Raw genomic sequence first — 61,941 nt, 5'->3', positions numbered from 1 at the left:
AGACATTTAAAACATAATTATTTTTATTTTTGGATTTTAATGTTTGGATTTGACCTCAGTATTCTATATCTGAAGTTTAGAATGAAAATGTGTGTGTGTTTTGGTAACTGAATTAAATAAATCATATAATGCCCTGACCTGGATAGCCCAGGCTAGCCTGTTCTTGTCAGAAACTAAGCAGGGTCAACCCTGGCAAGTATCTGGATGGGAGACCTCCAAGGAATATCAGGGTCGTGACATGGAGGCAGGCAATTGCAAACCACCTCTGAATGTCTCTTGCCTTGAAAACCCTACCAGGGGTCGCCATAAGTCAGCTGTGACTTAATGACAAAAAATACAGTAATGCTCAAATGTTTTGCAGTGGGACCCACATCTAAACTGAACCCTCACCTTTTTGAGACCCACGGCTGCAGTACTGCAGACTGCTAGCGATGGGAGCCTGAGTGGCAACAGGCATAGGTTAAACCCATGGGCTTCTTGCATGGGTGGCTAGGAATGAGCCATGAATGGGATTAGAGGCCAAAGAAGAGCTAGAGAAAAGGCGGCAACATCTCTGTCCTCATTTTCTCCACCCTGGGACAATGGGGTCCCAGAGCCTCTGCTTCCAGCTCAGGGGTTTGAACCTCACAGTTCACCTGCAAGAGAGCTGGGGGACTCACTTTTGGGTCATGATCTACAGTTTGTGAACAACTAATATAACAGTTTATACGCTGCCACCAGTTTCTGACAACAGATATGCCTTTCCATGGGCGGAAGAGGGAGGCAGTGATTTTTGCCAACTTCCCCCTGCTGACTCCTTTACTTCCTGTGTTGTTTCTGTGGGTCCTAAGACACTCAGGATCAGAAACTCAAATGGGGGGGGGGCTTTTGAGTGCCAGAGTAGAGGATCCATGCTCTTCATAAGGCTGTCAGCCAACATTTGGAGAGGACACTGATGCTTTGACTGATACAATCAAAACTTTACAGATAGATTGCAAGGTTTAACTTGCTTTCTACCCATTAAACAATAAGATTAATGCAAGCAAAACCTCTGGGACACAGAGCACAAACTCCATTCTCCATGTGATGGTGGGGGGAACACGTAAAGATTGTGTTTTCCCAACACTAACAAAAAGTAGCAGCGGAGCCCCTAACTTGGCCGCTAGAGGTGTTAAATTGCTCAATATAAACTAGATAGTGTGTGCTCTCACTAGTTACAGCTGTTGTGAATTATCACTATGCTTATCTTGTATGCTTGTGTGAGTTGGCATTTAAAATGGTTAAAAAAAAACACTTGCCTTTCATTAACCCATTCTTATTTCTTTTGTGCACGTACACACATAAATATGTATGTTGACTGAGAATCTACTTCATGATGGTAGTCTAGCCCATGAAAGCTTAAGCATCAATAAATGTGGTAGCCTTTAATGTGCCGCAAGACTTTTGCTTTTTGTGTTTGCTGCAACTGAATGCATATCCCCCCCAGGAATCTATAACCTTGAAAAGCATCTCTGACCTGTCTTCAAACAATAAGCAGGAACAAATGGGAAAATGGAGCCATGTTTCTACCGATATTTCACCTTAGGGTTGCCAACCTCCAGGTGGGGTCTGGAGATCTCCTGGAATTACAGCTGATCTCCAGACTACAGAGATCAGACCCCCTTGAGAAAATGGCTGCTTTGGAGGGCGAATTCTATGGTATTATACCCCGCTGAGGTCCCCCCCTCCCCAGCCCCAAATCTTCAAGCATTTCTCAAGATGAAGTTTTCAATCCTACCTCAGGTGGATAGTGGTAGGTCTTCTGTAATATTGATTGGCTTTGAACTTGTTTCTTTTGAAGCCGTTCTGGCACTGTGCATTTTCTAACAGTATTCGGAAGTATGAGTTAGAGAAGAGGTGGAATTACCTATAGATCCTTTTTCCCTCTGTGCAACTACTGGATTATTGCCTGGTACACAATGCAGCCATCTTAACAAAAGCAGAGAACTGTGTACAGAAAAGAGTTAGATATTTACAAACAGATCAGAATAGGAAGCAGTGACCCACCATGATAGAACTGAGCTACACACATCCCTTTCCCTAGCTCCTAGTCAAATACAGAAATCTCCCAAGGGCGTTAGGAATGCCACTGTAAAAAAAATGAATTTCAAGAGCTGTTGTATTCCTAGACCTCAGAGTCTAAGGCAGGTAAGCGGGAATAACACTATATAAATGCTAAGTATCGATTACTATGTGCTCTACAGCATCCAAAGGGTTTTCACATATATCATCATTGTACACCTTCCAACATGACTGTAATTAATCCAGTATTACTATTCCCACATTGTAAACGGGACCTAAAGTTTCACTTGATTTAATGGGTTCCCCCAGGCATCCTTGCACACAGACAACTAGCCTTCCCCCTGACATGCTAGCTTTCAATGTGTAGATGTAGCAGAAGCAGGAACACTGTATCCTATGAGCCCCCACCTGCAAGCGGTACAGTCCAGACTACTTCATTTGTTGTCTGCCGGAACTAGGCCTGAGAAGGAATGCCTTGTCTAAGGCCTCCTAGTGAATTAGTGGCACAGATTGAACCAGGGACATTATGTTCACATCTCAGCCTCTTCATTACTGTGTTATACTAGTATGGAAAGAAACAAACGAGAAAGCAAAGTTCAAGGGTATACCACTCAGCAAACCACCTCATCCACTCGATTAGTCTTTCTAGCTGCCTGAACCCTAATAAAGAAGGGCTGTTGTATGATATAATATACCAGGCAACTAAGAACACAGTGCCAAATATAGTTGGCATGTTCTCATTACAGCATTCATGTCAACAATTTGCACATTATGTTAACAGGCAGAGCCCTCTGCTGGCAAATTGATACCCTACACAGAGACCAGCTGCTCATATCCTCTGAGGAAACTTTTCAGAAGGAAATTGCTCTCCTCATATGAAAAAATTCTTTAATGTCAACGCTCGATGAAATACTGATTTATCGAGTGTTGTAAGCACTACCGCAAAACTGTGGAAACTGAAGAATGCTTGTGAAACTGCAAACTCCTGGAGAATGGGTAATTTTATAAAATTTGATATGGCAAGATTATGCATGTTAAGACTAGCAATTAACTGCTGCTTCAACAGCCATGTGTATGCTGACAAGGCAAAGGCCTTTTACATTTCTCTACCAATATGTGCTAGAATTGCATTTTTCAATAGCTTGTCAGTGCAGGGAGCTTGAACAGCAGTCACAGCAGTCGTAAAATCTCACCCCGAAGAGAATAGTTTTTTCCATGTGAAAGGCTACACAGACTACTATCTCTTTTCTTCCTTCCCTGGCCTTTTATGCATGGCTGTTTCCCTAGGAGTCACCCCTCTTGACAACTTTGGGTCTTTTAAAAATTATTATGCATGTCATTCACCGTCAGAGGTTGCCTCCCTCACCCCCTTAAATTTCCTTGTGTTTTCAAATTAGAGATAAAACAGGTCTCTGAAAATGCGGGCAAAACGCGGGCAAAAGCAGGAGGAGCGAGGCGACCTCTGACGGTTGGAGGGGTGTCAGCGAGGGAAACAGCCATGCATAAAAGGTCCCACTTTATCTGTCTGCATTAAGGCTGAGTTTGATATTCCACGCAATTGACCAGAGCTACAATTAGCTTATGCAGTTCATTCTGCACCATGTATCCTGCTCTTCTAGGTTCTGTTTCATAAGCTCCAAGACCAAGTGCAAAGGGTTATGTCATGTAAAATTGCCATTTATGTGCCCTGCTACGGTATCAGTTGCAGGGCCTTTGAGTAGTCTAAGAAGAGAATTCTCTTCTCCCACAGCTCTTCCCCCCACCCTCGCAACATACTTCTTTGTCCCACCCCCATTTTCCCCACACAGGTCAAAAAACAGATCACCTTGGTGCAGTGACTGAACACTGACTTCAGGGGAGGGGGAAGAATGACCAAGCAGCAAAAACAATAAATGCTGTCTTTTTATGCATATTTAAAAAGAACAGACCATTATCAGATGCAAATGAATCAGGATCTGGATAACTGATTTAAAATTTATTTTAATTACATTTATTTAAATTTTCTGAAACCATTTTTGCCCTATTCTATACAAATATAACCCATCATGTTACCATTGCTTGTCTTTTTTGTTGTGTTCTGATGATAACATGAAATTTTTAAAATGTCAGAAACAGCTTTGCACAAGAACACCAAATCTCCCAGCATTGGTTAATCACAAATTAGATTCAGAGGATGGAATCTACGCTATGGGTACACAACACCATCAGCAGAAGAGCAGAGAAAATGGCGTTATCCCAGCAAAAAAATTTTTATTCTAGAGATAGGGATGAGACAAAAATAGTTCCCACTGCAGACATCGAGGTCTTGGTGAATATATAATCAGACGCTGTCTGCAGGCAGAAAGGCTACAAGGCACCCTTAGAGACTCAGATGGCAGATTCTCATGGGCTCTGCATTTTTACTGCCATCACTGAAGCAAGTGCTGAAAAAAGGGTAGAACTTGCAGGCTGTAGCCTGATGGAAAGTGAAGAGATGGGACATGTCCTCAGCATCGTAGAAGGCCACCTTGTTCTCCTTGCAGTCCAACAGGACACCCACTTTTTTCACCATGCACTGGGGCTCAAGGCGCACCTGGGGAGTAGCTGCAGCCCAGTATTCAGAGTTTCCCCGCAATTTCAGAGCCCAGTAGCCATTCTCGGGGCACAGCCTGACTTTTGCTGTCCGATCTATGGAACCCGCTGCCACTCCTAGGTCCCACTTGGCCTTGCTGCCCACCCAGACCTCCCAGTAATGCCTCCCGCTCTCAAAGGACTGTCTTGCCAGCACGTTCACACACTTGAGGAAACGGCTGGAGCTGCTGGACACACAGTAAGGCTTCTCTCTCTCTGTCACTGAAGTCTGGTCTTTGGAGAGGATCAGGTTAGGATGGGCTGATTCTGGATCGAAGATCAGAGGCGCAGGAGCTTTGGGAAGAGAGTGCAGTGGAGCTGATCAGCATGCTACCAACTGTGTCTAAGTTAATGGGCTTCTGTTATGCCCCCATTCCTACACCTATTGCAAGTGAGGAAATTCACCTGGATTGACTGATTTCAGCATCCTCCTCCAAAATATGTACTGCAAGGGTCCATCATACTTGTCCATGTGCTGCTCGAGGCTAAAGGCAGGCAATGCTTCAACCTGCATGGCTGGCCTAGAGCAGGCATAAGAAAGTCTACTTAGAAGAAGAATCAGAAGAATCAAAAGAAGAATCAGATTAACATTCCCAAGTCCCAAAACAAAGCACAACAAATCATCAAGCTTTTCAACACAAGAAACCAAAAGAACTTGACACCCTTATGCAGTCGAGCTGCTCAGAGCCTGACTTGTCATAAAAATCTAACAGACAAACTGAGGGTTGGATCCAGACTAAATTTTCTGCTAATGGAAGGGGTGCGGTAATTTCTACCAATTCCCTCTTCCTGCTGCAGACACCTCAATTGCTTCTCGTGCTGTTCCTGAGGATCTCCTGTCTCCCAGGAGCAGCATTTTGGGGAGGTCAGTGGGTGGCAGTAGGGAGGGGGGCTGGACAGAAACATTCTGTTTCACCGACAGAAGTACCTCACGTGAATAGAAAATTCAGTCAGGCTCCAATGCTGAAAGAGCCCTGCGGTGCAGACTGGTAAGCTGCAGTACTGCTGACCAAGCTCTGCTCACGACCTGAGTTTGATCCCAACGGAAGTTGGTTTCAGGTAGCCAGCTCCACTGAGCAGAAAATTTCTCCAGCAATCCACATTTTGTCACAAAGCAGTTTGATAGCCCAACAACAGAGAGCAAAGATAGCTTTAAGCCTTGCCTGCAGCACAACTTGTGACCCAGCAGTCCACACGCAGCGGCACACCAGAAGCTCAACAGGCCCCCTGTTTTTCTGACTGCCTGGCTCCTAACCCCCTCCCCAGGAAGTCTATGAATCACCGGGCAGGATATGATATATGGCTGGTAGGCTGCATTTGGCTTAATGGGTCACAAATTGTGCAGGACTGTACCACCATACCGTTTGTTCCACCAGACCCTCTTTCTGGTCTCCTTCTGGAATTTCCTTGACAGGAGAACCCACTCAAGCAGTTAAACCCAGGAACTCTATTTCAGTGCCTTTATTTTACCCGAGCCCGGTTCTGCTTCTAGCATCTGATATTCACAGGTGAACAGATCTACCTATGTTCCCTCTGTCTGCACACCAGCCTCTCTCCGAATTGTTGTTCTCAGTGCTTTAAAAGGTCTAGTGATAACACCCTCCCCCCCCCAAAAAAAAACAGTCCCTTAGCAGAGTAGGTGAGATGAAGCCAGCGAAAAGAGAAGCAGCTCTTTTTCTTTCCAGACACGTACCTGACAGTCACATTTTCCACCTGCAACAAAAAGCAAGAAAATTAACAGTCACCTCACTAAATCCTTACAGCTTCTCAAGGAAATTAAACTGTCCTCTTTCTTTGCATCTGTACTGAAGCACAGACAAAATTCTAACAAACCTATTTCAAGTGGAAGCTAACCCTGAAGGGCCTGGACCAGTACTGTGGTATAATTACAAGTTTCTGCAAGGGGAAGTAGAGAGAAGAGAGGAAGGAACGATCCTGGTTCCTGTGTCTTTCTATCTCTCTTCTGTGCAAAGCAGACACAAAACTCTAGAGTCTGAGGCCTGAACAAATAAGGACTCCTATAAACTATTTAAATTTATACATTTCTATCCCACCTTATCTCCTTAGACACAAAGCAAATAGTTGCCTGGCAAGAGACACTTGTTATCAGAGCACTTCCAGTAATCATTAATGAGGTCTCTTCCCTTCTCCCCCACTTCACTGGGCCCAGCTGCGTTATGGAATCTCTACAAAGGCAAGATGTCTCAGGCAGGAGGAGTGAATTTCACCCTGCCTCAGTTCTAGAACCTGAAGGGGCAGCACTGAGAGCCAAACTAGACGTTGCAGTGACTGTGAGTCCAGCTTGTGGCCGAGGATGCCATTTTAGAGAATTTAGCCATTTAAAAATTGATATTAGGGCTTCCATGCGGTGGTGGCACCATGTGAACTTGTCCCTCCTATGATGCCTTTCCAAGTGCCAAAAACAGTCACGCTGGGTGTCCGGTTAGGCCCTGACCCTTGCTTAGTGCTGGCACAGAGCATGAGTTTGGTGACTGAGCCTGCCACCTTTGGATGAGATGTCAATGGCATGGCTGAAGGAAGGGCAAGCCCAGGCTGTCTGGACACTTGCCTGAGAAAAGCCTCTCTCACAACAGAAAGGCTTTTAAAAGTGCCACTTACTTCACCATACATACCTTTACTGTAGGTTTTAATGTTTTGGAATCATGTATCTATATGATGTATATATTTATCTGGCTCAAAGGCACCCTGAGCCCAGCAATTGCCAGGAAGGGCTGGGTATAAGCTTAATAAATAACAACAACAAAGACATGCCAATTCCACCCTTTCAAATATTGTTTTTTTTTAAAAAAAAACAAGTAATCTATTTAAAATAACAGGATTCCCCCAACAAGACTATTCCCTTGTGACTTACTCAGCTACCCACGTTACTCTTGCTGACTTCTGTCCCTTAAACAGAAGGAGGAAAAAGATTAGACAGAAGAAAGACAGAAGAAACTTTGCTAATGTGGATGGTGTGCTATTGCTAGAACCACCATGAAGTAACAGCACTGACTGACCAATACACAGCATCATATTACATTTCAAAGAGTTCCAGAAAAAGAAGAGCAAATAGCTTGGAATTCCTCCAAAGGAAGCCACTTATTATCTGCAAAGCAGAGCATTTCTTCCACCCTAGAGTCTATGCCAATTCTCTTCTCGCCTCCCCCAACAGTCTAACAATGTCTATGGCGCATGTACTCTAAGCAACTAAGAAGACAGCTTCAAGATGCTCCACCCTTCACCTACAACTCACGCATACAAAAAAAGCATGAGGTGCGACATGGAATAAGAAAGAAGCAGTGTGCCCTGGTAACTCAGGATTACTGTTACAGGTTTTTTTAAAGGCACTGCATTTCTAGTGCCAAATGTTTTCATAAGAACCATTTTGCTTGACTCAGTCCACACGACAAGGCTGCCTCTTTATTTACACCATTCACAGATCAAGAACTCTGAATCCCAGAGCATGATTCCCACAAGAGAGACACGGACATCCAGCAGAGTGTTTCTGCGGACAGAAAGATTTCCGTCTCTGGAGTGTTATTTTCTCACTTCCCCCCTACTGTTGCAGGTGCTCTTTCTCCTAAGGAGCAGCATTCTGGGATGCAGCCACTGGGGGGGGGGGGGGGAGAGAGAGTCGTGTTCCAAGACAGAAATCCTTCCATCCACTGAAATGTTCCATTGGATCCAACCTGGCAAAGGCTCCGACAACTCACTTCACAATAAAGCTACAGTAACCATGACAACTGTACAGAAGTATTACATCACTCAGTCAGTTACATTTCAAATATGAGGATGGAAAAAAAGCTAGTTCCTGTGATTTGGGGGACAGAGGAAATGAGATGGAAATATTCCTTTTTGATAAATAAGGCGTTGCACAGTAGGCAGGAGAGAGAAGGATATTGCTGCCGTGGTGGCATCTCTCTGAAAAGGAGAGGGGATGGGAGGCCAAGCACAGATAAAGCTAGTTTCCACCAGAAAGGAAAGCATATAAAAATGGTACGCAGAGGAAATCGACAAGGACATGTGCAGGTCTAAGCAATATTTAATAGGGTTACAAATACAATAACGTGTATTATAGGCAGAGTTGAGCATTTTCAAAATGGAAAGGGTACATGCATCCACAAAGGCCATAACCCAATTAGTTCCTTCCATGTTTCTCAGAGCACACTTAACCTCCTTACCAGCACCCAGAATATGGCAGTATGTTGTGGCTTTTCTGGCCACCTTTTTTTTTTTTTGAGGGGGTGGGAGAGAAGAATCTCCTTCCTGCATTATCCTGTTAACATCTGGTAAAATATAAATCAATCTGTGACAGGATGTTGTTGAGATTGGAATTCTCACTGTGGGGCTGGCAGTTAGAAGTGTGCAATGAGTTCACATCATGTGCCGTTTTTTAACTAGATGTTGGTGGAAGACCTGGGGAAGAAGAGGCAGGCAGTTTGGCCTTGATTGCAGCTGCACACCTCTCCTTGCAATATGCCATTTGTACTCTCTGAGTGTTTGGATTGTTCATAGCACACTTTGTGGGCCATGTCTCAGAAACAGAATGGTGAATTTTCTTTCCCCTTCTTTTTGGACCCATGAGAGCAAGTTTGATGTAGCAGCTGGAGTGTCGGACTATGATCTGGGAGACCCAGGTTCTAATCCCCACTCTGCCATGGAAACTTGCTGGGTGATCTTGGTCCAGCCACACTCTCTTAACCTCCCTCACAGGGTTGTTGCCAGGATAGCAAGGAAGAGGGGAGAATTATGTTATAAGCCACTTTGGTTTCCCCATTGAGGAGAAAAGAAGGGTGTAAATAAATAAATTTAACTACACTATTTTTACTATTTCTTTTCTTAATTATGGTTCCAATTGCCTTATGCATCACTTTGCTCCCCAAGTTCTACTCAGATTTCCTAACACACACAAAAAGGACAAGAGGATGCTTCATTTGGCATCTAAACTCACCAAATGCAATACTGTGATCACTTCATTACCAGTGGAGCAAGCAGGAAAGTTCTGTCCCTGCTACTGGCCTGGATGCTCAAGCCCCCTAACCTCTTTCTGAATTGGCTCAATGAATCTCACCTCCAGCAGCAATGAGTTCTCCAGTTTTTCAAGGTTTTGCTGAATGTGCTCCATGTTTTTCTTCAACTCGTAGATCCCCTGTTCTAAGCGTGCAGACTCTCCTTGCAGTCTTATCACCCACTGTTCCTCCTCTCTGGCCAGTTCCATCAGCACAGTTCTTTCTTCTTCCTCCAGGACACGACGAAGATGCTCAAATTCTGCTCGGATCTTTACGTTCAGCTCGCCAGACATTTTCTGATCACAAGAAACAGGAGAAAGAATGTGAAGCACAAACACATCCACGTACATGCACAGAGCTATCGACTCTCCAGATCCCTAATCTTTGTGGGCTGGAAAACAAAAATCAGGAAGAGAACAACACATGGTCCTCTTTATGCAAACCATTTGCATAAGTGTCCACCTGTTGTTGCCAGGGGTATGGCTTACAATATTTCTACAGTTTAGGGAGTCTTCAAAGGTGAGCCCCGTGGCGAGCTCTTCCTCTGCAGCAAGGCTTCTGAATTCACCCAGGTACTTCTGGAAGCAGCCCTGATGCTAAACCACTTTTAAAATTGTGTGGAACCCTGACATGACTTCTCATACAGTGCAAAGAACTGGTCTTGGAAAGCAATACTCGTCAAATAAACTCTAGTGCATGGATCACAAATTCTTATGCATGCCTAAACTGACAGTTTGGACAGCAGCCCAAGTTGACCGCTTGCAGTGCTTAGGAAAGCTTTATGCGATGCAGTTGATGAGCTGGAGGCGGACTTGCAGGGAGTTTGTGACTTCAACTTGTGAATGACTTGTCAGTAATGCCACATTGGTACAATGATATCACAAGTGACAAAGGTCTGAGGGATTCCCTGGCCAGGAAACTCACAGTCAGGTATTCCCTGGTGCTGAAGAGGTTTACTGCAATCTTCATATCATCATGATCATGGTTTCTTTCACCTGCACAGCTGTCACAGTCCCCTTGCAGGGAACTGCCCCATGATACTTCGCAGGGCTGGATCTAATTTTTTTTAAAGGGGGCAAAAGTACAAAATGACGCCCTCCCATATATTATATGCATATTTTCTTTATATATACATATATAATCTACAACTCTTTTAAATGATAGAATAAATTGTGTTGACCTCTATGAATTGTTAATGAATAATTACACTTTTACATTATCTTATCTATCGATTTTCTATGAATAATGGTTCCTTTGACACTTATCAAAAGTGTAAGTTGTTAAGGCTCATAGAAGAGAACATTCAGAGCCTGTTTAAGATTGCTATCCTTCATGAGATCAAGGATGGAGAATGTGGTATATTGGTACTGTTGCTTTAAGGACAAGTCATAACAGGGAGAATATCCTTAACAGCAGCCACGAGGCCTTGAAGTGATCATATTTGTCTGTAAATTTCACAAAAGTTACTTAAACCCTATTTTCGCTGTACTTTAGATATTTAAAAGATCTCCCCCCCCACAAATGCATTGAGTGAAGTGAAATGCAAAACAGTCTCACTTAGCTTTTGACAAAATAGTGACAGGATGAAGTCACTTTGAAAACTTTGCATACACAATTGCACAGCAAGCTAGCTCTTTCGTAACACGAAATGGAAGACCCCTTCACGTCCTATGGGAAGATTAGTTTGAAAGCTTATCACCAACCAGGGGGTACATTATCCTCTTAATGCACTTGTGTAACTTCCATTAGCATTGATGGGAATTGTATGTAATTGCTGAGAGAATATATATTATGTATTTTTATTAAAACGGAAGCACCAGTCCATTGTGACTGGTTTTCTTATAACGGTAGCAACTGTGTCAACTATATTTTTATTTTTAAGCTTTGCTGGCTGCTGGTCAATATCTTCTTCTTTTTAATTAAACAGAAATTAGGTATTTACAATTGCTTTCCTGTGCTAGGTTGAGAAACTTAGTTTTCATAAAATTTTGAAGTGATCAAATCAGGAGGAGAATATCATGTTTACCTAACCCCCTGCCCCTTCCACACACAATCCAATGTGCAGGTACTGGTTAAAACACAGATGCATTATGTTTTTCAATGAATATTTTTCTGTGGTTTCAAGCAAATTTGTTTCAATGTGGGATTCTAAAAGCACCTGCTCAGATTCGTAGCCCCAGGCGCAACTGTGCAGAAGAAACCAGAGGAGGGATTTAAATCAATAACGTGCTCACCTTTTCAGACTCTGGAATGCTCCAAGCCAGGGTGAGTAGTGAGGACTCAAGTAAGACTCCCAGAAGGCAGCAAAGGGATAAAATAAAAACGAGAAAAACGCAACTAGGAAAAGACAGAGAGGCTGGCCAGAGGAATGAGCTTTGGAGACTGCAACTTACAAACTGCAGTAACTTTAGAAAAGGGGAGGAGTCTCGACTGTGGGAGAAAAAAAATTAAAACACAAGAGGGGGAAAGTGTGTGTGTGTGCACGTGTGGGGTGGGGAGCGCTGGAAGCAGAGCTCCAGGAATATTGATGAGTCTTGGCACCCTGAAAGCAGTGTTGCTGGCTTTTGTTTATCCTTTTAGACCAAAGCAATGCAGTTGCAAACAAACTGAGTGCCTCTTCCCCGAGCGGAAAGGTGTTGGGTAGCTGTGGGCTGTTCTTTCCTTGCCCTGCATGGTTACAAATCCCTTCGCCACTCACAGACCCTGGTTGCCTTTCCCTGGCCAGCTGTGACTCCACCTGATGCCGGGAGCCACAGGGCACCCTGCAGCCAGAAGGGCTGTGGTGGCAGGGCAGCGGGCAAACCATGCAGCTCCTACATGTCCAGCTGTGGCCAACAGTTGCAATGCTTGACTCGACCCACCAAGCGTGCCCCGCTGTACGCCCTGCTGTGCAGCAAGGGGGTGTGCTTGGCTGGAGTGGACAGGACAAGGGCATCACAAGTCCATGAGGGCGCAGAGCATGCAGCAGCCAGGGCTGCCACTGCCCCCTCTCTGCCCGCCGCTTGGGAGATTAGTTTTAAAGGAAACTAATAATTTGATTAACTCAAAAATAAAAAAAGATCCTGCCTTTTGTCTATTGGGTAGTCCTAAAAAGAATTTAGATAAAGGTGATAGAGTCATATGCCAATATAGTTTTGCTGCAGCTAGACTTACAATTGCTAAGAACTGGAAGCAAATAAATAAACCTTCAATTAAAGATTGGAGAGAAAAGCTATGGATGTATATGCGGATGGCCAAACTTACAGATTCTTTACATGGTAAAGATATGGATGAATTAAAAAAAATATGGCTAAAGGCCGCTGCATATTGGGGTAAATTGGCAAAAATGGATTTTACAGCTATAGTTAATGAATTATAGATTAATGTGTTTTTAATAAATGATTAATATAATAGATTTTTGAATACTGTCATAACACCACTCCGGGAGTCCAAGGGTGGAGGGCACAAAGGTGGGTGGTGGAGATTTGGGCATTATATATTTTATGAAGGATAACATACATTGTATTTGTACTGGATGTAATAGTGCTCTGTGTGATTTTGTATTTTTGTTTGTTTGTATTGTATTATGATTTTATTTTGTTTATTTTTTGTTTAATTATAAAAAAGCAATAAAAATTACTAAAAAAACATTATTGCACTAGATTGTGACAATAGACTGATATACATATATCTCTCTCACAATAATGTTATAACAATCACAATACCAAGTACCAATTAATTTTTTTTTTAATGCCAACAAACAAGCAAACCAAGAAAACACCCTCTTGTGGCATGGGAAGGAAATTAGCAGCTACAGGGTGCAGAGCCATGGAAAACAATGCTGATAGGGGTAGGACCTTCTTAAGCGTACAACTTCCAGCCAAGATGGCTTGCTAACAAACTTAAACCTGCATCCTTTTTGGAAAGATTAGACCAAAGCAGGTTCGAAAAAGTATCAAGGATGGGGAAATCCTGGAAAGTGGGCAATTACAGGACAACTTGCAAGAATGCTTTAAAAAATAAAAAAGCCCAGGGTAGTTTGTAAACCAAGGTGGAAGAAAACTTCTGTGCAGATGCAGCCTGAAAATCTGGCACACCTGGAGACAGAACACCAAGTCAAACTCACTTATTTCCTTCTGCTACACATATAGTTGGAACGACGTTTTAGACCAAGGGTTGTAGAGATCACATACATTGAATGGGCACACCCTAGGGTTGCCTGGTCCCTCTTCACAACCAGCAGGTTTTTGGGGTGGAGCCTGAAGAGGGCTGGGTTTGGGGAGGGACTTCAATGCCACAGAGTCCAAAGCCATTTTCTCCAAGTGAACTGATCCCTATCGGCTGGAGATCAGCTGTAATAGCAGGAGATCTCCAGCTAATACCTGGAGGTTTGCAACCCTAGCACACCCCTGAAAGAAACCCTGCCGCAAAATGCTTTAGGATTCTGAGCAGAACCTAAAGCAGCTCAGCGGTGGGAGCATTTATGAACTGCAAAACTATTAATTCTGCATAACAGACACAAAAGATGGAATGCTTTATCTGACATTTCCCATTAATGAACTGCCTTTCCATTTCATTGGAGGTGCCTTATTCATGGGTTAAGAAAAAATAAGCAGAAGTCCCTTCCCTCGCTGTTTACTCTTGATAAGAGTTTTGATATTTTGTTCGCCTCAGCTTCACCTCTTCTTCTATTTGCACATCTCCAGTTTACATCTCCCCAGTAAACCTGGCAATTCAGATGCAACAGTCATGAGCTAATAATTCACATTATTTATCTCTGACCTCTTACTTCTGTTCCTGTCCTGTAGATGAAGGGTCCAGAAGTAAACACGAATGCCCAGGTGAGGACACAGCGGTGATGCACAATGACATCAAAGCCACCTTCGTATCAACCTCTCCTTCATTAGTTAAAAAGAAGCCTCTGCTGCACATTGAATGTGAGGGTTTCCATAGTGAGCCTCAGTCTGTATTATGAGTGATTAGAGTTAATTTTGAATTCAAAGTATCCTTCTGAAGTACACGCTACTTGCAACTCTCCATTGTCAGTGCTGACTGGCAATGGCTATTAAACTAGGCCACCAAAGTTCTTTTGATGTTGCTGACAGACTTCACCCTCAACATACAAAATATTATGTCTCTCAGAAACTGTTCCAACGTACTCATTCCCTCATCACTACAATCCTAAAAGTGGGAAATGTTAATCCTATAATCACTGCACATTACAACTGCGGGGGGGGGGGGGGGCGCAATGCTGTCCATTTAAGAGTCTTACCCCATGACACTCTGACCTCTTACCATTTTTTCTCTGTCTACTCCCCCCACCCAGCCACGTGTTCCAGACATCAATAAACAAGAAAACAAGAAGAGTCCCATGGGATCAGACCAAAGCTCCATCAAGCCCAGCATTTTATTTTCAATATCAGTTACCCTGATGCCTTTATGAAGCTCACAAACTGGTAGTTCGGCTATCTATGGATGATATCCCCTCCCAAAAGAGGACAAAAGCCCACAAAAAAAGCACAAAAGGGGGGGGGAGGACAAAATCTGCACATGCCAATTTACATTCAGATACATACATGTATATAATTTAAATAGAAACACACCAAAGTACCACGTCCGTCTGGGACACAGTTCAGCTCCTTGAGAGACAGCCTGTCACTCAAATTATACAAAGAAGTTTCTTCTGCCACCCCTACCCCGTTACCTGGAAATCTGGGGATACAGGTAAATGTTCCTTCACAAATGCACCTCTAGATGCCCAGGGCAAGAGAACTTTAATCTGTGCTTGGATGATAACCCTAATTGTGACTAATTTTTCTTTTCCTTCTGCCCAGGAGACCATGGGGATGCTTCCAGCACAACTGACTTCCAACATAGAAAACACAATTTTTAACACCCCCTCCCCCAGAAAAGCAGGACGTTTTATTTCACTATATGCATGCTTTAAAATAACCCTTAAAAACAAAGGGGTAAAAGAGAAAATATCAAAATCTGCATAAAAGAATAAAATTATACAAAGTCTACATGTTAGTTACCATAATTTATTCCATTGCAAGGTTTGGGTTTTCTGGGGCATAGATGGCCGGATCCTTCCAGCACAGAATTCTGGGAAGTCCTGTCTATAACTTCATAAAGAACTACTGCAGCCAGGGGCCCTGAATGTTCAAAGAGTGAGCATGCACAGTATACTTGGCAAGAACTTAGAATACTGAATGTTAGTGCATATGTACGTGCACGTTTGCTGGGAGAATGCTGCTTTTCAAATGTGTGAAGTATTTAAATACAGCAATTATTGTAACACTGTACAAAAAAAGAAAACGAGGCATTCAAGATGGAGCTAATCTTTTAGTTACAGGCTGGCAGCTCTCCAAAACTTGCTGCTCTGCCTAGACCAGATGTCAGCTCTTAGCAGTCCTTAAGCATCTGGTTCCTGTCTAGGATTTGCCTTGCCAGCTCATTTGCCAAGAGCTTAACACCTCCCTTATTGATATGTTTCTCTTCTCTGAATGTTGCATTGGTGATTAAAAAATAAATAAATCATGAAATACTGCTTTGAACTAACTAACTGTGATGGACAGGAGGCTTTCCTGCCCCTGAGGGGAAAATCAGCCAATCACCTTCGAGAAGAGAGATGAGATGTTGGAGGAAACACAGGTGAAGAGGGAGTTGAGTTCTGCCTCAGGCAGAGAGCAGGGAGTGCTCGATTGTTAGACCTTTCTCTGGTGATGAGCAGACCTTGTGCCATTGAGTGACTCTGGGGAAAGGGCAGGCTGTTGTGGGTGGAATCTTGTGTGTGACAGAGGATCCAACCTAGTGGCAAGTCAATAGAAGTTTGTGACTGAAAGCATTGTAGAAAAGTCTAACTACTCTCTGAAGTCATACCCAGTTTAAATTTTTGTGCCTCAGCTAGGTTTCTACTTTGTCTACCTGGAGACCTGTGCTGCTGGTTTGTTCTTTTAAAACCAACCTGTAAATAAATAAATCTTCTTAGTTGTTTATATATTAATCCAGTCTGAGGGATCTCAAATCTCCTTGTGCACCACAAAACTTACCTCACAGCAGCGAACCCAAAGCCTATACACTTGCTAACTGTAGAACACCTGGAAACTGAGGGGAAGGTTTATAGTTCAAAATGAACCTAGATCCCAAAAATCTTAAGAAGCTGTGCGCGTCCCCTCAGTAGGAAAAAAAAGGCTTGTCATACCATCTCTTAAAACTGAACAAACTATTATGAATGCAAAACACATCCGTTGCATACAGAGAAAGTGACTCAGTGCTTACAATCCTCTTATTGAGTGCTAACATATATAAGCTGGGAAGATGTGCTCGAAACTGAACCCAACCAGGCCTACAGTTTAGTTCAGAAGTCCCCATGCACACCACTTCATAGGTTAATCTTGGCCACATAACAGGGCTCACTAAGTCCCAGGGCTCTTGGTACCCACCCTTTCGTCTATCCTGAGAAGCTACAGAAAATCAACATGTCTCTCTTGGTAGTCTTTACTCAACAGGGAGAAGACTAATCACTGGGAATTACAAACATAAATGTACTCCCCTGAACTATTATTTGCTTACCATCTACAGTTACTTAGCAGGAATTTTCTGGTTTTCTAAAAGAAAAAGGTTAGATGGAAACGTGACTTAAAAACCTGCTGGCACCGGTGAAAAGGCTCGAGGTAGTTTTCACTGGCTTAGCCGCATTAAGCTGTCTCTGTCTGTGTGCGCCTCAGTAATTCCCCTGCTACTCCCTCTGCGCAAGTGCTGCAATTAGAAGTATTAATCTTGCCATCTGCTGAGGTGCCTCAACAGATCGATGGTCATCAGGGTGGATGATTAGTTTGCGAAACCCTTGGAGCAACTGCTATTTTTGGCTATTTCATCTTTCCCCCCGAGATTTAAGATGACCATTAATATGGAAGCCCACAAACAGTAAGATGTCCCAACCATAGCCTAGATGACCAGGTAAGCCTTTCAGGGGGCAGAGTTTGGCATTTCTCCATTTGTGTTACTTCTCTTCTCCATTTAAGACTCTCTGACTGACGTCTCCTAAAGCTTTTTTTCCACAAGCAGAAAAAAGAGCAAACATTCTAGCTAGCCTTTGTTTCTGGGCAGCCTTTTTCTGCACACCTCATCTAAACAAGCCACCTCAAAACAGAGCTCACAAGGAAGCAACATTGGAGAAAGGAACATTACCAGGAGGCTGCTGAGACTCTCTTCTGCCACATGTTTCATTCTTATCAGTTTTTCTCGATCCTGCTGAAAAGACTGGAATGCCTCTCTGAAGTTTTTCTAAGAGTGAAAATAATAACAGTAAAGTAAGCCTTAAATCATATTCATTTTGTCTGCGACAGGCCCCGCCCCACATCCATTTGACAGCCAATTGGTAGACTGGATAGATTGTAGCACCTCAAATTAGGATTCATATCCTCCCAGGGTCAAAAACAATGTAACTAAGGGGATAAGCGCTCCCCCTTTTTAAAAAAGGTTGAAAGCTAGGAGGGGGGACTGTCCAGTTCAGATCAGGCCCAATTTGGATCAGAATGTTTTCCCCATGTGGCAAACTGCACATGAAGCAAATACCAGTCCCCTAATAATCAAATATTTTGCTGAGTTTCCAAATGATAAAAAGTTAGATAAAAAGTTAATCTAAAAAAATACTCTAATCATCAACATATGTATTAGGCTAATCACAAAACTCCAAAGTAATTACGGTTATTCTAAACTACTGAATAACTTTACAAATTGTACTTTTAATAATTTTAGGTGAGGTATCTATAAATGAGAAAATTCATTGGACAATTCTTCTCTTTGCCTTTTATCCTGAAATAGCAGTGTGAGACTACAATTTTCAAAATGAAATTTAAATAGGAATACAACAGAAGTAGCAGCAATTATTGAACAGAGAAGGCCAGATTGTTTGTGTGGTCTGCTTTGGTGGTCTCCCATTAAAGAGCTAACCAGGGTTGACTCTGCTTAGCTTCAGAGATCTGATGAGATCAAGCTTGCCTAGGGCTATAATAAAACCAACTAACCCCTGAATTACATCCACTTCTCATCCTTCATCCAAGGAGTGCAAAGCAACATATGACAACCTTGGGTGTGAAAGAGAGCTTAATTTGCCAAATGCTGCCCAGGGAGCTTTGTGGACCAGTGGGGATTTGAACCCCACAAAGCTGAGAAACTCAGACTCATCCTGTGTCAGGAATTCATTTTTGTAGGATGCTTAACATGTTCACACTAAATTTTTCATGCTAAGAGCTGCCTTAGCCTTTGTTTGGTTTTACTCTGCATGAGCAGAATACAAATGTTTAATCTTTGACAAATATCTTTATGTCAAGTACAATACAAACTACAAGAGTGAAATAAAAAGGCAACAGCAAATTTAGGAAAACAAAATTAACTATGGGTTTAAACTGATAGTGAGATAAAGGCAGGAACAGAATAAATTACGAAGGAGAGGTGCCCATTTGGCTCCGTACTCCAAATACAGATGTATGGACAAAATGAATTGGAAGGCAGAGGAGGTAACAGGAAAAAATGTAGAGAGAGATATTTTACAGCGGCCTACATTTTTTTAACTTTAGAAACTGCAATGGAGACAAAGAGATACTATTTGATCAGTGCCTCCAAAACATTTTTATGAGACAAAACGTTTGCATCCCAATGTTTCTCCAGAATCCATCTATTGGTCCAAACATATTAGTCACATGCTTCCCTAGATTCTTTTGTTATACTCTATTGTCACTATTCCTGCTGAAGGCTCCTACAAATGTACAAATTGCCTCTGCTTCAAGTCTACCATTTTGGCGTCATTGCCTAACAGCCATATGAGGGGTGCCAAGCTCCACAATTAAGTTACAAAGTCACACTGCAGGAGTCAACAAAATGAGCAACGCCCTCGAACCACCAGGCAAAAGCAAGAAGGCCACTGCTGAAAAGCTGCTTACCTGCATTCTTCTTCTGTGCTCCTCGGAGGAGGCCTCCCGAACTGTTTCCACAACTCCGGCAACCAGGTAGTGGGGGCGGAAGGACCGTGCGGGAAACTCTTGCCGACACTGGGGACAGGTGGCAACTCGTGAGCATCTGTTCCAATAGCGCTGGATGCACTCCTTGCAAAAATGGTGCATGCAATCGAGCATGACTGGGTCCCGGAAAAGGTCATAGCAGATGGCACAGGTCAGTTCTTCCCGGAGGCTCTGGGTTTGGTTTTTTTGGGTCATTCCTGTAGATACACAAGGCATAGCTTCTGCATTACCCTGGCACTGAAGCAGTAGTGTGGGTTGCACGTTCAAGAGAAACACACTGTTGGAACACCATGATAGGAACAAGCCAGTTATGTACATGGATATGCTCTAAATCCCTGGAGATGTTTCCAGCTGGCAAAACTAGCTCTCTCGGAATGGACACACTCTCCCGGACATTAGGTTTGCCTCCCCACTGCATTCAACGACTGTGCAACAGCTAGAAGTTCAACACATGCACTTGTCTTAACATGGGAAAATATTAATGAGAAAAGTTGCAGGCTGCCACAGCAAAGACATGGAAGTCCTGCCCTCCATCTACAGTTGCCAATCTCCAGGTGGGGGCTGTAGATCTCCTGGAATGACAACTGATCTCCAGACTACAGAGACCGGGTCCCCTGGAGAAAATGGCTACTTTGAGGGTGGACTCCATAGCATTATACCCCACTGAAATCCCTCCCCTCCCAAATCTCCAAGCATTTCCCATACCAGAGTTGGCAACCCTACCTCCTCCCCATGGAAACGCTATAACGTGGCGGGCTCTCCAAAGACACAGTCAGAGCAGGCCTCCCCCCTCCACTTTAAGCCCTGCGCAAGAGAAATTCAGCCCGTCAAGACATCATCATGCAACACCCGTTGAACTTCTGCCCATCAAAGAGCTGTTAAAGACAGAACAAGAAAGAGAGGCCCGTAGAGAAAGGAAAGCTGCAGCGGGTAAAGACACCCAACCTGTTACCTACTGAATGTTAAGACTGCGCAGAGAAGCTGGAGGGAAACCGGGGGGGGGGCTCTGGGTGAGTCGGAAGGCGACCCCAGCTGCTACGTTAGGGCCGTCCGCCCTGCAGAGCTGTGCACCGAGCCCCACAAGAAAGGGGCAGAGCTGTGCACCGAGCCCCCTTCCCGACAGCACTTTGCGCAGTGGCCGAGCTTCGTCTTTCGTGCTTTTGTTTTCGGCCAAGGACTCCAAAGGAGGCGCGGGACTGCAGCAACTCTGCAAACTTTCCCCGCGGGAGAACCCGCCCCGCTGCTATTGAACGACGGCCGCCCGTTCCAATCAGGCTGAAACCAGAAATGCGACCTCGTCGACTATTGGTGGACGAGGATGATTTCCCGCCCCCTCTCCTTTGCTACGCTCCTGAGATCTCAAGCGCGTGACCTATGCAACGCTGGGTCAGCTGCCTAGTGTTGCGGGGGGGGGGGAGTAGCTGAGTGCCGCCTTTGGCTCACTGTCTGCCCCTTCTGTGGGCTGAGGATATTTCTTTATTGTCATTACATTTCTGCCCAGCCCTCCCCAGCCAAATATTTTCAGTCGTAGAAAAGGGCAAGAGTCCAGTAGCACCTTAAAGACTAACAAAAATATTTTTCCCGCCATACCCTAGAACCTTTTTTTGACCAGGGACCACTAGGACTTTTTTGTTCGGTGCAGGGACCCCAAGGTTCAAAATAAAAATTCCGAGAATTTGAAAATAAACTTTAATCATAACGGTTAGTTAAACATTAAACTTAGAATAATATTTGAATATATATTTTTATAATAGATAACTTTTAATTGAAAATATTAGTTTATTATGAGTTTATAACTTTGTTTCGCGGACCTTAATTTCGTTCTCGCGGACCCCTGGGGGTCCACGGACCCCCGGCTGGGAACCAGTGCCCTAGACTAACAGGACTACCCACTGTAAAATATTTTCAGGTTAGACCTCCTAGTTTTTTGTTTATCCACGTGCAGGGACAATGTTGTGTGATTCTCAAGGGCTGGGCTTGCCCCCATTCTCTGCAAAGTAAGGAGTCAAGAAATGTTGGTTCCAAACGTCTACCACACCCTTCTACTCCTCCGTAGAGTTTTACTAAATTTTACACAGAGGGCCAATTACATCAGCAGTCCAGGCCTGGGAGTTGTAGGGGTCTTTGGCATGTCTCGAAGCCCTGGAGCAAATGTTAGGGTTGTTAATTCGTTCCCTTTTTTGTGTCCGGCTCAGTTTTGACAATAGGTTTAGCAGAAACCCAGAGAGAACTGGCTTTGTCATCAGAACCAACTTGCATCCTCTGACACAGGAACTCACAGAATACTGCTGTTGTTACTAACATTGTCTGTGTCCCCATTGCACATTTTTATCTGCAACTTCCAGTCAGGAACTCAGGGCAGGGTACTCGCAACAACCCTGTGATGTCTGATTTGAACATGACGTGGAGGCAAAAACACACGTGTGACTTTGCAGTCACGGCATTTTATTTAAACTGGGCTGCAAAATGGCTTCCCATGCCTGTTTTCCCTCCGCAGCGTCACATTTAAGGCTCAATTTAAATGTGATGCTGGAGAGGCAAAGAGCTTCCTGTGTGCATGGGATTCAATGTCTAGTTTAAACTGTGCTGCAACCAGTGCAAAGCATACTTGTTGATTCACCTGCCAGAGATCCTTAGCACTTGTGGGTCTTACGCTGCCATGTTAACTATGCACGCTTAGTTACTTTGCACAGGATACAGCACAGTTTAAATGTTTTGTGAGCGTTCCCTCTTAGTCTCTCTTCCTTGAACTATCTAGGTAACACACAACATGTGATAGGATATCGCTGCTGTGCATTGCCCCAGATTTGTGGGGCAGTCAATTATGTGAAAGGGCACAATGATGCACAGCATGATGTCGCATTGTTTTTACCGAGGTGTTGCCTGCTCCGTGTCTCATAATAGTTAAGCTCTTGCCTGAGATGAGCCCCATGGATGATGGTAATGCACTCAATTTAAAATCAGTGAATCGTTTTAATTTATTAAAGCAAGATCCAATTTAGTGGCATTTCATATATGCCACTAAAGGTGTTTCTGTTTCACACATGATGCTGAAAGTGCTTTTTTTGAATTTCCTTTTTTGGGGGGGAAGGGTAGTGGGAGTCATGACTGAATGAAAATTTCAGCTCAGCATGAAATGGACAAATCACATGTTAGGGCTTATTATGAAATAGATCAAAAACAAAATAGCCAGTATCTTAATGAATTGTGTAAATCTAAAGATGAATTTTTTTAAATTTCCTGATTATTCTCAATTTATATCTTCTCACCACTTTTTTTTGCTGTCAAGTTGCAGCCGACTTATGGCAACCCTATAGGGTTTTCAAGACGAGATGTTCAGAGGTGGTTTGCCATTGCCTGCCTCTGCATAGCATCCCTGGAATTACTTGGTGGTCTCCCATCCAAATACTAACCAGGGCCAACTGTGCTTAGCTTCTGAGATCTGACAAGATCAGGCTAGCCTGGGCTATATACCAGAGAATATACTTTCAAAAAAGAAGCTATTCAATGCTTATATCGTCTTAAAGCACACAGTTCCCTCAAAGAAGGGCTGTCTGCTGCCTAAAACTCCTTCAGCCTCTTCACCTTATTTGTCTGCTTTGAATAAATCTATTTCTGCACCAACAATAGTGGTGGAAACCTAAAAGTGATGCTGTAGGACCCCGTATTGTTTTTTTGGGAATCCTAGCACATCATTCTGATGTGGTAACTTCATTTATGGGTTTGTACTGGAAGGGACATCATCATGTTGTTGGAAGTTCAATTGTAATTCTGGGAGATCTCCATGTTCCACCGGGAGGCTGGCAGCAACCACTGGGTGACTTGATACCCCCCCTGACTTCATGACTCAACTAGGCCTAGCTACTTGCTACTGTTCAACAGCAGCCACTCTGTTAAATCCAGTGTGGTGTAGTGGTTAGAGCTTCAGAGTAGGGTCTGGGAGACCCAGGTTTGAATACACATCTTGCTGTGGAAGCTACCTCACAGGGTGGCTGTGTGGATAAAGAGAAGAGGAGAATAATGCAAGTTGCTTTGGTTCCCAATGTGGAGAAAGAGGGTATAAGTTAAGTACGGTAAATAATAAATATAGCTGAAGATGGCAGATGGATAAAAGGTAAGTTGGTGAATGGCTGAGAAGGAGAGAATGAGGGAAGGGAAGGGGAGAGGATATGGGGGTTGCCAGGGCTAGGGAAATAGGAAATAGTGTTTGGAGGGATGGGGAGAAAGTGAGGTGCCCCCCACAAGCCCTTGAGGGTTCCCTCTCATGCCAGTGGGCCTAGCCCAATGGCTGGCACCACACAACTGTACCACAGTTTTACTATACAGAGACTGCTGGGGGAAGGGAGAGGGAAAGCTTAAAACAGAGCGGGAGATTAAGGGAGGTTGGGTGGGAAATAGATATAGTTACGAACTCCAGGTTAGGAAATTCCTAGAGATGGGGGGTGGGGATCCTGGGAAGAGTGGAGTTTGAGGAGGTGAGGGACCTCAGCAGGGTGTAATTCTGTAGACACCACCCTCAAAAGCAGTCATTTCCTCTGGGGGAGGTACGGTTGCCATGCTCCAGATGGGGGTTGAAGATCACCTGGAATTACAATTGATCTTCAAATAGGAAGCTGGAGGGTGAGCCGGTTGCGGGCTCTGACTGACCCACTCTTGGGCTAGCCGGACACTACTCTGCAGTGAGAAGGAAGTGGGTGTGTGTCTGGCTGGCTGCCTGCTTGTGGGAAGAGACTGTTTCATCAAGGGCAGAGCTCTTTTCAAGGGCAGAGCTCTTTTCATCAAGGGCAGAGCTGCTGTGTACCACCCCATCCAGTACCTGCAACAAGAAAGGAGGCTGCCTTCTAGAATGAGTGAAGAAAGTGCTTGTGAGAGACTCTTTCATCAAGGGCAGAGCTGTTTCCACGTGCTCTGGTTTATGAACTAGTTTGTTATAGCAAGTAGAAATTGTGAAACTGGCTTATTGCGTGTATCTGTGAAATTTGTCTTTTGTGTATTAAAGGGACCATCCTGAACTTTGTGGTGATGCTAAAAGGAAATGTGCACCCTTCTTCTGGGGACAGAGCACCTCATCTTTTCCAGTGCTCCCAGATTATCTTGAATTTTTAACCATTCCAACCTTTCGAAGAGTTTTCTTCTTGGCCAGACATAATACCTATCCCCTCAATGAATTATTTGGCAGATTCTTGAATACTCCAATCTAATAGTCTGCCCGTGTGGAAAGGCAAAGACAGAAACACTTACTCATTTTATATTCAGTTGTGATTTATATTCTTCTATAAGATCTTCTTTGATTACTCCATTGATTTCACACTTTCCTGTATGTTCTCATGACTACCACTTAATCTATCTGCTGTCTGGTAATGATAAGGCTGTTACTCTATCTGTAGTTTATTACTTAACAGCTGCTTTGAAGATACGCCGAAAGTTACTGTGCAGCTGTGTTTGGCCCAGTGGCTGGCACTACACCACTGGGCCATAGTTTACCCAGGTAGAGGCTGCCAGGGAGCGGGAATGAGGGAAAGCTAAAGAGAGGGGTGCAGATGAAGGTAGGTTGGCTGGTTTGTGGGAAATCAAGAAGCAGGAAAAGAAGAGAGCTTTGGGCTTATGGGCTTTCAGGAAAGGAAAAAGGAAATAGTGGGGGAGGGAAAAATGTGATGCCCCCTGTAAATTCTTGTAGGTGCCCCACTTGTATAGTTATAATTATACAATGCAATGCAAGATTGTACTCAAAATCTCCAACTAATCCATAATTTAACTGCACTTGCTTAATAGCATAGGATCAAGACCCACCTAGTCCAGAAGTTTTTGCAAGAATCTCAGCAACCAGCAAATACTAGGAGGTTCACTAATGGACAGTGGTCTTTCTCTCATATCCTTTCCTACACCAGAGTTCCGAGATGTGGTCGTAGTACCCTACATACTATTCTGACACTCTTCACCACTACACCACACTGGCTATAAGGTTCTCAATCAATTGAATTACAGGAGGTAGGCAATTCACAGTGGGTAGCCGTGTTAGTCTGTCTGCAGTAGTAGAAAAGGGCAAGAGTCCAGTAGAACCTTAAAGACTAACAAAAATATTTTCTGGTAGGATATGAGCTTTCGTGAGCCACAGCTCACTTCTTCAGATAGGAGGTAGGCATTTATCAATCCAGTGTTGTAATACAAGTCTTTTAGCAACAGCAAGGGCATGTAGGGTATATTTTTGTTAACCATCACTTAGCCTCCAGGAGACAGACAGATAGTTTAAAAGTACATAAACATTCTCTAAGATCAATGAATATTCTAATACAAAATTGGTATAAGCTATTACTTCCTCCTAAAAAGATCTAATAACTAGACAGGTGCAAAGGATATGTTTAGAAGACACATCTTGTAACTGACAACACCAGCAATAGACATTGTTTTTAGTCTTTTACTAAAAAGATGCTGTGGTATATCCACAGTATATCCTAAACATATTTTTTGCCAAATAAGTTGCAGCTTAAAGTCCATAGAAACAATGGGTATAAAATGTAGGGCCATATCCCATTCTTTTGGCAAAATAGGGTGATCTAGCATTGACTGCTAACCATGTCTCCTATCTGCTTAGTCATGGCTCAAAGTGGACTTTGATTAAATACTTAAATTCAGCCCCCAACTAAATCGATTGCTAGAGGCATTCAGTTAAGCCACTGGGTGTTATGATATTATTCTCCAGTCCAAACTAAAACTGTCAAACTGTGATGTACAGCTTCATTGTTGTCTTCAATATTGTTCGTATACGCAAATGCACACTAACACGCGCTAGAGAAATAGGAGATATAACTCCAAACATTTCTTTTCTACCCATTCTTCTGAGCATTAAACTTGAAAACATTGTATTTCAACCCCATCTCTCCTTTTTTGCCCTCTGCGAAGTGACATGATGCACTAACACAACAACAAGATTAACAGAAAATTGGAGAAGATCACGTGATTATTATAATTTCCTTTGCTGGGTGACAGCTGAGAGAAAGATATAATGACACAGTTATTCAGACTCTGTGACACCTGGACTTCTCTCCTCTTTGCTTTCCCCCCGATAGTCAAGAAATTAATCCAGAGCAGAATAGGGAAAATTATCTTTGACAAATGAAACAAAGAATGAAATTAATGAATTTTCTCAACTGTGCAATATTAACGTTGTCAACAGGATACAGAATAATAGCTAGTTCTAGCCTTTATTGTGGGAGACAGTGAAGGTCACTGTGATGGTTTTGGGTGAGTCATTTATGTCTTACCTAACTACCTCACAGGCTTGTTGTGAGAATAAAAGAAGCCAACCTAATTTATGCCATGCAGATTTTTTAGGAGGCAGATAGAATTAAGATCTAATTTACAGTTAGCAAATCTGTAACTTTTATTGCACCAAGTCATTTAAATAAAACTAAACAAGAACAGGAAGTCCCTGCTCAAATCATATTTCATAATACCTATAATGAAAAGTGATATGTTTATTTTCTTGGTGGTATCTTCTGAAAGCACACAAGATCAAGACATTAGGGAAAGCAGAGGGGTTCATAAATTTCCCTAGCACCTACCATGACATTCTGAATGAAAGAATCAGCCAGCACTTATGATATAGTTGTACATTTTGATATCAAAATACTTCTGGGGGCAACTTTAAGAGAACAGTAATTTGAGGTATACCTTGGCTTTGGTTTGCAAAATCAGTAATGTTAAAAACATTGTTGCTCTGCACATGAACTCCAGCACACTTGAGGTGGGAAAAGACTTGTGGGGGGGGGAAGAGGAGAATGTTAACTTTTTTGGCAGCAAGAAAAACTTCACAATCTGTGCTTGGTTTTTTATTGTAATTAGTGATTTATCATTAGGATTGCCAACCTCCAGGTGGTGACTGGAGATCTCCCACTATTACAACTGACCTCCAGCTGATAGAGATCAGTTCCCCTGGAGAAAATGGCCACTTTGGCAATGGACTCTATGACATAGAAGTCCCTCCCCTCCCCAAAACCCACTCTCCTCAGGCTCTGCCCCAAAAACCTCCCGCTGGTGGCAAAGAGGGACCTGGCACCCCTACTCATCATGCCCACTTTCAACACTGTACTCTAGCTGTGTGTTTTCCCAGAAGGTAGAGGCTCTGCCTGTGGGTAGAGTTTAAATTTCTTAGCCAGTTATTTGGTTGCAGCCCAGTATGATGGTCAAGGAATGGCAGCTGCATAATAATCCTAAATCCATTTCAATTTGAGCTCAGCTGCTCCCAGAGCTAGTCATGTGCTGGCTGTAGCTGGGGTGGGGGAGGGAGACCGACTTCCACCAGGCCTGCAATTTAGATATGCTGCAGAGGGATGTGATCTCGATGGAAGGCAGGCAACATGGCTTGTGCTGCAATCTGGGCATATGGCAGGTAGGCTTAGGGTTGCCAAGTCCCTCTTCACTACCAGTGGGAGGTTTTTGGGGTGGAGCCTGAGGAGGGTGGGGTTTGGGGAGGGACTTCAATGCCATAGAGTCCAATTGCCAAAGCGGCCATTTTCTCCAGGTGATCTGATCTCTATTAGCTGGAGATCAGTTGTAATAGCAGGAGATCTCCAGCTATTACCTGGAGGTTGGCAACCCTAGGTAGGCCAGAAACAGTGGGAAAGACTTGGTTTTCAAATGCCACTAGCATATTACTCCTTCCCCTCTCCCCTGCTGGTTTTTATTTTGCTCAGAATACTTATGCTAAACTGTAGGCATGTTAGGGTCGAAATTAGGGTTGCCAACCTTCAGGTAGTAGCTGGAGATCTCCTGCTATTACAACTGATCTCCAGCCAATAGAGATCAGTTCACCTGGAAAAAATGGAAAGTTTGGCAATCGGACCCCATGGCATTGAAGTCCCTCCCCCCCAAAACCCCACCCTCCTCAGGCTCCGCCCCAAAAATCTCCAGGTATTTGCCAACCCGGAGCTGGCAACCCTAATAGAAATCCATGCCTTTGTGTTAATATGAAGTAGCACTACACTTCTGTTATGGCACAGAAAGGCCCTGTTGCTATTGGCCTATGTTGTCATCAGGCCTCCATTTTGTTGGCCTTGTGCGCACGCTTTCTCTCTTTTGGTGACTGTGACAAGCTTTTCTCTATAAGTGACATGTTGCCAGAAAATGCATTTCAGGGAATATTACTCCCATTCTGCAGTCACTCCATTGGTTGTCTATTAATTAACGGGCTCAATTTTGTTAGATTTTTCATTTTAAAATCTGGTAATTTAGCAGAATGCTCAAAGGCTATTGAGCGAAGCAAAGCTCATATAATTGTGTGTGCTAAGGAACAAAGGTACTCAGAGTGCGTGCGTGCAAGTGGAGGTGCGAAAAGGAGGAAGGAAGGAAGTTTCCTGAGAATAGCAATCTACAAATCAAAGGGATAATGTCAGAGCAGTAGAGAAAGGTTGCCTTGACCCCTCTATCTCTCTGACTCTCTAGTCAAGACCCCATCTAAAGTCTGAGATCAAGAGACAGCGTAAAGTCCTTCACTTCCTTTTTTTTTAATAATTTTTTTTATTATGTTTTTCAAAATATAAAGGAAAAGGGGAAATTAGGGAAAGGGAAATAGAATTACGTTCACTGTTTTTCACCGGCGCACAGACTATTTCATCATCTACATACAATCTCTCTAATCTATTAATGGCCTCATTTCCTAAATCTAATACGATTTTCTTATTCTACATCAATTCTTATTCTTAATAACTCTGTATAATGAACATATTTCTAAACATCAGCGCATCAGTATCTTTCATAAAAAGGTTGCCATCTCTGCTTGTGTTCTTCGGTCATCTCATAATGCAATATGGCCGAAGGTCTTGCCATAATTGCATATTCATGCATTTTGTAATCCACAACTTTTAGTCAGGTGTCTCCTTGACCTTCCATTTCTGTGCTATTAACAGTCTCGCAGCCGTCATTGCATATTGATAAAGTTCTTTATATTTTACAGGTAGTTGAGTTGGAATTATTCCCAATAGAAAATATTTCGCTTCCAATTGAAAGCTTGTTTTCAACATCTCTTGTATTTCTTTGTGTATGATTTTCCAAAAAGTTTGAATTTTTTTACATGGCCACCATTGATGGAAATATGTTCCTTCTGTTTCTGAACACTTTCAACAGTTAGCCTGGTTTGCTTTGTACATCTTCTGCAGGTCTTTCGGAGCATAATGCCATCTAAAAAACATTTTGTACCAATTCTCTCTTGTGATCTTGAGAATTTAATATCTGTTTTCCACAGTTTTTGCCAAATTTGCATTGGAATCATCTCCCCAAAGTTTTGCATCCACTTCACCTTACATGTCTTTACTTGTTCTGATGCAGTGTCTGTAGCCAAAAGTATTTTATATATATTTGACAGAAGGTGGTCCTGATTTTTCGTAATCAAAGTTTCAAATTCTGTCAATTTCTTTGTTTGGATCCTTGTAGATAGTCCTTTTTTAATGCATGAATTATTTGGTGATATGTTAACCAAGAAATTTTTACATTTTCTTCCTGAAGTTCTTGCAGTGATTTTATTTGTCCGTCTTTCTTAACTAGGTCATTATAAGTGAGTAAACCATTTTTGGTCCTGCTTGCAAAGTCTGTGTATGCTTCAATAGGAGACATCATTCCTGGTGGTGAGGGGCTGAGAAATCCTTTAAGTAGATTCCATACCTTCATCATCTGTATTGGTAAATTCTCTGTTTACATTCTTGAGTTTGGTTACAACTTTTTTGGTCCAAAGTAGTTGATGAAATCCATGTCCAAGATCAGATTTTTCTAATCTTAGCATTCTGTCTTCAGGGTGGATAATCCAGTCTGACAGTGCAGCCAGTGTGGCTGCTCGATGATATAATTTGAGATTTGGTAGATTCAATCCTCCTCGTACTTTTCTCGTCTTGAAGCACTGCAAATCTTACTCTAGGTTTCTTACCATTCCAAATAAATTTATTCATTCTTCTTTGCCATTTAGTCATTACCATTGGATTTATGTCAACTGGAATTGTTTGAAAAAGAAAGTTAAGTCTTGGCATAACATTCATTTTCAATACTGCTATTCGACCCAGCCATGAGATTTGAAGTCTATTCCATCTTTGCAGATCTTCTTCAAACTTCCCCCATACTTCTTTATAGTTTAAATCAAAAAGTGTGTCCGATCTCGTTGGTATCTTAACACCCAAATACTTCACGCTCTTCTTTGGTGTGAACCATTGAGATCTATTTTGAATGTCTTGTCTTTCTTCTTCTGAGATGTTATAAAGAATCATATTGGTTTTAGTTTTGTTGAGCTTATAACCGAGTAATAACTGAATAGATCAATTTGTTTCTGAATTTCATTCAATGAAAGTTCTGGCTTTTGACATATTAACACCACATTATTTGCATAGCTTCTTATTTTATATTCTTGACAAAGTCCTTCACTTCTAACAAATTTAAGATATTAGCTATCACATACAAAGCCCTTCATGGCCTTGGACCCTCATAGGGTTGCCAGGTCCCTCTTAGCCACCGGTGGGAAGTTTTTGGGGCAGAGCCTGAGCAGAACGGGGTTTGGGGAGGGGAGGGACTTCAATGCCATAGAGTCCAATTGCCAAAGAGGCCATTTTCTCGAGGTGAACTGATCTCCTACTATTATAACTGATCTCTAGACAATAGAGATCTCCAGATAGTACCTAGAGGTTGGCAACCCTAGACCCTCATATCTGCGAGACTTTCTCTCCCCTGTGTTCTGCCATGACAACTTCGCTCATCAGACTACGGTTTTTTGCAGGTGCCCTGCCAACTTGCAAATGGGCAAAATCAACAACTGCCTGTACATGTGCTGTCTCTGTTGTGGCTCCCACTTTATGGAATGGCTTGCCTGAGGAGGTCAGGAAGGTTCCCATTCTCCTGCTCTACTAGGTTGATACCTCCACACATAGTATATGAGAGACATATACTAACCAGTATTATAACTAGAACCAATCTGACCAGATGTTTGCGTAATTGGCAATAGATTTTACAACCCATACACATGCCTGGTTGGGTTTGAACTGTTTGTATATGTATTTATTTATTTCTGTAAATGTGTGCAGGCTTAACATGGGTTTTAATTAACCGCTGATGAAGGCCCAATAGGCCGAAACGCTTTTGGTTGTGGTTACAGATGTCAACCTGAGGAAATGCCATTGTGCTATTTTAATGTTTTTAAAACATTTTTAACTTTTACATAGCGCTTCCAATAAATTATATTTACAGTATTTATATACATATATATATATATTTTCCTTTTACCCAACCTCGGGTACCCAGCTTCTGTTTTTAGGTTGGGTCTTATTCACCTCTTTTTTCTTTCGCAAGGATTGAATATTCATGAAAACTCTTAGACTAGCATTTGTTGATTAAAATTCCTTAAGTAGTCCATGAGGTGGCAGTACAGCAAATGTGGTTGGGAGACAAGGATATAGGATAGAGATAAGCAACTGGAGGATGAGAGCAAATCTGGAGCAAGCACACCAGGACACATAATTGCTTCTATTGATATGCCCCCTCTCCCATTATGCACTTCAGTTACTTTCCCTCAAGCTGAGACACACGGGAAAATCTCTTCCTAATGTGAACAGTAGCAGAGATTTTATAAGTGATTTTTCCAGCATAGCAGGTTGGAGGGAGGGCAATTTTCAGCAGGAAAACAGCAAAGGGAAAAGGTTTTACAAATTCCTCCCCCACCCCCAAGTCTTACTTTTTAAATCATAGCCCCAGCTGCTGCATTCTACACAAAAATGTGTAGAATAAACTACATGTGTAGGGAACTACAATAAAATAGAGGAGCAGAGAATGATATAGGCTGGTTTGGGTGAGTTTCCCACGGAACGGTCTGGATGCAACCCCCACCCCCAGCACAAGGCCATTGGAGTGAAAGAAGGGTGACAGGCAAGAGAAGCTACAGGAGCCAGCCAGCAGATGATTGAAGAGGGGTTCCTGGGCCAGGGAAACAGGCCTGGCCCAGATGTAGGTGCTATTGGGTGAATGGGGAGAGGTGGATGATTGGGTTTTAAAGGACAGAGGAGACAGGAGGTAGACCAGAGAGAGAAATAAAAGGAGGGCTCACAGACAGGTGAGGGAGGAAGGAAGCAGTACAACACTGGAGAGGGAGGCAGAGTGCTGTTCCAGGGGAGGAAATAAGAGACCTGCAGTGCTCAGCTAGAGTCCTGCCTTCCCCAGTTCTGAGGCCTAAGGAGCTCCAACGTGGAGGGCATGAGGGCAGAAAGAGGGGACGGCTGGGGGTGCTCACAGGACAAAGGGGGGGATAAATTAAGTAAGTACCGTATTTTTCGCTCCATAAGATGCACTTTTTTCCTCCTCAAAAGTGAGGGGAAATGTCCGTGCGTCCGTGCCAGCTGGGCGCATTCCCCGCCTTGACAGCCAGCTGGGAGGCGGCCGGGGCTGCACAGAGCGAGCCGGCGCACGCGCCCAGCTGGCTCTGTGCGGCCCCGCCCACCTCCCAGCTGGCCGGATCGCGCCGTCCCGACGCACATGCGCCCAGCCGGCGCTGTGCGCCCCGCCCACCTCCCAGCTGGCCGGCTCGCGCCGTCTGGATGCACACACGCCCAGCCGGCTCTGTGCGCCCCACCAGCTGGGAGGCGGGTGGGGCGCACAGAGCTGGCTGGGCGCGTGCGCGTCAGGACGGCGCGAGCCGGTGTTCCCCGCCCTGACGGCCAGCTGGGAGGCAGGTGGAGCCGCACAGCGCCGGCTGGGCGCGTGCACCGGCTCGCTCTGTGCTGCCCTGCCCGCCTCCCAGCTGGCCGTCGGGGCGGGGAATGCTGGCTCGTGCCGTCCCGACGCTCACGCGCCCAGCCGGCATTCGCTCCATAAGACAAGTTTTTAGAGGTGGAAAACAAGATTTTTTTCTTGTTTTCCTCCTCTAAAAACTAGGTGCGTCTTATGGAAAGATGCATCCTATGGAGCGAAAAATACGGTACATAAATAACTGTAGGATCACCAATTTCTCTTGCAAGTGAAGTGATGCTTAACATTTTACAACAAAGATGGTTAACAATATGGAATGAGAAATGCCAGATGTTCAAGTTGGATTCAGAAAAGGAAGAAGCACTAGAGATCATATTGCAAATTTATGTTGGTTACTGGAGCATACAAGAGAATTTCAGAAGAAAATCAGCTTGTGTTTCACCGATTACAGCAAAGCTTTTGACTGTGGATCATGAAAAGCTATGGCTGATTTTAAAAGAAATGGGTGTGCCACAACATCTGATTGTTTTGATGTACAACCTGTACTCTGGACAAGAGGCTACTCTTGATACAGAATATGGATAATATTTCTTGTCCTTCTGTGGCTCTCTCAAATTTCATCAAAGTTGAAATTTCATCAAAGGAGAAATGACGAGGGAAACAATTGGAAATTGAGAGCATGAGGTAGTTCAATGAAAAACTGCTGCATCCAAATAACAGGAAAACCTCCCTCTGAAAATATTGGTTGTTGTGCCTGTAAGACCTAATACACTTAAAGTGGACAGAAGGTACTTTCTCTTCCTTTTCTAAATTACTAGAACTTGGGCGTATTCAGTGAAGTTGAGCAGCAGTAATAGAGTTGCCAACTCTGGGCTGAGAATTTCCTGGAGATTTTGGGGTGGCACTTGTGGAAAAGGAATTTGGGGAAAGGTTTTATGTGGAATCTATGGTATATCATACAGTCTGACCTCTGAAGCTACCATTTTCTCTAGGGGAACTGATCTCTGTTGCTGTGATAGATCTTATACTTTCAAGATATTTCTTTGTTAGTCTAGTGTGTTAATTTGAAGACCTTCCCTAAGGTCACATGTTCAAGTAGGCGTTTCAGTTAGTTGAGAGTGCTCCTTAGGTTAAAGCTATTTGAACTACTCCTCATTCTTTTGCTCTCTATTTTGGAACTCAGAAACATTACATCTGTAGTCTGGAGGTCAGTTGTAATTATGGGAGAACTCCAGGCCTCACCTGGAGGTTGGCAACCTTAGGATTTGGACAAAAGAAAGTACTTTACACAAAGTTTAATTTACTTGTCGAACTCTGCGCTGTAAGATATAGTGGTGATTATTAGCTTAGATGGCTTTAAAAAGGGATTTGACATGTTCATGCAAGAGGATAGGTCCATTAGTAGCTACTAAATATGATGTCTCAGTGGGATGTTGTAAATAGAGTTTTGATGTACTTGAGGGTAGCAGCAAGGGACTGGCTTTGGCCTCGAGGCCTGTGTGTGTGTCTTCCAGGGTATCTGGTTGACCATTGTGGGAACAGGATGCTGGACTAGATGGACCCTTGGTCTGATCCAGCAGAGCTCTTATTAATTTAAGTCACACTGACGTTGGCAGTTCTTCTATTGCCCTCTGTGCTGGAGCAGACTGACAGCAATCTGCTTGAATATCCATGCAGTATTAACCACTCTCAGAGTGCCATGAATAAAACTAATTTTTCTTGAAGTAAAAGCATTGTTTTGTCTCCTGTTGCTCTAATTTGCATCATAACATCTACAACACCTACTGATAAGCTCAGGAGTGGGCTAAATTCATGTATTTATCTCATTTATGTATTTGTTTTTTCTTCTATATCTAGGAAGTATCAGTTAGATTATCTAACTGTGCTACAGTTGTTTCTCAGGGTCTCAATTAGGATGTAATCCCCTTTTTGTCATGCTTGGGCAGTTATCCTAGTAGCGGGCAGTTTACAAAATTAGAGATTCTTGCTTTAAGATAATAAAATTTAAAGTAAACAAAGCAGAAACCCAGATGAGAAATGGAGAATTCAAAAGTTAAAATGTAAACATGAACAAAGCAGTTGTGTGCAACCCTCTAAACAAACCGACACAATTGTGCTGCACACACGCAATCACATGCAAACAGCCTTATCTTACCTCCTGTTTCACTGAGAAATAGAAATATAGGATCCAGCTGTGCTGATGCAAGGGGGAATCTCATTCCTTCCCTATATGCTGTACATTGATGGGAAAAGACTGGCTGTCACCTCTCCCCCCCCTCCCGAGTTCATTCAAAAGGTAAGCAAAGATCTGGCCCAGGTTAGGCAGATGGTCAGAGATGACACCTATCACATGCTTCAGTATACCATGGCAGACACAACAATGAAATAATTTGGCTTATGCATCTCTCATATTATACTTTGAACTTGTAATATGGTGAGGCCTATGAGTAGGGTTGCCAACCTCCAGGTACTATAAACTGGAGGTGTACTGCTATATGGCTAGTAAATCCCTAAGGAAATAATCTCAGTACACAGCCACTAATCGTTTTAACATATGCAACTTTACTAGAGCTATTGCAATATGCACGTTGTATATGCTTAACTCTCTATACAGTAAAGTTCTGAACTGCCAATAGCCTGAAAGCGATGTAAAATTAGGCTTTAACCTTCTATATGCTTACATAATTTTCTTACTTAACTTATATTACAAACATTCCAGAACAAGACATCCCCCGGGGGAATATTTCTTACGACCAGCAGTAAGGTCCACAAAGTCCTTGCAGGTGTATTAAACTCCGCCACGAATCAGGCAGTATAAATCAAAAATGTTCTCAGTCGCGGTCAGCTGATCACGCGTAGACCAAGCCAGTAATTCAATTCCCGTTACTGCTGGTTGAGCCGATTGTAAAAGCTAGCATCTCCAGCTATGCGTTGTTGTTTTTATGATAAATATGGCACGTGGAATAATAGTAACAAGTTCCCGGTTATTTGTCCTTGTTTCGCATAAAAGTGCAATTTGCTTCTTAACTCTCTATACAATAAAGTATAGATCAGTTGCAATGGCAGGAGATCTCCAGTTAGTACCTGGAGGTTCCACCAAAACAAAATTACTCCTAGTTGTGCTGAAATAGTTCAATACAAATTACAACAATAGGCTCAATATTAATCAAACAGTATCAAGTTTATTCAAAACAACAATCCACAGACAAGGACTATACACATAAACAATGGTGCTGAACAACAAAAGTGTACTATATACAATATTTACAACAAATAGTCACCACCGGATACATCCATCAAGCTATTCAGCTTACTGATACTAATAGTGTCCGTAGATTCAAAATAAAGCGCCCGGCTTCATCTGTTTCTTGATATTCCCTTAAAAGGGTAATGCCAAATGTCCGGTGGGGACCCCAACTGAATCCAGATTGTTCAGAACCAGATCAGAGGAAGGAACACAGATCCATAGTATTCATTGCGTTTCACCTAAGCCTTCATCAGCCTCGATTAGTTTCTCAAGTCGCCCAGTTCACATCAGTCAATGTTCAAAAATACATGCTCAGAAGAGCTAAGTTGGTTTTCCAAGGCTTATCAGCTGGGGCCTTTTATCCCTCTTTCCTGGCCACACCCAGTTCCTACTTTCCTGTTCATTCTCCTGAACAGGTCATGGGGGGAAAATACTAAAAAGAAGAAAACCTGTGGACTATTGAATTTTGGGGAGAAATTGACTAAAGAGAGTTAAGAGGATTTCACGTAATGCTAGTTTACTCCTAGATCAGCCTTGCTGTACTAGAAGTACTTTATATGCTGCCTATTAAGACCTTTGAGGATTGAGATTTATTCTTTGGTTCTTGTAGGTTATCCGGGCTGTGTAACCGTGGTCTTGGAATTTTCTTTCCTGACGTTTCGCCAGCAACTGTGGCAGGCATCTTCAGAGTAGTAACACTGAAGGACAGTGTCTCTCAGTGTCAAGGGTGTAGGAAGAGTAATATATAGTCAGAAAGGGGTTGGGTTTGAGCTGAGTATTGTCCTGCAAAAGTATTGTCCTGTAAGTATCAAGATAATGTGCTAATGAGGGTATGGTATGTTAATATGGAACCAATGTATCCTGAAGTGATCTGTTAATGTGTGTAATCCAAAGCTAATCTGTATGGCTATTGTTGAATGCTGTCTTTGTCTGGAGGTTTTTCAGGGCAGGAAGCCAAGCCTTATTCATTCTTAAACTCTCCTCTTTTCTGTTAAAGTTGTGCTGGTGTTTATGAATTTCAATGGCTTCTCTGTGCAATCTGACAAAATAGTTGGTAGAATTGTCCAGTCTTTCAGTGTCTTGGAATAAGACCCTGTGTCCTGTTTGTGTCAGTCCATGTTCAGCCACTGCTGATTTCTCAGGTTGGCCAAGTCTGCAGTATCTTTCATGTTCTTTTATCCTTGTTTGTATGCTGCGTTTTGTGGTCCCGATGTAAACTTCTCCACAGCTGCAAGGTATACGATATACTCCTGCAGAGGTGAGGGGGTCTCTTTTGTCTTTTGCTGATCGTAGTATTTGTTGTATTTTCTTGGTGGGTTTAAACACTGTTTGTAGGTTATGTTTTTTCAAAAGTTTCTCCATCCTATCAGTGACTCCTTTAATAAATGGCAAGAATACCTTTCCTATGGGAGACTGTTTTTCTTGAGTTTTCTGATTTTTGTTTGTTTTAATGGCCCTTCTGATTTCATTCTTGGAGTAGCCGTTTGCTAGCAGTGCGTGATTTAGATGATTAGTTTCTTCCTTGAGAAACTGTGGTTCACAGATCCGTCTTGCACGGTCCATTAATGTTTTGATTATTCCTCTTTTCTGTCGGGGGTGGTGGTTGGAGTTTTTGTGTAAGTAGCGATCTGTGTGAGTTGGTTTCCGGTAGACCTTGTGACCTAACTGAAGGTTTGATTTACGGATGACAAGGGTATCAAGAAATGGGAGTTTACCCTCAATTTCCTTTTCCATGGTAAACTGAATGTTTGGATGGATATTATTAAGATGGTTTAGAAAGTCCATTAATTTTTCTTCACCATGGCTCCAAATGGTAAATGTATCATCTACGAACCTGAACCAGACTGTAGGTTTGTAAGGTGCTGATTCTAATGCTACTCCATCAATCTGTTCATAAAATTCTTGATCCCATAGGAAATAACTTGTTGTCAAACAATGGTGAAATAAGGCTGTTATATCTTCTGGAAAAATCTGGTTAATCAATGAGATTGTGTCTTTTACTGGTTTGACAACAAGTTATTTCCTATGGGATCAAGAATTTTATGAACAGATTGATGGAGTAGCTATGGGAAGTCCACTCAGTCCAGTAATAGCTAACTTTTACATGGAATATTTTGAAAAGACAGCATTAGAATCAGCACCTTACAAACCAACCGGCTCACCAGATTAGCCTCCGCCGCTCATGTGGAGGAGTGAGGAATCGAACCCGGTTCTCCAGATTAGGGTCCACCACTCCAAACCACCACTCTTAACCCCTACATCATGCAGGCACGGTGGTAGTGGTATAAAAACGAGACCCTTAAGGACCCCATAGCCAACACAAGTGTTGATAATAAAAGCAGTGCTCAGACAGCATTTTCCAAATTTAGAGGCATAAAAGGGAGGGCAGAGGATGCACACATAAACACTAACAGCTTTTTTAAAAATGGAGGGAGTATGCAGACTGCTCAGGAGATAAGGGAAAAGGGGTGTGTGTGGCCTATTAGGTCTATCATCCTATTGATTGCATTGATTTACAATGTGTAATCTGCTTGAGTCTCAGTGAAAAAGGCAGATTATAAATTATGTACACAAAATCATTGTTTACTCAGAAGTAAGTCCCATGTTATTCAACAGCACTTACTCTCAGGTATGCTGAATTTGGAATATTACTTAATAGGGTTGCCAGTGTTTTTCTAGCAGAACACTCTTGTTAGCCGAATTGCTCTTTAAATGGGGAAATTAGCGAGCAAGCGGCAAATTACAATATTTATTTATATAGCGGAATCGCAACCAATGTATACCACAGCCAGTATTCTGTGACCTTTAGAATAACGACAGAGACAATGGAATCCAAATTAAGAGAGTTTATGTTTTCATGCATTGAATGGTGCAACACAAACTTACAGAGAATCTAAGAATTCAAAAGGTAGTAGAGTAAGGACGGATGCCAATGTGGCAGGAGATCGTTGGTGGGGAAATACTTCACCTTTCCTGTAGAGGAGTTGTCCCAAGTTCCAGTAGAAGAAAATATAGAGAGGGCAAGGGCAAGGGGTTCCCGTGGGCTCAACCAGTGAGGCGGGAGGGAGCGTGGTGTGCAACCTAAACCAACAGAGTAATGGCAAAGATGCCAGGGAAAGACCTAAGGTAACACTATGGCAGTGGGCGACCCCAGTTATACTGTTTCTCTGGGGGCGGGGTGATTGGATTACCCCTCCGAGGTTCCCAGGTGACAAAAGGTGACAAAAGATTTAATGTTCGGCTACCGGGGTGTGGAGATTGGAATTTGGAAATCTATTCTAATTCCAGTGGCTTGTGCAACCCGGGAGGAACTGGGAGATCCTTGCTGATGGGCTTAAAGATCCTAAACAAAAGGCACAATCATAATAATGTCCAGAGATCGCGATTTTACATAGCTGAAAGAACGAGTCATCGTTATCTTAATGCCTCTGAATGGCTTAGCTTAAGCAGTTCGATGATGGAAGGGGGAAGATGCAGATGCAGGCTACATGCTTGTGCGCTTTCTCTGACATGGCTTCTGCTGGAACGGAGGTGACCAGGAACATGGTGTCTCTGGAGGTTGCTGTGGCCTCGGTTTCTCAGCTGCCGGCTGCTCGGAACACACACAAAAGCGGTCATGTCAGTTTCGCTGGCGCGCGCACAAGCCTTCCTTGTAGCGTTTAGGGCAGGCGCGCAGCTGGAACAGGGCACACACGTAGACTGTTTGTGGGTGCCATGACCAGTCCGGGAGATAGGCGACCCGTTTGCTTACACTCTGGTCTTTATCAGCTGCTTGAGAGGCAGAAATCTCCAGAGTGAAGAGCTTTCTATCACTGCATCTGCAAGGTGCACAAAATATTAGCTATTGACTTTTTACTAACCCTGCAGCTACTAAAGGTCCAGCCCCCCTCCCTGAAATATGTTGACAAACCAATTATTTTATTTATCATGTATTTATTTGTTTACTAAAATACTTGCAACCCACCTCTCCTCTTGGCTGAAGGCAGTTTACATAATTATAACTTGGCAGATTAAAACTAAATTCCCGCTGTTTACAACCTTTCAAAAGCTCTGGCAAACAAACAAGCCTTGCAGTGCCTTATGAAGATTTCCATTAAGGGGGTACCCCTCACATCTTCAGGGAACCCATTTCACAGAATGCCTGGGCTTTGGTTGATGCCCGGTGGGCCACCTTAATTGGGGGAACAGCAACCAGGTAGCAGTACTACAGTTACTATGTCTTCCTTTGCATTTGCTCCCCCCCATCTGAAAACAATTCAGCCTATGAAATTGAGGTTGCACAGCTGTTTGTGAGAGTAACCCACTAAGAATATTTGTGTAAATTCCCATTCCTTTTAACAGGGTTTGCTATAAGCCTTAGCTGGTCATAGGAACTAGTGGATCGTAAATGTCCTGAATGGCTTTAAAGAAGAGATAAAGGGTTCAGTAACGCATGTTCTTTTATGAAATTCATGTGCGTGGCATGAACGGCTCTCCACAGCAGTTCTTTAGTTGTTAAATAGCAACTATGGGAAGCCCCGTTTTGATTTGGGCCTAAGGGATAAGGGAAGGTGGTGAATGGAGGGCTAAGCTTTGCCTGCTGGACCGTTTTCTAAACCTCAGCCCACTCCCACCCTCCTCTGCTGCTTGCCGTCTTGTCGGAAATATAGAAGTGACGTACAGACAAGCTGCATGCTGCCTGCAGCAGAAGCCACAGCAGCTCTGAAAGACCTGAGTTTAAGAAAATAGCATAGGGGGAAAGTAGGATTGCCAACCCCCACGTAGGGGCTGGAGATCTCCTGGAATTACATCTCATTGCCAGACTACATAAATCATCCATGTATTTATTTATTTAAAATATTTATTCCACTTCTCCTGCAGAAAATGGCTGCTTTGGAAGGTGGACTGCATGGCTTTATACTCTTCCAAGGTCCCTCCTCTCCCTAAACCCCTCTCTCCTAGGCTCCTCAAATCTCCAGGTATTTCTGAACCCAGAGTTGTCATCCCTAGGGGGAAGAGTTAATTCCTCTTGCACCCAGGGTGCCAACTCCAGCTTGGGAAAATCCTAGAGATTTGAGGGCAATGCTTTGGGAAAGTGGAGTTTGGGGAGCAAAGGAGCTTAGCAAGGATGTGATGCCACAGAGTCTGCCCTCTGAAGCTGCCATTTCCTCCAGGGAAACTGCTCTCTGTTTTTGTAATTCCATGAAAACTCTATGCCCCACCTTGAGTAGGGTTGCTAGCTCTGGGTTGGGAATTACCTGGAGATTTGGGGGGTGGAGCCTCAGGAGGGTGGGGTTTAGGGAAAGGAGGGATTTGAATAGTGTATAATAGAGCCATAGAGTCCACCTTCCAAAATGGCCATTTTCACCAGGTGAACTGATCTCTGTCACTTGGAGGTCAGTTGTAATAGCGGGAGATCTCCAGCCACAATTTGCAGGCTGGCAACCCTAACCTTGAGATTAGTGATGTTACTTGAAGCACACAGTCCTCATTCAACCCCCCTCTCCCAACGCACTGAAAGACAGACAGAGCCTTAAGAGCCAGCATGGTGTAGTGGTTGGGAGTGGTGGACTCTAATCTGGAGATCCAGGTTCGATTCCCCACTCCTCCACATGAAGCCTGCTGGGTGACCTTGGGCTGGAAACAGTTCTCTCGGAACTCTCTCAGTATCACCTAGTGCACAAGGTGCTTGTTGTGGGGGGGGGGGAAGATGATTGTAAGTGGTGGGAGGGGGAAGGGACGGTGATTGTAAGTGGTGTGTGTGTGTGTGTGGGGGAACGGAAGGTGATGTAAGCTGCTTTGAGACTCCTTTCAGTAGAGAAAAGCGGGGTATAAAAACCAATTCTTCTTCTTCTCAGCAGCTGCTATTTTCCAACAAAAATACACTGCAGGATCTTGTAGTATATTGTCTGGTTTTGTCATGACAGTTTCTATTTCATTCTGAAACGCCTGGGATAATAAAAGCCTTACAGAGACAAACCAAACAATTTCAGTTCAGTCAGAACATTCTTGTATAAAGCATCTGACAAACTGGGCTCTGGGTCATGGAAGCTTATGCCACAATAAACCCATTAGTCTTGAAGGTGCTGCAAGAGTCTTTGTTATTTTGGTTACAGCAAACTAACCTGACTACCCCTCTGGAATTTGTATATTTCTATGTCTTGAGTTCCATCATTTATTTTCGCCTCCTACAATATAACACATTGTAGCATTCTAACAGACTGAAGAGAACACTTCGCACTGAGATGGAACAAGCTCAAATAGCCATCTTTAAGGATAAACATGTTTTCAGAATTTCTATAGAATAAGCTTTTTGTTTAATTGATTACACTCTGTCACAGACTTCTGGCAAGCTTAATGAATAATGGGTTGTCAAATGAACTGAGAGCTACATGTACTTTGTGCCTTGATCAACAGCAAAATATCTTGGGACTGCAGCAAATTTTATCTTCCCCCACTGCACACCAGAAACTATTTATTTTTACATGCAATTTAAAAACATGAAGGACTGCAAAGATTCCAGACTTCCAATTATTATAGAACTATTTCTGTATCTTTACCCATCCTGCCATCTAACTACTTAATGCTTCGAGAGTAATGTAAGAAAAAACTAAGGTCCATGTCCCAAGGGGCTTACAATTTAAATGCCGATAAAATGGATTATTTATTAATTTAAAACATTTCCATGCTGCCTTTACATTCAAAAAGGGTCCCTAAGGCATTGACCACCAGAACTTTAAAACATTTCAGTATTTAAAAAAATTAAAATGTGTATACAATAATTCAATACAAACATATAAACACGTAACACCAAAACCAGGGAGGAAGGCCAATAACAGTTCTTGGGGGTATGCCAAACAAAACAAGAAAACCTTCACCTGTGGGAATGCTGTGGGAAGACAACAATAGAGGGAGACAGATGAATCACCCTAGGGAGGGAGTTGAAAAGTTTTGAAGCAATGATTGAGCAGGCTTTTCTTGGGTTGAGTCCTATCTGGCCTTAGAAGGCCGGGGCACCCAAAGCAGGGCCTCCAAAGATGACAGGAGTTGATGAGTAGGTTCATATGAGAGAAGGCAGTCCTTAAGGTATGCAGGCCCCAAGTGGTATAGGGCTTTAACAAGCACCTTGAATTGGGCCCGAAAACTATTTGGAAGCCAGTGTAGATGGAATAAATGAAGTGATATGGTGTCTATGACCCATTCCAGTCAACATTCTGGCCGCAACATGGTGTAACTAATGTAACTTCTGGATAATCTTCAAGGGCAACCCAAGTAGAGCATATTGAAGTTATCTGGATGGCAGTTATTCAGCTTTCCTGGGTCCAGAGTAGGTTTATTTAGGAGTGGATGCACCACTGCCTACTCCAAGGGAGGAGTGACCACCCTCTCTCTCAGGAAGGCATTTACTGTTTGCCAGAACCAGTCCACCAGCCTCCCCCCCCCCGCCCAGCAGATTTAAGGAGTAGGAGGGGCAAGGGGCATGTAAGCAGGTAATAGTTCTCAAACTTCCAAGAATGTTATCCACATCCTCAGACTGAACAAGCAGAAAGGTATCCCATACAACTGGACAAATGGGCACCCTGGGACTAGCTGGTCCTGTCACTGCTAATTTAGAGTCCAAGTCGGAATGAATGTGAGAGATTTTATCTGCAAAGTGCTTAGCAAAATTATTGCAATGGGCTGCAGAGATGTCCACTTCTTCCTGTAGGCTGGAACCCAATGGATTTGTCCCAGTTTTCTCCAATATCGCTCTAGCTTTCTCCCTTGTCCTTGCATTGTCTGCAGCCCATCTAGGAGCTGCCTGGGCTCTTAGACCTGACAGCAACCTCTTGCACCTAGCAGCAGTGTTGCCCTCAAGCTGCCATTTTGTTGGCCTTTCTCTCTTTCACTCTGTTTTGGAAACCAAGCCTGGCTCTTCTCTGCCAGTCAGATGAGACCCAGAGGTATTATTCTGCATTATCTCATCACTCTGGAGAGAAACAAGTCTGTCCCTTTGCCTAGTCCCAGACCATTAAGTAGGATTTCTCGGTAATTAATTAAGGTAATTTTTACAGAAGATCCTGCTGCATTGTTTCCAACAAAAACCTAGACTCGCATTAGTATTCTCAGCGAAAAACATCTCCATTCACACTGACTTGTTGGAATACTGGCTGGTTAGAATGTTTTCCAAAATCACAGATTGGTGTGGTAACTAGTATTTCCTCCAACATACATCCTACCTATCCCCACCCCCCTGGGCTTATTTGGATTTTTTCCCCTAAGAACCCCTTCCTCACCTTTGGTCAATCAGGGTGCATAACTGCTAGCTCACCCTGATTCTCTTCCCTTTTCTCAAGCTTGGGAAAAAAATCTTGTTTTCATTCAGACTTCTAGCCACAAAGGATCTGGCTTCACTCTAAGCTCTTTCCTGCCTCAGGGTATTGTTGTCTTGTGAATGGAATAGCCCCATGGGTAGCAGGTTACATTTCTCCTTCCCTTCAATGCTCTTCTTTTTGGACAGTGATGTCATCATACTATTTTTTTTCTGTGCTCTATCTTGAGAGCCAGCCTGGTATAGGTGTTGGACTATGACCTGGGAAACCCAGGTTCAAATCCCCACTCTGCCAAGGAAACTTGCTGGGTGACCTTGGGCCAGTCACACACACTCAGTCTCGACCATGGCAAGTATTTGGATGGGAGATACCAGGGTTGTGACATGGAGGCAGGCAATTACAAACCACCTCTGAACGTCTCTTGCCTTGAAAACCCTACGGGGTCGCCATAAGTCAGTTGTGACTTGACGGCACTTTCCACCACCACCTGCTCTCTGTATCACTTCTAATAGAGCCTCTCTCTACGCAGGGCTGCCCTCGAGACTAATCCGGAAACTCCAGCTGGTACAGAAGGCCATGGTGAGGCTCCTTACTGGGAGCCCACTTCGGGCACATATACAGCCAGTGCTCCGCCAACTACACTGGCTCCAGCTGGAATACTGGATCAGGTTCAAGGTGCTGATTTTGACCTTTAAAGTCTTACACAGTCTGGGACCTTTGTATTTGAGGGACTGCCTCTCCTGGTATGCCCCTCAGAGAGCTTTATGCTCTGCAAATAATAATGTCCCCGATCTGAAAAGTGTCCGGCTGTCCTCGACCAGGGCCTGGTGGAACTCCCTTTCCACCGAGACTAGAGCCCTGCGGGATCTCAAACAATTCCGCAGGGCCTGCAAGATGGAGTTTTTCCACCAGGCCTACAGTTGAGGACAGCTACGTTTTTGTCATCTAGGCTACGGTTCTGGTAGCAGAAGATAGGGCTCGCAATAATGGGGTTAAATTAAGGGAGGAAAGGTACCAGCTGGATATTAGGAAAAAAATATTTTTTCAGTAAGAATAGTTCCGACAGTGGAATCAGCTGCTTAGGGAGGTGGTGAGCTCCCCCTCACTGGCAGTCTTTAAGCAGAGGCTGGACAAACACTTGTCAGGGATGCTCTAGGCCAGTGATGGTGAACCTTTTAGAGACCGAGTGCCCAAATTGCAACCCAAAACCCACTTATTTATCGCTGAGTGCCAATGCGGCAATTTAACCTGAATACTGAATTACTGAATACTGCAGAATTTCTGCAGGAGTATATCGTATACCTTGCAGCTGTGGATAAGTTTACATCAGGACAACAAAACGCAGCATACGAACAAGGATAAAAGAACATGAAAGATACTGCAGACTTGGCCAGCCTGAGAAATCAGCAGTGGCTGAACATGGACTGACACAAACAGGACACAGGGTTTTATTCCAAGACACTGAAAGACTGGACAATTCTACCAACTATTTTGTCAGATTGCACAGAGAAGCCATTGAAATTCATAAACACCAGCACAACTTTAACAGAGAAGAAGAGAGTTTAAGAATGAATAAGACTTGACTAACAAAGACTACAGTCAACAAAAGCCATGCAGATTAGCTTTGGATTCCACTCATTAACAGATCACTTCAGGATACAATGGTTCCATATTAACATACCACACCCTCATTAGCACATTATCTTGATACTTACAGGACAATGATTAGCACATTACCTTTGTTACTTTTTGCAGGACAATGATTCAGCTCAACCCAACCCCTTTTTGAGTATATATTACTCTTCCTACACACTTAACACTGAGAGACACTGTCCTTCAGTGTTACTCCTCTGAAGATTCCTGCCACAGTTGCTGGCGAAACATCAGGAAAGAAAATACCACGACCACGGTTACACAGCCTGGATAACCTACAAGAACCAATGAACTCTGACCGTGAAAGCCTTTGACAATATAGTGAGGTTTTCGTTTAGAAAAAACAACTCATACGTTAACATCTTTTGCCTTAAAAGAAAAACACAATAACAGAGCTTTCAATGATACAAACAACTTTTTATTGAAAGGTAAAAGTTTGCATTTGGCATGCTTTTGAACAATTAATGTGATTTTTGCTGTTGTGTGCATGCTGATAATTTGTCCACCCTTGGCTCATACTTTGTAAGTTTGAGAGCAACACATGCAGCACTCAGGTCATCTGTTAGTCTGTTTCTGGTGTCAGATTTGATATAATTCAAAGCTGAAAACAGCAACCCACAAGCATAAGATGATCCAAACAAAGTAAGGAAAGCAATCCCAAGTGCTTTCATTGACTTAAAATTATTTGGCAGAGAATTCCACACTTTAAGGATTTCATTTTCAGAACTAACTGTGCTATCCTTTGTCATCCCTTCTATCTTCTCAAGTGTTTCACGCAGGTCATAGAATTTATTTTTCCAGATAGAGCTTTCTTGAAATTCTATTAGCTCCATTTCCAGATTTTCTAAATCTAACCAGTGTAGGCGGGAAAGACCAAGTTCTTCAAATTTGGCTTTATCTGGAGAAGTAAGAAAACACAGGGTTGTCTCCATCTTACGGAACTGTAAAAATCTGTTGCTAAAATTCACCTGTGCAGCTGCTACAATACTAGAAAATTCCTTGTAGATTTCCTCATGGCTTGTAGGATTGTCTGCAAATGTTGTAGAATTTTCTAAATGCATTTTTAGTTTTGGAAAATATTTCAGCTGCCCACTTTCAAGGTCTCTTTCAAAAACCTGCAGTTTTTTCTCAAATGTTTTGATATCACAAAACATCCTTTCTGCTGTTTTCCCTACGCCTTGTAGTTGTTTGTTCAGTACATTGAAGTGTTGTATAAAATCTGTAAAAAACATGAGGTTGGTAAGCCAGGCCATATCAGTGAGCTGTGGATATTCCTGCCCTTTTAAATTCATAAACAGCCTAATTTCATCCAAGCAGGCTACAAATCTCTCCAGGACTCATCCTCTGCTCAGCCACCAGACATTATTATACATAAGTAGACAATTATACTGTGCCTGAACCTCCTCAAGAAGTGCTTGAAACTGTCGACAATTCACAGCACGAGCCATGATGTACCGTATTTTCGCTCCATAAGACGCACTTTTTTCCTCCTCAAAAGTGAGGGGAAATGTCTGTGCGTCTTATGGAGTGAATGTGTGTAAATCCGGCCCCGGGGAGAAGGGCAAAGCTGCCTAGGCAGTGCAGAGCAGTTTAACCTCCCCCCTCCCCCTGCGCTTCCCGGTCCCGAGGCTCAGCTGTTGGGCGGGGACCCGCCCAACAGCTGAGCCTCGGGACCGGGAAGCGTGGGGTGTGTGTGCAGAGGTTAAACTGCTCTGTGCTGCCTTGCCCCGCAGCTCAGCTGAGAGGGGGGCATGGCAAGGTGCTCCACAGCCTCCCCGGTCCAAAGTAAAGACAGGCGGGGCCCGACAAACAGCTGAGCTGCGGCCGACAAAGAGAGGGAGGGGCTTGCCCCGGTGCAAGGAGAGGGAGGGCGCCAGCGCAGGCTTGGGGAGAAGGAGCACCACACCACAGCAACACGGCACAGCCCTAGACAGACGCGACGGCTCCGTGCGTGCCCACAGAGAGGGCTTGGCGTGCTGCTTGCAGCATGCGTGTTATACGTTCGCCCAACACTCTAGGCTGATCCTGCATTGAGCAGGGGGTTGGACTAGATGGGTGTATGGCCCCTTCCAACTCTATGATTCTAAGCTGGTGTAAGCTCCTGACCCTTCGAACCAGAAATCACCACAGAGTCATATAGAGTCCAAGCAGATGGCTTTTACTGGTCAAAAAGGCAATACAGTGCATACAGGGGACTATGGCAGCTATGAGAGTCTCACTAGCTGAACGATAATATAAGGCAGTAAATGGCGGGAGATTATACAGCAGCAGCACACATAAACAGAGTACACTTTCCCAGGAGCAGCATTCCCAGGCCTTGGTATGTGTGGTCGACCTTGAGGCTAGACAGTACAGTACAGACACAGAAACAATACTGAAACCGAGATAGCAGCCTGACATCCTGCTCCCCTTAAGGCCCCCTCCCAGTCTGTAAGGGGGACGGTCTTTCCGGGTAGGCAGCATGAAAGGTATCGACGAGTTTGGGGGCGGAGACATCTCGTGCGCGAACCCATTCGTCGTAGGCAGGGGGGAAGTGTTTCCAACGGACTAAATACTGTAGGTTTCCATGGTGAACACGAGAGTCAAGGATTTTGGAGACCTCGAAGTGCTCCTCCCCCCCCCACCATAATGGGCTGTTCGGGAGGCGGATCGGGATGCCATCGCGGAGAGGCAATATGGGGCTTCAGGAGGCTAATGTGGAAAACGGGATGTACACGCCTCAGGGTTTTGGGGAGGGCTAGTTCCACTGTGACAGGATTTATGACTCGTGTGATGGGGAATGGGCCAATGAACTTAGCATTGAGCTTAAGGCACGGACGGGTGGAACGTAGATTTTTGGTGGAAAGATAGACCAATTTACCCACTCGCAGCTCGCCCCCGGGGGAACGATGTTTATCAGCTTGTGCTTTGTATTTGCGCTTGGCTCGGTCGAGATTGCTAACGAGCCAAGGCCAGGTGGTACGGAGGGTGTGTGCCCAGGAAGCAACATCAGGATCTCCCTCCCCCTCCACATCATTTCTGGGAGTAACAGGACCGAAATCCTGTCCATACACCGCAAAGAATGGGCTAAAACCTGTAGATTGATGCACAGCATTATTGTAGGCATATTCAGCAAAAGGTAATAGTTCTACCCAGTTATCTTGGTGGTAGTTAACATAACAGCGTAAATAACATTCAAGTACAGCATTGACACGTTCAGTTTGTCCATCGGTTTGGGGATGGTATGCAGTAGACAACCCTTGTTCTACCCCCACCAACTTGAGAAATGCTTTCCAAAACTTGGAAACAAAGCCACTGCCGCGGTCACAGATTATTTTGCGCGGAAACGAATGTAATTTGAAGATATGTGATACGAAGAGGCGGGCCAGTTTCTGAGCAGAGGGGATCCCTGCGCATGGAACTAAATGGATTTGCTTGGAAAACAAATCAGTAACAACCCATAATACAGTTTTCCCCCCGCTGAGAGGGAGATCAGTCATAAAGTCCATAGCAATCACTTCCCAGGGTTTGCTGGGTGTTTCTAGGGGTTGCAGTAACCCCGGGGGTTTACCCTGTGATCGTTTCACTGTGGCGCAAACAGGACAGCTGCGAATAAAAGAGTCAACATCGGAACGCATTCCCCCCCACCAAAACTGTCTGCGCAACAAGTGGAGAGTTTTTAGAAATCCAAAGTGTCCAGCTGTTTTTGCTCCATGAGCTAAGTGTAAAACGTCTTTTCGGAGTGCTTTGGGTACATATAATTTTGAGTCCTTGTACCAAGAGCCCCCCTGTTCTATTACTCCAGGGGGTAGGGTGTGATTAGAGCGTTCTGAAAGGCAGTGGTCCCGAAGGGTATTTAAAAAGGATTCGGAGATGGGAACCTTGGCGGGTACCCCCCCCCCCGCTACAGTGGTTTTAGGACTTGCGATGGGGGTAGTGCTTACGTGCGGTGGTGCAGAGATTGCAGGCGGCAGGGCAGCCGGTGGGGTTGGAGGGGTGGAATCGCCGGTTCGTTGTTGTTGCGGAGGCGGTTGGGTAGTCGATTGGGTTGGAGGAGTTGGAGAGCTGGGTCTGGGATGTTGTTGTTGAGATCGAGTTTGCACGGCTAGTACAGGCAGGGCTCCTCTTTGCGTAGGGGTGAACAGAGAGTCGGTTGGTCTCTCGAGTTTTACCGGGTATTGCGGCAAGCGGGAGAGGGCATCTGCGAGAACGTTTTGTTTTCCAGGAACATGTTTTAGGACGAAACGAAACTGAGCGAAGAATTCCGCCCAACGTTGTTGTTTCGCCGACAGTTTATGGGACCCTGTGAGGGCAGCTAGATTTTTGTGATCGGTCCAAACCTCGAAGGGAATTTTGGAACCCTCCAAGAATTGTCTCCATAGAGTCAGTGCATGGTGAACGGCCGCTGCCTCTTTCTCCCAAATGGGCCAGTTCAATTGTGCGTGCGCAGATTTTCTCGAAAAGTAAGCGCAAGGGTGAAGGAGACCATCCGGACCTTTCTGGAGGAGGGCTCCTCCCATAGCTACATCGGAGGCATCGACTTGCACAATAAACATTTGGTTTGGGTCTGGGTGCTGTAGTACGGGTTCGGATGTGAAGAGACGTTTGAGTGCTACAAACGCGGCTTGACATTGATCAGCCCACAGGATTTTTGCAGAGGGCAAGGTAGACGCGCTTGCTTTTCCTTTGGTTTTTAGGAGATCAGTGATGGGTAGAGCCACTTGGGCGAAGTTAGGGATGAACCCTCGATAAAAGTTCGCAAACCCCAGAAACTGTTGTACTTGCTTGCGGTTGGTGGGGGGAGTCCAATCGAGAACGGCTTGGACTTTGACAGGGTCCATGCGAAGACCTTGGTGGGAGATAATGTATCCTAAAAATGTGAGCTGGTTTTGATGGAACTCGCATTTAGCCAGTTTTGCGAAGAGTTGGTGATTGCGCAGGCGCTGCAGAACTTCTCGGACCAGAATTACATGCTCTTCTATGGTTTTTGAATAAATAAGAATGTCGTCCAAATAAACCACTACCCCGCGATACAATAAATCATGAAGGATTTCGTTGATAAGTTGCATGAAGACCCCCGGGGCCCCTTTTAATCCGAACGGCATTACGAGGAATTCATACATCCCAAAACAGCTAGAGAAGGCAGTGAGGTGTTCATCTCCTTCTCGGATGCGGACTCGGTAGTAAGCTTCCACCAAGTCTAACTTGGAGAATACCCGGCCCTCCTGTAATTGTCCCAAAATATCAGAAATTAACGGGATAGGATAGGCGTTGGTTTGGGTGACTGCATTGAGCTTTCTGAAGTCAATGCACAGACGAAGGTCGCCCTCCTTCTTTCGGACGAAAAACACAGGGGCCGAGTTCGGGGCATTCGATGGACGAATGAACCCTCTGGCGAGGTTTTTGTCTAGGAAGTCTCGGAGGACAGTACACTCGGAGGCGCTCATGGGGTAAATCTTGCTTTTGGTTAATGTGCAGTCCTTGACCACCTCAATTGCACAGTCCGAGACCCGGTGGGGGGGCAAGGCATCACATTCTTTAAGGTCGAAAACATCTGCAAAGTCCTGATAGACGTTAGGTAGGATTGGAGGTGCTGGGACCTCGGAGGTTAAAGCTGGGACGGGCGGATATAACAGCGCAAAGTTTTGCCGGTGTTGGTCGCACATGGGACTAGCGAAGGAGATAGTGTTTGTTTCCCAGTTAATACTGGGACTGTGTCCTTTAATCCAGTTAATACCCAAGACCACTTCAAAACGGATAGGGGCTATAGTGAAGTCTATTTGTTCCCAGTGGGAGCCAATTCCCATTGCCACCCCTATGGTGCGGTGATCAACTGGACCCCCCTGGAAATGGCTCCCGTCCATTTGGGCAAATTGGACAGGGGCGGGTAAAGCCTCAGACTCGGCTCTGAGTGCAGCAAAAGTGGCTTCGCTTATGAGAGTGCGACAGCAACCGGAGTCGATGAGTGCTTTGACGGGTAGTTGGGGGCCACCGTTAAGGTGTTGTAAAACTGCATCCACGTAGACGGTGGAGTCCACTTCTTTGATTTTGGTAGGAGCATTTGGTTTAACAGGAGGATCTGGAGAGGTCTGTGGAGACGCTCCATTCACCACAGACCGGAGCCGTTTTTTGACAAGTCGAGGGGAGATTCCAGGTTTAAGGCTGGAGAATTCCATGGATTTTCCTCATCCGAAGAGGGAAAGTTGTCCCCCAATGGGGCACTTGTAATCCGAGACCCGGCGGGGTCGTTTGTAGCAGGCAGGGAGGCTGGGTCTCCAGCATGGAGTGCAGAGGGTGTGGGTCTTCCCGGAGCTGCGCTGCGGGTGGCCGCGGTGCCTCTGCGTGGTGGACGACCTCTGGCTCGGGTTATCGTGCTGGGACGAAATAATCCATGGCGGTGTGGGCAAACAGCTGCAAAGTGGCCCATTTCTCCGCAATTAAGACAGGCACCTCTCTGAAATCGGGCTTCACGTTCCTGGGGTGGACGTGGAGGATTTCGTGGGACGGGCGGTGGTGCCTTGGATTGGGGCTTTTGGGTGCCTTTTTCCTTGTGCTTTTGACGGACTAGAGAAATAAAGCGTCGGCGGCTTTCCACTTCCTCGGCCAATAGAATCCAGTCTTCAAGGGTATCGGGATCACCCCGCATATATGACCAGTTCAGAACGTCAGGGTGCAAGGCTTCCCTGAAATGGTGAATTAGGGTGGTTTCGGGCCAACCTACAATTTTACTTGCTAGCCGTTGAAATTCATCGGCAAATTCTCGAACTGTAGCAGAGCCTTGTTTTAGTTGTAAGAGTTCCGTTTTGGCTCTTTCCCCCAGGAAGGGGTCCTCAAACCTCCTTCTTAGAGCAGTCATGAAGTTGTTGAGGGAACGGATAGCACGAGAGCGGGTGTCGAACTGGAGGACCATCCAGTCAGCTGCTTTACCTGTCAGCAGGGAAGCTACATAACGCACCCGGCTATCCTCCGTGGGGAAAAGCTGTCCTTGTTCTCGCATATAACTGTCCACTTGATGCAAGAAACAAGGCAGAGTCTCGAGAGATCCATCGTACGTAGTCTTCAATTTGAGTTGCTTCCAGGGGCCGGGCGCAGGCTGTCCCGGATGCACGGGTGGTCCGGGAGGAGGAACAACGGGAGCTCCGGGAGGCAGGGGTGGAGCAGGCACATTAGCGGGTGGCTGGGGTGGCTGGATGGGCACCCCCTGACCCGGTATTGGAACGGGCTGTGCCTGGGCTATCAGGGTTTGTTGTAATTGCCTGTTATCCTGAAGCATACGTTCCATTAGCTCTTGGAGTTGATCGACACGGTCGGAGAGCTCCCGGTTCTGGGCACGTAAGAGGTGAACCTCCTCACTTGGGCCACCAGTAAGATGAGGTTTACTGGTCCGGAAGCTCGTGGCCCATTGAGAGCTGTCTCCATATAGATCCTCGTCTTCAGACTCTCCTGAGTCTTGACGTCGGTCAGCCAGACGGCGTGCGCGTTGGGTCGCGCGCGACGGGACAAACGCCGGGGAAAATGACAGACCTGATAGCCCTTGTACAGTGTCCTTGGGACGCGTATCCATTTTCGCCCGATCCCTAACCCTTGCTGTTGCCACCTTGGCTGCTTCAGCAGCTTCTCTCTCTCTTGCGACCTTAACCGCTTCGGCGGCTTCCTTATCCGCAAGAACTTTGGCGTTCTCAAGTCTTAGGGCAGCCTCCGCCGTAATGCGCGGTAAAAGTTCTGTTTCCAGGAGTGAGAGTATGGGGTCGGGTTCCCCGCCCAGCAAGGGTTGTATTCGAACCGCCAGTGCGGGTGCATCGGCTCCAAAAGTCGAGGTCAAAGCTTGAGCCAAGGTGGTTACCGGGGTGTCCTTTGTACATTCCACAAGGAGAAGAGCGGTGCTAATAGCGACCCGCTTGGCTTCAGCCTGACAGCTGGCCGCATCCGGTATGAGGGAAAAACCCTCTGGCGGGGCTCCTGCCATGGCAGAACTAGAGGAAAGAGTCTCTCGAGAAATAAGATTATCCAAAAGTCCAGTTAGTACTTGTAAATCCACAGTTGCCAACCGGGCATCGTCCAGCAATTGATCCAAGTCTTGAAGATCTAAACGAGTATCAGTATCCTCCGTCGTTAACATCCAGAGAATCCCTTTTATAGATTGCCACTGTTCCTGTACCAGGTCCCTCAAGCGGCAAACCTCTAGGGTAGTCCTGAAGAGTTCAGCGACTATGTCCTGTACCAGGGTGGGATCCTTCCGAGAGGAATCCAGGGTAGTAGGTCACTCGGAGAGCCTCGCAGCTCCCATCCAAGTGGCAGGCGAACCCCCCTGGGCTCCAGCCTGACAAGTAGTACAATGAAGAAGGTGAGGGATAGCTGCCATAATGTAAGCTCCTGACCCTTCGAACCAGAAATCACCACAGAGTCATATAGAGTCCAAGCAGATGGCTTTTACTGGTCAAAAAGGCAATACAGTGCATACAGGGGACTATGGCAGCTATGAGAGTCTCACTAGCTGAACGATAATATAAGGCAGTAAATGGCGGGAGATTATACAGCAGCAGCACACATAAACAGAGTACACTTTCCCAGGAGCAGCATTCCCAGGCCTTGGTATGTGTGGTCGACCTTGAGGCTATACAGTACAGTACAGACACAGAAACAATACTGAAACCGAGATAGCAGCCTGACAGCTGGCCTCCCCATCCCCTTCTTTTGTTTATTAAATCTATGGTTTTGACAGACACTGCAGCGATGTTTATGCCCCCATGAGCGTCATCTGTTGCTTTAATTGTTTAATCTATTTATTATTATGTAGTTTTGGGGATTTTATTGTATTTTATATCGTTTTATTGTATGTGGTGAGCCGCCCTGAGCCCGGCCTCAGCCAGGGGAGTGAGGGCAGGATATAAAACTAAGTAAATGAATGACTAAATAAATAATACACTGTAAAGGTAGTCCCCTGTGCAAGCACCAGGTTATTACTGAGCCATGGGGTGATGTCACATCACAATGTTTACTAGGCCGACTATGTGTTTCCCATAGTGGTTTCCCATTGCCTTCCCTAGTCTTCTATACTGTGTTTATTCAGTCTTCTGTAGTCCTAGTCCTACACCAGTGTGGTGTAGTAGTTAAGAACGGTGGTTTGGAGTGGTGGAGTCTGATCTGGAGAACCGGGTTTGATTCCCCACTCCTCCACATGAGTGGCAGAGGCTAATCTGGTGAACTGGATTTATTTCCCCACTCCTACTCATGAAGCCAGCTGGGTGACCTTGGGCAAGTCATTCTCTCTCAGCCCCACCCACCTCAAAGGGTGTAAGGAGAAGAGAAGGTGATAGTAAGCCGGTTTGATTCTGCCTTAAGTGGTAGAGAAAGTCAGCATATAAAAACCAACTCTTCTTCTTTTTCTTCTTTGCTTATTGGATCTCTCTTTGTGTTAATTGTACCACTTGTGCTCGAGCTACTCAGGTAGGAAATATGGGCCAGACTGGAAACTGGGCCCATTCATATAGACATATTCTAATAAACGTAGGCCCTGACCACATACACTAACAACAAAGAGGTCAGGGCAGGGAAATGGGAAATATGCATAATATATAACATGTAAACTGGCATACAGCCACCCCTACTGCCAAGAACGTTTTTTTTAAAAAATATCTATTCTAACTCTTGCCTCTCTTGAGATTATGTTGCTTCATTTTCTCCTTCCAGCTGTCATGGCAGGAGAGTGTTCCCATTCCATGTTTTTGGAAGTTACTTGCAGGGATGTGGAGGTTTAAAAGAGACATCCCATATACATTGTTGGGTAATATCCTTGGGGCAACAGTAGTTTACTCTTACCTCTTTGTTCTTTGTTCCTTTTGTGTCATGTCTCTTTGAAACCTTTCTTTTAAATCGAAAATCATTTTAAGTGCTTCGACTCCCTTAAATTATGCCTTATTGACTCAGGTATGAATTCCCATCTTCAGAAGAACAAAAAACCTTGCCGAGTATTTTCCTGGTTTTAAATGGCAAAGAGAAAGGATAGCTTACAACTTGGGCAGTCCAATCATAACCGGAGTGTGTATATGTGTCTGTTAAGGAATGGCCGGGGACTAGGGTTGCCAACCTCCAGGTAGTGGGGAGAAAAACGGCACCTCTGTACTCGTACCAAAAGGTTTAGAAAAACAGTACAGGAAACTGTATATACAATATTAGCATTCATTTGGTACTCAGTTGAGACCTTTGGAACTTCCTCTATATATTTTTGGTACTCAGTTGAGACCTTTGGAAATTTCTCTACATTTTTTGTGTGAACTGTACATATTGTATATAATTGTGTTGTATATATGTCACGTATATGGTCTATGTTTCACCTCAGTAGCTTATAAATATTTGCACTTTGTGTATATACAGTTTCCTGTACTGTTTTTCTAAACCTCCAGGTAGTAGCTGAAGTTCTCCTGCTATTACAACTGATCTCCAGCCGATAGAGATCAGTTCCTATGGATAAAATGACCACTTTGGCAATTGGACTCTATGGCACTGAAGTCCCTCCCCTCCCCAAACCCTCCCCTCCTCAGGCTCCATCCCAAAAACCTCCCGCCGGTGGCGAAGAGGGACCTGGCAATCCTACCGGGGATGGCACAGCTGCGCCGCCTCCAGAGGGGCTTGCTGCCAAATGCAGCAAGCTGAAAAAGCAATTTCAACGAAACCTTGGGGAACTCTCTATGTAAGTGCCAGTGCGCCAGCGTTCGTGCCACTTTATCCAGTGCAAATGGCACTAATGCCAGCACGGAGGTCACACTGGCTTCTGTCCCCTTCTGCCTCTCCCATTAGGATTGGGCTGTTAGAGAAAACAGAAAAACCTGCAGGTGCAACCACACACAGAACAATTGCTTTCTATAACAGCAGCGGGTTTGGGTTGTAGGGGGTTTTGAGGTGTTTTTTTTTTTTGCAAGATAGTATGATTATAGCACTCCAGGTCTTTCATTATTGGAAGCTAAGTATGAATAGCTTTCATACTTGAAGAGTCACTGAGGTCTGCACAGTTATGTATTAATCCCTACAATCCAGCAGAGAAAAACAACCACCTCAGTTGAATAAGGGCACTGTGAAGACCCAAAAATATATATAAATTTTTCAGAAGCCATGTAGGGAGAATTTATTGTTTTGTATGCTTTATGTGCCAACGTTTGCAGGGATTTTTTGTAGTTGTGGTGTTTTTCGTCATTAAAAAGTTAATTGCAGTTATTATTTTTTTTTGTACAGATGTCATGCCAGCAAAATGCAGGCGTGCTATTGATGTTGCTGGTGCAGTACACATGTTTTTGGAAATAACTGTAATTAATACCTTTGTGATCTATGCTATACACGATATGGAGCACTGTGCACATGCACACACACAAATCCCACAGACCAACACATAAAGTGGGTAAATCAATGTAGATAGATTGATTGAAAGCCAGCAGAACTATTTCACAATAGGCCGGCTGAGTCTACGTAGAATTTTGAAGCAAGAAAGAAATAGAATTTGTAAATTCTTGAGGTCGTTCTAAAGCCACCAAAGCATTCTTAGAACTTCATTTTTTCTTTGCCAACTTTTCATTTGACTTTGAAAACCTAATAACATTCAACCCCCCATGTGCTTTTATGCATATGTAGGCACACGTTTAATTAGGCGATATATTATATATATTATATTGGGCTGAAGTATGATGAATGAAATCTGATTCACGACTGTGTCTTACTCACAGCATTTTATAATACCTGTACGGAATTCTTATTTGTCTCCTTCCTTTTGACAACAGTAGTGTTCTAGTTAGCAAAGCAAGCTTTGAAAATAAGGGCAAACTAGATGTGGCGGTGGCGGATGGAAGTCAGAACAGGGATAGTGCTACTTTCCTATCCAGTGGGGCTACTCTCCTATCCATTCATTCTCCCTCAAATTCCTTTCCCCCTGGTATGTTTCTTCCAGTAGGGCCCTGAATTTAGTAACCTCCTGGGTGGGGGGTGGAAGAGAATTACTTGACAGTAAGGCATGTCTGATACTCTCTTTCCCCCAACCATGCTGCACCCCTCCCTTTCTTTATAGGGATTTAGCATATGGTTGCCAGGTCCCTCTTTGGGAGAAAACGCATGGTCGCTTTAGCCTCCTTTATTCCCTGTTTTAGCCAGGATTCAGCCAGGATCGAACGCATGTTCGGCGAAACGCATGCTTTCGATCCTGGCTGAATCCTGGCTGAAACAGGGAATAAAGGAGGCTAAAGCGACCATGCGTTTTCGCCCTTTGTCACCGGTGGGAAGATTTTGGGGTGGAGCCTGAGGAGGGTGGGGTTTGGGGAGGGGAGGGACTTCAATGCCACAGAGACCAATTGCCAGAGCGGCTATTTTCTCCAGGGGAACTAATCTCTATTGGCTGGAGATCGGTTGTAATACCAGGAGATCTCCAGCTAGTATGTGGAGGTTGGCAACCCTAATTTAGCATAACCCAGATGAATGAAAACTGTGCCAAACCTTTGTCTGTGTCTTTCTGGAGGTAATTTAAAGGGAGGGGGTATAGGCAGAGGGCCAAACTCCAGTGTGCTTGCGAAGGGATGCATGTTGTTATTTTCCCCTGTGGAATGCCTATGGAGAACAGACCAGCAGTGCCACTGTAGTGCCCAGATATAAAGGCTGGTATAGAACACTATGTGCTCACATGTGCACACATGGAAGCTTTGGGGAGGTTGGCATCCGGGGGCCATGAACCAACAAATCATACTCTCTGTGCCTGGTACTGCCTCTCACCAGTAGAGAGAAAGCTGTCTTTGAATTACCTCTAACCTTAGAAATGTGGTTTCTGTCTCCCAGCTCACAAGATCAAGCGCTTTCCTAAGTGACGCCTTCGGGCAATATCTAGAGGCTATGCTAATTAACTTGGAGTAGACAGCTAACGTGTATGGGTGCTTTTGTGTATCAATCTGCTTGCAAGCAGCTATGGGTCTGCCCCATTCTAATGGCATAAATGATGCTGACCTTCCTTTGTTTCCTTGGTGAGTAACCCTGTGCTTTGTCTGTGGTTATCTCACCCTAGCTCTGTGTTTAGCTAAATAAAGAACTGTTGCTTTTAACTTAGCCTCCTCCTTGTTGTCTATCATTGGACTCTATAAGACAACCAGGCACTTCACCACTTTTGCCCTGGCAGCCTGCTACCACCGCTGCAGCAGCCTAAAGGACCATGTTGCCTGTCTCATGAAAGCCAGAGGTGGCAATAGCATTGGGCTTACTAATTAAAGTGCTGTTCACACAACACAAAAATGTAGAATGTCTCAATTTCTAAGCAGGATCGACCCCAGCAAGTATATAGTTGGGAGACCTCCAAGGAATAGTAGGGGCGTGATGCAGAGGTAGACAATGACAAACCACCTCCAAACATCTCTTGTCTTGAAAGCCCCACCAGGGGTCACCATAAATCAGATGTCCCGGGTATTAAACACTGACATTTCTAAAGCAATATACAGTTCTTGGAATTCTGCTGTTACTTCCAGGTTGTTTTTTTTAATAAATGAGAGTGATAACAATCAAGAATACTAGTGGGAAAAATAAAACAGCTATTATAGACTAGTAGACATACATCTTCACTTCACTTCTGTCAGAAGCATGTTGTGGGAGTGAATCATGGGGCTAAGCTTTGGGACCAGAGCACCAATTATATTGGGCCTTATGCTATTTTCATGTCTCCCGGTGGCTTGATTTTTCACTACTAGGTAACTGCGCTTGTTGAAAAATATGTTAGTTTCCCCCCAAATCTCTTATTACAAGAGCTGTAAAATCTATTGTATAGCTTATTTAGGAATGGAGCCAAAATTGCATAACGAAGAGTCCTTCGTTAAGTACCACCACAAATCTCACTGCCTGGCACTCCAAGGGCATTTCTTTGGTCACGCTTTCAGTGAGGCTATAAATAATCCAGACAGGGTTGAATCCTGTCTATGCAGATGAATCCCACTGTAAAGTTGTGCTATTAACTTTCCAAAAATGCAACCAGATGTCTGCTGAGCTCCAGCTTTCCAAATCAGAGAAAGAAGAAGAAGAGTTGGTTTTTTTATGTCGACCTTCTCTACCACTTAAGAAAGAATCAAACTGGCTTACAATCACCTTCCCTTCCCCTCCCCACAACAGACACCCTGAGAGGTAGGTGGGGCTGAGAGAGCTCGAAGAGACCTGTGACTCTCCCGCTTCTCATGTGGAAGAGTGGGGAATCAAACTGGATTCTCCAGATCAGAGTCCATCAGAAGATCATTGTGGCCAAATGTTAGTGAATGTGTTTTTGGGGAGTCACAGAGTGGTTGCTTTTCAGACTCCTGATAATGATACCAGTAAATACAGAACAAAATTGTAAGCCCACGTAAGGTGAGAATGGCTGGCGCGGCCTCCCACCGGCATCCGCCCGGTGCAAGTCCTCACGTTGTCGTCCCTTGAGGCATTCCTGGGGCATTTTGAGGCGCTGCTGTTAGGCTGCCTCCTAACCCCTTTGAACCCAGGAACGCCCCCTAAAGCAACAGCGGTGCCACACCACCTTTTTGGTGGTGCAGCATCGCTGTTTTCTATAGGGCTTCCCCCCCATTTTCTGAGTGCGGCAGATCCCCCTGGGGGGGATCCAGGTTTGCGGGCCCGCAGGGGGGTGTGGGGTGGGGTGAGGGGGTGCCGACGCCCACTTACCGCAACTGCGGCCAACCCGGGCGGCGGCGCCTGTCCTGGACGACTTGGGGGGCCGGGGGGCCGGCCCTGGGTCAATGGCGGCCGCCAGCTCCCGGCCGCCCCCGCGACCAGCCGCCCCCTCAGCTCTCTTTTCGGCGGGCTCTGCCGGGATCACGGGGCCCACCACGGCCCAATAGGGTGCAAGCTGGCTGGAGCGCTGGGGAGGGGGGATAAAAGGTGACCCCTCCCCCGAAAGGGGGCCATTCCTTCCCCCCACGCCACACCGCTTGTCCCATCCACCCTCCCCTGGTGCATGGGGTTGCTGCGCATCTGTCACAACTAGTGGTGGCGGTTTGGGCATGGGGCCGGATCCAGTTTGGGGGAAAGATGGCCTGCATGCCCCGCTTCCCATTCTGGGGACCCTAATAAGGGGTTTTGGGGGGAGGCCAGGAATGGTTAAGCCTGTCTCGGGGGCTGCGGTTTGGCCTCCTCCCAAGTGGCAGGGGGCCACACGGTTGGCTGCCGCCACGTGGGTCCCAGCATACTGCCATCTCAGGCTGCGCCCAGCAGGCGGGTTGGGCGCAGGGGTGATCAGCTGGCAGTCGGGTCAGCTGATCCCTGGATCCCGCCCTCCATGCTTGCCAATGCCTAACACTGTAATCAATAAAGTTGTGGCCTGTTTAATCCAGCTATCGTGTACTAGTCTTTTTGGTAAGATCTTGAGGCACATAACCAGGAAGGGTATCCCTCACATGGCT

At 44.6% G+C, this 61,941-nt stretch overlaps 1 protein-coding gene across 1 annotated transcript; it reads right to left on the bottom strand.

The window, feature by feature from the left end:
• Window positions 1-4,382: 4,382 nt before the first annotated feature.
• On the bottom strand, window positions 4,383-19,858 carry LOC130492335 (nuclear factor 7, brain-like). Its single transcript, XM_056866136.1, has 6 exons — window positions 19,586-19,858; window positions 17,832-17,927; window positions 9,722-9,955; window positions 6,344-6,363; window positions 5,056-5,171; window positions 4,383-4,944 (listed from the first exon to the last, which is right to left on the bottom strand). The coding sequence occupies exons 1-6, from the start codon at window positions 19,856-19,858 to the stop codon at window positions 4,400-4,402; spliced, it is 1,284 nt and encodes a 427-aa protein (XP_056722114.1). The 3' UTR covers window positions 4,383-4,399.
• Between the last annotated feature and the right edge of the window lie 42,083 nt (window positions 19,859-61,941).

The sequence above is a fragment of the Euleptes europaea genome, chromosome 1, assembly GCF_029931775.1.
Source record: "Euleptes europaea isolate rEulEur1 chromosome 1, rEulEur1.hap1, whole genome shotgun sequence".
Lineage (NCBI taxonomy): Eukaryota > Metazoa > Chordata > Lepidosauria > Squamata > Sphaerodactylidae > Euleptes > Euleptes europaea.
Note: the sequence above shows the minus strand (reverse complement) of the source record. Positions and strands in the feature narration are given on the sequence as shown.

What these genes read in the sequence shown, in the direction of transcription:
- LOC130492335 (XM_056866136.1), bottom strand. Translation starts at nt 19,858, where the DNA reads ATGACCCAAAAAAACCAAACCCAGAGCCTCCGGGAAGAACTGACCTGT. An exon ending in AGAACTCATTGCTGCTGGAG is followed by an intron (nt 6,364 to 9,721) that starts GTGAGATTCATT and finishes TTTTTGTTGCAG; the next exon opens with GTGGAAAATGTGACTGTCAG. An exon ending in GCTGAAATCAGTCAATCCAG is followed by an intron (nt 4,945 to 5,055) that starts GTGAATTTCCTC and finishes CTCTTCCCAAAG; the next exon opens with CTCCTGCGCCTCTGATCTTC.